The 72,089-nt window shown below is 35.7% G+C and overlaps 2 protein-coding genes and 1 long non-coding RNA gene across 4 annotated transcripts; 2 read left to right on the top strand and 1 right to left on the bottom strand.

The window, feature by feature from the left end:
- The first annotated feature begins 20,300 nt into the window (after window positions 1-20,300).
- On the top strand, window positions 20,301-32,828 carry LOC145126848 (protein FAR1-RELATED SEQUENCE 5-like). The gene is made up of 6 exons (XM_079062137.1): window positions 20,301-20,442; window positions 21,261-22,059; window positions 22,144-22,402; window positions 22,554-22,783; window positions 31,912-32,047; window positions 32,148-32,828. Exons 1-6 carry the CDS (start codon window positions 20,301-20,303, stop codon window positions 32,826-32,828), a joined length of 2,247 nt encoding a protein of 748 aa, XP_078918263.1.
- A 17,984-nt stretch (window positions 32,829-50,812) lies between these two features.
- On the top strand, window positions 50,813-51,349 carry LOC145126849 (uncharacterized). The gene has a single exon (XM_079062138.1). The coding sequence runs from the start codon at window positions 50,813-50,815 to the stop codon at window positions 51,347-51,349; it is 537 nt and encodes a 178-aa protein (XP_078918264.1).
- A 1,119-nt stretch (window positions 51,350-52,468) lies between these two features.
- LOC145125417 (uncharacterized) lies at window positions 52,469-55,503 on the bottom strand. Of its 2 annotated transcripts, none has more exons than XR_013715983.1 (8): window positions 55,115-55,503; window positions 54,801-54,992; window positions 54,652-54,705; window positions 53,925-54,498; window positions 53,802-53,839; window positions 53,677-53,717; window positions 52,975-53,067; window positions 52,469-52,711 (listed from the first exon to the last, which is right to left on the bottom strand). It is a non-coding gene; the product is annotated as an uncharacterized LOC145125417 (long non-coding RNA). The 2 variants fall into 2 exon arrangements; XR_013715982.1 differs by having other exon boundaries at window positions 54,801-55,012.
- Between the last annotated feature and the right edge of the window lie 16,586 nt (window positions 55,504-72,089).

The raw sequence follows: 72,089 nt of genomic DNA on the forward strand, positions 1-72,089 counted from the left end.
CTCCACCATGAAAAACGAAAAGTAAATTAGGTTTTAAATGTATTGAAAAACTCCTAGATACTTTGAGATACAATGAACTTTTCAATGGCATGTTTGAATCTCGATATGCCCCTCTAGTTTGTGACTAGGATGCCGAGGATCACAAAGTGGGTGTGAATAACCATGCAGATGTAGATGGTGCCCTCATTGTTACAGTCACCTATTCGATGTGCCGGTTAACCACACACGCTCCATCGAACTATGAAAAACAATGAGTCACCCTTTGCCACCTTTGCTTAGAAACCAATTAATGTGCTGGTTAACCACACGCGCTCCATTAACGTCTTAGCAAGGGTACAAAGTGTAATTTCATGGAATTGCATCAAATCACTTTTTCCTAAAGTAACTAAGATTGGGAATTTTGTAAAAACATTTAGTTACTTTATATAGATTCATTATACTTTTAATGAGGAAAGGTTTGCCCGATCCTACCCGTTCGGCTAACGACCCTCCACCAATCAAGGAAGCGGTGGGTGAGAATGGACACCCATTAAACGGCCATTTTATAGGCCATAACCTTATACCCCCCTTATATACCGGCTTCGTGAATGAGGCCTACTAACGGTAAGACTAGCATTTAAGTTCTACACATATATATTAATCTTATAATATTATAAGTATAAGGTTGAATTTTAAAACTTGTAAAATTCTAAGGTTTGAAATTTAAATAGTTCAAATTAAAACTTTTAATCATAAAACTTAAATTTCAAAACTTGAGGACAAGTTTTGAACTTTTCAAAACATAAAGGATTAAATAGCAAATAATATAAATTAACTAATTAATTTAATGATTATCTGAATTTGACCTAGTTAATATTACTTGCAAGACAATTTACCAATTAATTCAAATAATCAATTATTATCAAATAAGGAAACTATTATTTAAACAAATGGTAATTATCTTTTGTTTTGTCAAGGATATGGTCAAACATGTGATAAAATTCGGATTTTATTGACCCAAAACGATTTAGGTAAGAATCCTTAAGCAAAACAGCAAGAAATCCCGAAAATCTCTCTGTCTGACAACAAAACTCGTCGAGTTCACTCTGGAACTCATCGAGTTCATCCAACTCGTCGAGTTCCCAGAGGAACTCGTCGAGTTCATCAGTTAGAGAGCACAAAAATCGATTTTAAAGACTTGAACAAATAAACAAAGCATCAATTCAATAGAAATAAATCAAAGCTCTGATACCACTGATGGGTTTGAGCTATAAGAACTTTCCTATGTGCACATGCAAACCCTAATGCTTAGATCTAGGTTTCTCTAATTGAACATGCAATTTATCCAAGTCTTGCAAACTCTAGATCTAGTGTATACAATTCAGAATTGACATAATAAAATCAGATCTAGATGAATACCTTTTGTAGCTTGCTTGATTCTTCTTGTTCTTGGAGCTTAGAGTCACAATTGTCACTCCTCTAATGGCTTACAAACACAAAATAGCAAGAGGATGATTTGGAGAGAGGATGTAGACACAAAATGGGTTCTAGGAGCTCCTTAGGGTTTCTGGTAGCCGATTTCTGTAGCCCTTGGGGTCTATTTATACTGTGAGCTTCTAGGGTTTCAGCCAAAACCCTAATGGACACCTTAATCACCAAGCAGCCCATGGAACCTTCTGGATTAGGGCCCTTGGACGAAATCTTGATGGGATCCTCCCATAATTTCGTCCACCCCTTGCTCCATAGGGTTTGCTAGCCAAAAACACAACTATCACACATTTGACAGTTTAAGCCCCTTTATTCAATTAACCTCTTTTAGTCACCAAATTAATTCCTAATTAATCTATGACTAATATTAATTAAATAATATGATTATTCCTTTAATATATTATTCTCATAATATATTAATAAATCATAATATCTTCTCTCTCTTCATAAATCACCTTGTCAAGTTGCTATGGTGAAGGCAACCCAAAAGGACCATGCACAACTGGGTCAAGTACTTACCAAATATAGTTACGGGCTTAGACAATATATTAATAGTTTACTTTACTTTATTTAAAAATAATCGAAATAAAAATATCTAACAAAATAAAAAGGTATCATTAAGGGAAAATTAGTCATTTTAAGGGGCTGTTTGATAGTTGTTAACTTGGTTAGAGCTGACCGGGTTAAAACTGATTGGTTAGAAGTTCTGATTGAGTCCAAATCTGACTGAGTTTATGCTGTTTGATTATCTTTCTAACTGACTATAGTGAATGATGAACAATGATCATATTACCCTTGTACATTTTGGCCCTTACTTCCTCCGCCTTGCAAAATACAAAATCGAGGTTTAATCAAGAATTGAAGTGTTATAACTTGTCTTAGTATCTATGATCAGATCTAATTTGGCTGTAACTGTTTACCATATAATACCTTTAAAGTAAAATGGTGACAACACATCATGTTAGGATTCATTTGTTTTAAAGTAAAATGATGACAACTGTGACATCCCCATTTTCACGGCTAGAAAAGACCGATTTTGTTTATGCTTTGCTTAAAAATCAGAGTAACATTTTAAATAAAAGTGTTGCGGAATTTGTTCCCAAAATAAAATATGATAAAGATTTATCAAAGCATTTCCGTAGAAATGTATTTCATTAAAAACCTCGGGATGTCATTTTCGATACAGATCAAAAACATAAACAGTACAATATAAGCCTTACTACATTTATTCATATCTACAGGCCTATATCCGTAATCTCTCATCCCAAACATCATATCTATGCTCGTGCACCACTACCTATAATACAAGAAACTGAGTGGGTCAGGCTTGAGATCCTGGTAAGCAAATAGGGTTTTCAACCCACAATAAATAAGTTTATTTATTTCATCAACCAACAATAACCCGATTACCCGTTCCCGTTATCCTCACTTTACGTCCCTAAACACCTATCATAAGGGACCTAGCCTAAGGATCATCATCGGGATGGACACTACTACTAAGGGGGTTCCTCAACAATAAATGTCCTAAAGGCAACCATGAGGGGGATGGAGTACACCGGTGAACACATTGTTCACAAACACTTACAGGTTGCGAGACTGCTAGCATTCCACTGGACTGTCTAGAAGAGTCTGTGGTTGTCATCCATACTCCGCTAGATGACAGAATCAAGAAGACAAAATCGAGGCCTATCGTCATTTTATCACACATCGTCTATTACATCTACCCATGTTTACCCCAACACTTTGTAGATATAAAATACATATACAGTTTAAATCATTTAAAACATGTATAAAAATCTTTCATCAGCATAGACAGCAAGTATTCAGACAATATGTACACATAGCACGTAATTTATATTAAATACTTCATATCTATGTGTAAGATGAAAGTGACTATGCAGTCACCTGAAAAGGTGGTGACTCTGCACTCGGACAGCGCCTCGTTACTCTTAAAACAATTTTCCTCGACAAAACAACGGGTTTTTATTAAAAACCGGGTTTCGCTGGAGCAGCGTTTCCGAGCCGAAAGCTTTTCTTCTCGGAGCCATCGGGCGCTCCGGGGCTTCCTTCTCGTGCTAGGGAGGTTCCCTAGACTTGGAAGGGGTTTAGGGAGGCTAGAGAGAAGTTAGAGAGAGAAAGAAAGGCTTATGGTGTGAAGAAAATATGAAGAGTTCACCCTTTATTTATAGGGATTTTATAGAAAAGTAGCCCCTAAGTTTCGTCCGTATCTTCCGCGTACGAGCTCCATTTTCTATGTTCTTTATTTCCACGCGTTGGTATTTACGAGTACTACAACTTTCATTTAGACCCCGTCAGCTAATTCTCCTTCTATCTCAGATTTACAAAAACTGTATCGTATTTATCGCGCACAAAGAGTAGCGACTAAGCTTCATCCATATCTTTCGCATACGAGCTCCGTTTCCGACATTATTTATATCCACGCATTGGTATTTACGAGTACTACAACTTTCATTTAGACCCCGTTGGCTAATTCTCATTGTATCTCGGATTTAGAAAACTGTATCAAATTCGCCGCGCTCGAAAAGTAGAGAATAAGTTTCGTCTATAACTTTCGCATACGAGCTCCGTTTTTGAAGTTATTTATATCCACGCGTTGGTAAAAATAAAATCTACAACTTTCCTTTTTACTCTGTCGGCTAATTCTCGACCGATCTTAAATTTAACAGTAGGAGGTGATTACATTGTTAAATGTCCGCGTAAAATTCATAACTTTTACATACAGACTCCGTTTTCATCTGTCTTTTTGTCGTTGAGTTCCTATTAATGAGATCTTTAACTCTCATTTAGGTTGCGTAAGCCAAAAACCGCTCGAACTAAAATTTGAGTTTCGGGTCGTGCACTGCTATGCTAAATCTTAGAAAAATCACAACTTCCTCATACGAAGTCAGATTCGGGTGTTCTTTATATCCCCGGAATCCTTGTTTCGACCACCACCACTTTATGTAAAGATATCGGGTTTATATCACACTTTAATTTTGACGCTTATTTTTATTCTTTATTAATTATACCTTTATAATTAAGTATAAAGCACATAAATTCACATAATACTCAAATAATTCATTTTTATTACTTCAAAAAGAGTTACAACAGTTGACCTAGACTATTACATCATCTATTAATGCTTAGCCCCGAAACTCGGGCGTTACAACAACACATGTGCTATGCACAGCACGACTTTAGTTAAGCTAGTTTTCAGAAGTTTATTAGGAAATAGATGTTTAGGATTCATTTGTTTTAAAGGCTATAAATATTATAGTATTGTTCATTACTATGCATCAGTTAACCCCCACAAATGCATCAAGTCTTGTACAATACGAATATACCAGCAATTAGCACAATTTATACCAATTAATCACTCTTATTGGCAAATAATCAAACACTTGTTGTGTACTTTTTTTCTGCTCAAACGACTACTACGATGCATACGAAATCATTTCCTTTAAAATACAAAATCGAAAATTCACAGCAAAATCGAAAAGGAACAACAAAAATGGAGCAAACTGGGAAAGATATTCGCCTGGTCGGAAGAATGGTGGTCTTTGGTCGATTGGTCAGAGGAAGACGATGGGGCAGTCACCGGTTGCAGCAGGTCGGAAGGTTTATGCAACAGTAGGGAGATAACGTTCTTTCTCTGTGGAGGCGGAGGAAGGAGACAGCGAAGGAAGGAGGCTGCAAATTAGGAAGGGTCGATGGAAGAAGGGAGCGTCTGTCGTTCACAATGGGGAAAAATGGGGAAGTTTTCCAGTCAGTCATTTTTTTACTCAGGACCGAATCAGCCAATTTTCCATGACCGAATCAAAACATTGGACCGGGTCAGACATATTTAGCCCTTTATCAAACAGGCTGATTGGACCGAGTCAGCCAAAAGTGCTGACCGGACCAGTCAGCTACATATCAAACAGGCCCTAACTCTACCAAAGACGCAACGAAATCAAACTGTAGGGATGGTCCGAGTTAAAAAAAATAAGTTAAGGACTAAAGGTGCAAATTACCCCAAACTACATGGACCATCTGTGTTATTTACATTGATCTTTGCAAGAATTGATCTTTAAAACTTTAATTTAGAACGGTCATTATCACTGATTTGTAATTATTATACAACATTAAGTCTCCTCTACATCAGTCGTTTGGATAAAGAGTTTGCCATTAAAGATCTTGGCCGACTAAATTTTTTTTTAGGTCTCAAAGCATCGTACACATCGACCGCTATCTTTCTTAGTCAGTCTAAATATGCTCATGACATCCTTACATGGGCTGGTCTCCTTGATGCTAAACCAGTCCCCACTCCGCTTGCCTCCAACACGCCGTTTATTTCCAGTGGTGATCCTTACTGCAATCCTTCACATTATCGATCTATTGTTGGTGCCTTGCAATATCTTACAATCACTCAACCGGATGGTTGGTATGCTGTTAACCAACTCAGTCAGTTTCTTCAAGCTCCCACTACTTCTCATTATCCGGCAGTTAAACGGTTACTTCGTTACATCAAGGGAACTATCCCCTTTGGTCTTTCTTTTTCCAAACCAAAGTCTACAATAATTGTGGGTTATTCGGATGTTGACTGGGCAAAATGTTTGGAGACCCATCACTCTACTTATGGCTACTCAATATTCCTGCGGGCAATCTTGTATCCTGGGGTGCCAAGAAACAACCAACTGTCTCTCGATCTGGTTGTAAATCTGAATATTGAGCTATGGCCAACACTGCTGCAGAAATTATTTGGATCACTCATCTACTACGAGAGCTTCATGCTCTTCCACCCTCTAGACCAACGTTGCTATGTGATAATCAAAGTGCTCTTTTTCTGGCTCAAAATCCGGTCTCTCACAAACGTGCCAAACATATTGATCTTGACTACCACTTCATCCGTGAACTCGTATCATCTGGGAAACTTCATACCGAGTTTGCTCCTACCAAGCTTCCAGTGGCTGACATTTTCACCAAGAGTTTGACGCGTCATCAATTTGAGTTCTTACGAGAAATGTTACGTATTGGTCCGTCACTGTTTCGCTTGAAGGGGGATATTAGGCAACATTAAGTCTCATGTACATCTTCTATTTTATATGTATGTAATTGTATGTTTTCTAATTCTTTGAGGATGTATCTTGTAAATATTTTTTGTATAAGTCTATTGTCTCTCCACCTTATTTGGTGTGACGAGTTATATTCTCAGTAATCAGCAACAACCTGCTAGTATTAAAATAACTAGTTAGAGCATATGCTCCATTTTACAAAAAAAAAAAATGGCATATATTTTTTTTAGGTTTTTAGCATGTGTTATGAAAATCTTTCCCGGTATTCTCACAAACAAGATGAAATTTTGGGTCATGAAAATTTTCTTTTTGTTTGAAAAAAGAATCAACGATTCTTTTCTAGGTGATAATTTACCCTAGGATTACAAGAAACGAAATTACCAATCGAAATAATATTGTTTTGCAAATTACATAAAAATCAAATGAATAATAAGAAAAAAATTACCTTCTTGGCTTATTGGATTCGTAGCAGCAGCAGCAAAGGTTAGGTTCTTAAATAAATAAATAAATAAAAAGTGGTCAATATCTAAAGGGCTTATGTTTGGGGGGTTGTAGGCTTTATTTGTACAAGTTTTTACTTTTTTAACTGTGGAAGTCTCAAAATTCTTTCCATTTAGCTACCAAAGTTCTTGATTGAAAAACTGTTCATGTTTTTGTGCATCTTATATGAGAGAAATTGAGCAAACAGTTTAACTAACAACCTACAACAAGCATGAAAGGGTACCTTGATTCCAGTGTCTTGAGGAATGAAAGAAGAATATGTTTGCGAGATAGCACAAATCAAAGGCTCGGCCACCAATATTCATTGGTGTTGTAACGAATTCTTGTTAATAGACCACCACCAGTTGATATCACGAGAGATGGAACAAACTAGAACCCGAGCATTAACGACATAGACATTGAGCAAATAATATCTTTACCCCAATGGTCTTGTCATGTGAAACGCTTTGTAGAGTGTCCCCAGACTATAGTCCTTAAATAAAGCAAATGCTCATTACGTATAAGATATATTGTAAGAACCAAACTGATTACATAATAAGTTGCAAATGCAAATACACCGCCGGTTATGACAATGTTCTACTTCTACATACAGGAATTCTAAAGGTCCATAATTAAAAGATAGATAACAACAATAACAAGTCATCACTCATCTAAGATATTAACATTCACACACTCATGGGGAAGTACCACATCCAGTTATAATAACAGAACATGTCGTGATGTTGTCAACTTTCATTGGTGTGAAGGAAGTTATCCACAATTTTTTGATAATAAACTTTTTTGAAATTTGAAAAACGCTATTAAAAAAAATATTTTAAGTCAATATTTTAAAAAAAATTGTTAATTAATATGTTTTTGCCAAGATTTCTTTTATTATTAGTTTTTTTCAATGTTCTAAATAACGTAAGACATGACTTGGCGGTAATGTCAAACATCAAGCTTTTTCGAGCCGTGGCGACCCACATCGTTTGTAAGGCGTAACTTAAGACGATAATCTTATATATAATTAATAATTTTATATGTATTTTCTATTATTATTCATTCATATATATATATATATATATATATATATATATATATATATATATATATATATGACTTAAGACGACATTTTGTCAAAACTCGGTGACAAATACAAGCCTCGGAGCGATGACGCGCCATGACGAAACCATTACGAATTTTTTAGAACCTTGATTTTTTCAACCGATTACATATATAATCTATTGTAGGTCCATAAATAAACAAATTAAAAAGTTCTTTTTTTTGCAAATATAAAAAAAATTACAAATTTAGCAATTTTTTAGATACTTTTCAAAAAATAGCAAAAAAATGTATATTTTTTCCTTAAAGCAGCCATTAAAATCGCATGTATAAGATACCTGCGATTTGGGTGTATGGACTGTCACTAAAAGGAAAACGATCATTAGCGGCGACAAAAGTCGCCGGTAATAAGCCAAACTGTCGCCGGTAATAGTAATAGCGGCGACTCGTCGCCGGTAATAAGTCGCCGCTACTACTTCGTCGCTATTGATGAACTTGTCGCCGCTAATGATAGATGTCGCCGCTAATGAACGTGTCGCCGCTAATGATATGTGTTGCCGGTAATGACCATGTCGCCGGTAATAACTCTGTCGCCGGTAATAGTGTCGCCGGTAATTACGATTTTCATTTTTTTAAATTTTTTTTTGTAATTAACGATTTTGGTTGCCGGTAATAATGTACTCGGTAATTACATAGCAACATTCGATTAAATATCAAAAATAATAGTGTCGATGCTAATTACAAAACAAACATCCGATTATAATTAATTAAATATCAAAAGTCATAATATCCGATTAAATATAAAAAGTAATAATGTCGCCCGATATTAGTGTCGCCGACAATTACAAAAAACAACCAAAGTTTTACAATCTACCAAGTAGCAAAGCGTGATAACATATGCAAATAAAACTCATCCTGGCCTATATACCATCATCTTCATTCCCATCGTTTCCTCGATTATTTTGGGATTGAAAAAACGAATACAGCTCATCCCTGCATGACGGGTCATTCAGCATCGCACGGAGATTTTCCAACTACATAATTAATAACAACATATATAAACTTATAAGTTAAATTATCAAAAATAAACAAAAACTATCAAAATACATAATTATTTTTAAACTAAGACAAAAAACCAAAGTACGTTATTATTTGTTGCACTTGGGACAAAAACCTAATTACCAAACTTTTTAGCAAATAATCACCACAAAACCAAAATTACCAAATCAACATGCATTTTACGATGATAAAGTAGATTGCTATTTTTAAACTAAGACAAAAAACCAAAGTACGTTGTTATTTTTTGCACTTGGAACAAAAACCTAATTACCAAACTTTTTAGCAAATAATCACCACAAAACCAAAATTACCAAATCAACATGCATTTTACGATGCTAAAGTAGATTGTTACTTTTAAACTAAGACAAAACACCAAAGTACGTTGTTATTTTTTGCACTTGGGACAAAAACCTAATTACCAAACTTTTTAGCAAATAATCACCACAAAACCAAAATTACCAAAGTATATTGTTTTACCTGTGATGGTTGTGATGGTTGTGGTGATGGTTACGAAGGCTGTGGAATCGGCGGGAGAGCAGAAGGTTAACGGCCAATGCCTCTAATATGGCCACGTCGCTCTCTTAATACTTTCTCAAACGCAGTTCTTTCTTGAGCGGGTGTTAACTGACTTTCACCTTGAGTTTGTTCTAACAGCTCTTCAACTAACCGATTCTGTAACTCCCAAAAGTGAGTAACAATTAAGTATAAATAAACATTTAATTGTATGATAAAATTATAATTAAATACTTACATATTGTTGTTCCGCCCCAGCAGTAACAAATACATCATTCTTATCGGTATGAGCTTTGCGAAACGTTTCCACTCTCTTCAGGTTCTGTTTAACTTTAAAAATTAGATTATATTTTAAATAAATAATTACATGTATCGTACGTTACCTTCTTATAGCAAGTACTTCTATACGAGCTCGACCCCCCACGATTCACATTTGTTTGCATTTCACGGATTTTTTTGTTCCTTTCTGAAGCAATTTTGTGTTCGTCTGTTTGGAAATACTCAACTGCTTTCTTCCAGTTATCAACTTCCATACCCTCTGGAGGGTTGGCTAATGCTCCCGGGATATCTTCATGCCCTCCGACTGACATAAAATATTCTTTTGCGTCAGCTTTACGTTCTCGATAACCTTTTAACAAAGCTGCTTGAAAACTCTCTGTCAACAAATTAGCTTGTACATCCCGGTACATCTGATCCAAATCAAACTTTGTCTACAAAAAAAAAGTTAACCAAGTAAAAAACAATTATAGTTAACCATATAAAATATATTTAAATAAATAATTACCGCTAAATGTTGTAATACGGTGTCCTGTATTGCAGGGGAAACGTTTTTCCAAGTCCATTTTTCAAATGGGACCATCTGCCACATTGTTTTTCCAACTTCTCGGGAAAACATGTCTTTCGGCTCTCCTACGGGATCAAATGTGATATCCCTATCATATTCCATGCTAATCAGTTTGCCCTTGTTCCGTAAGATCGCTTTTTCAAGCTTTATATTTTTCGCTTTGCCTCGAACTTTCCTTCGTGCAGTTTGCTCAACTACAAATGTAATTAAAAATTATTAGAAACGGTATTTAATTTATAATAACTGAACAAAATTAGTAAATAAAAATTCATAATAAGACTTACCATCCTGCTCGTGATGACCAGCACCTCTACCACCTGGGAGAGGTGGGTCCTCAGCTCCATCACCCCCGTGTCCACGACCCATAACAGCAGCCATGGTATACATAAACAAAAGCTATATTGTCATCGTTTCCTGAAAAATTATAAGATGTTGCTGAAACATAATTTTGGGTTTAGAGTTTAGTATATAGAATTAACATTGTTTTTTTCCAATCCACATTTTTTTACAATTAAAAGAATAAAAAAATTAAAAATTAAAAAATTAAAAAAATTAAATTAAAAAATTTAGCAATTAGTACATCCATAAAAAAAACATATTTTACTATTGTATCTTTTTATATTTTTTTTATTTATAACATTTTTTTCAATTATAGCATTGTACTTTAAACAATTATATTATGTTATTGTGTTGTTCATTTTTACCGTCAAGATTAATTTTTTTTTTATTTACAACATTGTATAAATATGTTGCAAGATTATAAGTTAAGTTGAAGATTATAAGTTAAGTATAGAACTTATTGGTTAACTTGGGGTTAGTTTGGGAACAAACTAAAAACTTTCTAGTATTCATATATAAGGATTTAAACAATTTTTTAATATTTTTTGTGTTTTTTTCAAACTATAACAATGATTTATTTTTATATGTTTAGCAATTAGTTTTTAATGAATAAAATATTAAATAAAGAAAAATTAATAATTTGGTATATCCATAAAAAAACATTTCTTTCTATTGTATCTTTTAATATTTTTTTTATTTATAACATTTTTTTTCAATTATAGCATTGTACTTAAAACAATTATATTATGTTGTTGTGTTGTTCATTTTTACCGTCGATATTAATTTTTTTTTTATTTATAACATTGTATAAATATGTTGCAAGATTATAAGTTAACTTGAAGATTATTAGTTAACTATAGAGCTTATTGGTTAACTTGGGGTTAGTTTGGGAACAAACTAAAAACTTTCTAGTATTCGTATATAAGTTTTTAAACAATTTTATAACATTTTTTTTTGTGTTTTTTTTCCAATTATAACAATAATTTATTTTTATTTTTTTTTTCAATTATAGCATCCTACTTATACCAAAACCACATACTTTTTCACACAATACACAAGATCATGAAAATTCACATACTTTCACATACATATACCACATATACACCAAATACAAATACATTCACATACACACAAAATAACATCCTACTTAAACCAAATACACATACTTTCACATATATAGATAATAACATCTTATTTATACCAAATACAAAAATTTCACAATTATATACCACATTTACAACAAACATACATACATTCACATACACACAATAACATCCTACTTATAACAAATACATATAATTTCACATATATATAGATAATAACATCATATATATACTTCTACCAAATACTCATATACCACATATACATCAAACACACATACATTGACATATATACACCAAATTCACATATATTCATACAAATACCAAATATACAATCTAATTTTCACATATGGCAATTTTCACATAATTTTCACATACAAATACCAAATTCACAAAAAAATGAAATAATAGAACCTGTAGTGGCGGAAATCAACGGATATGTAGCCCGAAAAATTGGTCTTCACCCGAAAATACCCTCACCGGTAAACCCAAAGACAACACCACCAAAAACACTGAAATTGAACAATTTATTGCAATTTAATCATCAAATTCAGCTCTTAATAATCACCAAATGTCCCTAAAGGCTAAACTACAAGTAGTGGAAGCAATACAACAATCAAATTCATTTTTTTTTCTAATCCAAAGACAACATCACCAAAAACAAGAAATTGAACAATTTATTGCCATTTAATCATCAAATGCAACTACAAATCGAAATTAACACACAAATTAAAAAGGAAACAACAAAATCAACTAACCTTTCTTCAAGAAATGAAGCTAGAAATCGGTCCCAAAAGCCCTAACCACCCCTTGATCCTTAATCTCACACAATGTGGGGAGATATGTAGTTGGAACAACCTAATTGAAGACAAACTCGGGATGTAGCTGAAAGAGCGACTGGGAAGAAATGAAGGCAAACAGAAAGCAGAATGGAGAAATGAAGAAACTGCGTGCGTTTTTTTTTTTTAATCTGCGAGAGCCTTTAGCGGCGACAATAAGAGCTTTACCGGCGACAATGGTCAATAGCGGCGACAATCTGCAGGGAAGGGTACCGCGTCATTTTTCAGCTAACTATTAGCGGCGACATTTTTACCTTTTAGCGGCGACACATATGTCGCCGGTATTAGGTTAGTGCGGATAAGGGTACCCCAACCGTTGGATTGGATATTTGATCGAACGGCTTAGATGTAACGGAGGGGGAAAACGCGGATTCGGGCGATAAGCCTTTAGCGGCGACACTATTACCGGCGACGTGTACTTTTAGCAGCAACAGTCGCCGCTAAAAGTACACGTCGCCGGTAATAGTGTCGCCGCTAAAGGGTGATATTCTTGTAGTGTGTGATTCTGGCCAATTTTTGGCCCATGGTCCCAAAATAATGTGTAGGTGTATATGTATATATATATATATATATATATATATATATATATATATATATATATATATATATATTAAAGTTATGAAAGATTTTAACAGTAAAGTGGCACCTTTTTTGTAAATTTTGGTCCTCCAACTTACAACATTGACCCTTCATCTTTATGTTTTTGTTCACAAACAACCCTTTCACTTTGGTTTGAATTTTTCATAACCCTCGCCTTTTATTACATATTATTAGTATTTAGTCTTTTGGCAGAAATGGTCCCTCATCATTATTATTATTGTTCGACAAAATTAGACGATTGGTCCATGTGGTTTACCAGATTTAACATTCTCTTTTTGGTTTTAAATTAATGTTTTATTTATTAGAAAATACCCACCCAATAACATAAACCCACCCACCATCTGCCATCACCACCACCACCATCACCGCCAAAATTACATAAATGGTCCATATGGTTTACCCATGGTGACAAATTCAGTCCCTACTACCTGAAAAGACCAAATTACCCTCACATTAACGGACAAAAAGCAACCAACATTCTACTTTACTTTATAAAGCAATACCTTCCGACCCCGGCAACGCCGGGGAATCTTTTCTAGTATATATATATATATATATATATATATATATATATATATATATATATATATATATATATATATATATATATATATATATATATATAGGGTTGAGATCGGTTGAGAACTCAAAGTTTCCCGAGAACCCGAGAATTAAAAGTTGAGCGTTGGATCAAAAGTAATTCGTTAAGGACATGATCGTCATCTTATCAATCTTATTTAATGTTTTATTTTTTGTGTTATTTAATATATTAATATAAATATCTAAAAATTAAGAAAATAACTCAAAATTTCGGATTTATTTAAAAAAAAAAATTCGTTTTTTTTTTAAAATGGAGATTTTTTATTTTTTTTCAAAAAACATGAATTTTTCAAAAAAAAATGAAAAAAAGTATTTTTTAAAAAACTGCATCTTTTTAAAAAAAACTGCATTTAAAAAAAAAAAAAAAAAAGAACTGCATTTTTTTAGAAAAAAACTTCATTTTTTCTAGAAAAAAAAACTGTATTTTTTTTTCAGAAAAACTGCATTTTTTTTCAAAAAAAAAAAAAAAAAAAAAAAAAAAAAAACTACGATTTTTATAAAAGATTGCACTTTTTTTCAAAACTGCATTTTTTTAACAAAAAAATCAACGTTTTAGGTGCATATATGCATATTTTTTCAAATGCATATATGCATATTTTTTCAAATGCATATATGCATATTTCTTATACTATAATATTCGTAAATAAATTATAAAAAATCTCATTTTTATTAATCAATCTATAAACATAATATAAGTATTTTATTCGATACAAAATAAAATATAAAAAAACTACAAAGATTCGCAGTGTTATCATTTCTTCATGTCAAGATTTGCATATTTTCTTCAATTTATCACTTTTCACCTCTTCAATATTTTCAACAAATTCTTCAAAACCTACAAGAAAATTTTTAAAAAAAATTGATTAATGCAAGAATACTCAGAAAAATGCACAATTATATATCATGTAAGATTTACATGTGATTATATCATGTAAGATTCAAATGTGATTATATAATGTGATATTCACATGTGATTGTATCTTTTAAGATTCAAATGTGAAATTCCCAAGAAAATTAAAAAAAAAATAATTAACAAAGACCACTCACACAAAATGCATGTGTGCGACGTAATTCATATGTGATTCACTAGTGATTTACATGTGAATCACATGAAATTCATATGTTATTCACTTGTGATTTACATGTGAATCCCATGTAATTGATATGTGATTCACTTGTGATTTACATGTGAATTACATTTGATTAATATGTGAATTACATGTAATTTATATGTGAATCATATATGAATTACGTGTGATTTACATGTGAATCACATGTAATTCATATGTGAATTAGATATTATATACTTGTAAATCACATGTAATTCATATGTGATTTACTAGTGATTTACATGTGAATCACATATAATTCATATGTGATTCACTTGTGATTTACATGTGAATCACAAGTGAATCATATGTGAATTACATGTAATTCATATGTGAATTACATGTAATTCATATGTGAATCACTTGTGATTTACATGTGAATCACACGTAATTCAGATGTGAATTACATGTGATTTACATATGAATCATGTGTGAATTACATGTGATTTACATGTGAATCACATGTAATTCATAATTACATGTGAATCACATGTAATTCACATATGAATTACACGTGATTTACTTATAACCGTCACACCATGATTCAGACAAATATAAAAATTCAAGAAAAGTCGAACATGAACCATTATCAATTATGATTGACCTGATAGAAGAGTTGTTGGATGACACTTTGAATCATATCCACATGGAGATCCTTGTTCTTCTTCCAAGTCCTGTTCTTCCATTTTTACAGTTGAGTTCTCATGCACATATCATTATATATTGCATTGCTTCCCGTGAATGCAATCTGTAAAACATGCTTCCTTCCATGCATCTCCAAAGGCCTGTTATGTAACATACATGAAAATAAAAAGAATCCCCTTAATGACTCCATCAATACACTCAAGAAAGACTATATATGTATATTCACCTTTGTGTCATCAGAAACTCCATCTCCAACAGCACCAAAGCTATCAACATTCATAAGCACCCTGACACCACGTTCATCACCTGACCATGATGGCAAGTCAGAATCATCTTCTATTTTTAAACTTTTATCGTCAAGCATGTCCAAGGAGTCAGAAAAATTGCTCTCTGCATACTCACAAACCAACAATAGAGACAGAGAAAGAAAAGAAATAAATACAAGAGTGCTCATGATTTTGTTGTTTGTTTGTTTAGATTAAATCATGTTTTGAGTCACCCAATAAGCCTCAAAACAATCTTTCAAAGTCCTTCTATGAGAATTGATGGTGAAAGAAATCCAAGTTCCTATTTGTGCAACCTACTTTGTTTTCCACCAAATATTTTGTACCTTGATGAGTGGGTTGTGAGTGGGATGACATTTTTATTGTTTGACATGCCACGTCTGTTAAGAGGCTAATTTTTACCCTTATGGGTGTTCTTAGTGATGGCTTAATGTGTTAAGTGGTCAAAAAGCCTTTGAAATCCAAAGCTGGAAAATTTAGCAAAAATTACAAATTTGTCCCTGTATTGGAAAAATTATAGAAAAATCAATAGGAATCGAATTAATGATTCGTAAACTTTCAAAGTTTTCATTTTGAATCTAGTTTATCCATTAATTTTTCCATAACCTGTTGTTGCTTCTAACTTAGGTGAAAATCACATTTTTCACCAGCTGGTCAGAATTTAGCTGCATTGATAGGCAGTTTTGTAAAAATCATATAAAATTGTAGAAAAATCGTTTGGACCTTCAAAAGTACATTCTGAAAAGATAAAATTCTGAACTTCTAGAATATGAAATAAAAACGGAAGTTATACAGGCTTCAAGTGTGATAAAACAGCTTTAAATCAGATGAGAATCTGAGATCATACTTGGTTTATGTTTTCGTGGTATGGAGAAAAGCCAGTTTCACAATTGACATCACCATCAGGATGACCTGTTGCTCTAAGGAGAGGATCAAGTTGATTGTATTCCACATTAATCACCATTTCCCTACCTAATATCATATTATTTAGACACAAGAATAATCATGTATAGCAATGAATAATAAATATTAAAAACATAATAAAAATTGCAGTCACTAGTCAACACAATTTACCATCTGTATGAGTAAGCTTTGTAATGCCTCCAATGGCTTCTTTGGCCTTTCAAGGAACAGCAAGGGAATTAACATGGTATTCTTTAGTGGCACTAACTCCTAATGCTGCAGGAATCGCCTAAAAAATGGGAACAAATTAAATTTTATTTAAACTTTTTCCCACATGAAGTAATTATGCTACGATTTAGATGAACCTTAAAAAGAAGTCCATTTGTATCTTGAAAAATAAGACCCATCTCAAACCATAATGCATTAACAAAAGCAAACCAAACCAAACCAAACCTTTGTTTATGAGGGAGGAGCGGCCATTTGTTGCTTCTTTATCATGTTTTACCATGTTGTTGTGATTTACATGTGAATCACATGTAATTCATATGTGATTCACTTATGATTTACATGTGAATCATAGTAGACTTGTTAAGTTTTTCATTACAGGAAAGAAATACTCCTTAAAAAATAAGTATGTGAAGTTTAGTATATTTTTTCTTTCTAAAATATGTTATTTAACATAAAAGAAACCAGTAAAATATGGATATTTTGTAGATAAAGGGAATATGATATAGTTGAGAGTGAAACCTGATGTTTCTAAGTTGTTTATGTATCTGTTGCTTTAATTCTGGACCACTTTACCCTTGCCATAATTTAACCTGTGAAAGATGTGAACACATTAGGATTTTCAATTCATCACTAGTCTTACAAAGCAGCCAAATATTAATTGAAACAATACTTTAAAATATCGGAAGAATGGAGTTGTAACAAGCTCTTGCAACAAGGGATATAAAACATCTTCATTAACAATATCAACAGTCTCATAATCACAACAACAGTCCTCAACAATGTCTATATATTTATGAGAATACTGCTCAATGAACAAAGGGGAAATATCAAATTAGTAATGATAATCTAACTTCACATCCAAACAATTCCAATTATCTCTAAATTACGTAAACATGATTTGATGAAGTATTTACAGAATCTGCATCTCAAAAGCGTGTCTATGAAGCAGTAACAAAACCTGTAGTTGAGGTATGTGAACATTGCTTGATTTTTGAAAACTGAATCATGCTTGTATGACAGATGCCAATATTCTGAACACTGTATTCTCATATTTATATGTAATCATCAAAGCTCTTGGATTTACCTGTGCAGGGTGTGTTGAATGGGTATAATGGAACAATTATGGCTTATGGTCAAACAGGAACCGGCAAAACTTATACACTTATGAGCAACACGTGACCAACATGGTTCCCTTAAAATTTCCATTATTCTTTACAATTTACAAAATGCTAAATATGTTTTATTTAAAAAAAGAATATTTATTATTTACCAACAGTTGTATGAACATTAAGACCACCATCACGAACCAAAATCTCCAAACTACCCTTGATTGGCTTTACAACTTTTTTTAAAAGTTGATGGCGTTCTTTTAAACTTTGATGTATAACACTTGTGTCCCCATCATATAAAATATCAAATGCAACATCTACAAATTTCCAAAATCAAGATTTTAACATATTTTTTTAATAGAATAAATATATATTATATGTTGTTGCAGGTTATGAAAGGATACAACATAATTGTAGCTCACTAGTGAGTCCCTCTCTTGCTGCCTTAGCTACAAAACATAAAAAAGTCAAAATTAGTCAAACATGAAACATTAGGAAGATATATAGGGATGATGAATATTTTTAAAACCTATTTCTTGATCTGAACCAAAATCAGCAAAACGATCAGTTGATGTGTCCCAAACTAACATTTCTCCATCAAGTATACCTAAATATTCACCAGTAACTATTTCAAAAGTTAGATCACTTAGGATTGCATCTAAATGAACTTGAATACAGGTTCCAACCTAGCTTTACAACATACTATAAGAACAAAATTATCTTCACAGTCATCAACATACGAATCGATACCAGATGAATTGATATAGCTTTACATCATGACTAGAATCAATCTACGAGTGTTACCTGCATTCAATTTCTCAACAAGTTGATTTGATTAAAACATCGATCTGGAATGGTGAAAGAAGAGGAGATGTGAATCAATCATCGGGATAAGGAAGAAATGTGAATCAGTCGTCGAAGATTAGGAGGAGATCGATCGCCGGTAACGATGAGAGAATGTGAGGCGGAGATGAGGAGGAGATCGATCCACCATCGACCGATTTAGGTCTTCGACGATCACTGCTGCAATCGAAGATGAACATGACTGGCATCGATTTCTTGGATCGTTGGGTATTCGTCGATGATTTAGACATTAATGGCGGTAGATTGGTTGTAGCCTGCAGTCAAGATCAAATTTCCAACTGGACATTCGATAGGACTATCTTCTCCAAATCGACAAGTCAAGATCAGATTCAGAAGAAAACGACCGACCTAATGCTTCATTGTAGATTTTCCGATGAACTATACTCACATCCTGTCACACTTCGACGATGATTTCAGGATTTGAGATCCGACGATTTAAGATCGGAGGTGTGATGAAGGGTAGAGAGAGGATCGAGAGAGAGATAGCATAAAGAGTTGACGTGATTAAATGTCCCTAAAATGTCCCTGATTTATTTTAATAAGATGCCCCCGCCCCATTTTATTTTCAGATATTTACGAAAGTGCCACGAAGCATCCTAACCCTCTATTATTTTAATCTAACGGTTATTATTTAGTTCTCGGGTTCTCAGGAAACTTTGAGTTCTCAAATGATCCTTCCTCTCTCTCTCTCTCTCTCTATATATATATATATATATATATATATATATATATATATATATATATATATACATATATATATATATATACATATATATATATATATATATATATATATATATATATATATATATATATATATATATATATATATATATATATATATATATATATATATAGGGAATGGTTCAAATGAGAACCAAAAAAGATTAAGAACCTAAGAACCAATTAATTTTAGCTTATAATTAACAACCATAAGAACCTTTTATCTATAAGGCAATATTAGGTTTTTTATTATATTAACTAAATATGTTATTTTTGTCAATTTTAAATTTTCATTATCTTGTCTGTAAGGGTATTTCCGTAATTAACAAAATCAAGCAAAAAGCAAATCTTTTCCACAGTACGTCAAGATTCTTTCGTTCAGATTCCTCAAACATTATTGGTTATTCATATTTCGTGACCTTCGATTTATATAGAATCGATTGATTCTGTTCGATTTTCATATATATAACGAGTTTGTATGGAATCGTTACCTGAAGAATCATCGTCTTCTAAGTTGGATCCGATGTCTGTTCAAAGCATATCAGGAACAGATGAATTGAATGTTCAATCTTTAGCTCAATCTGATGACGATATTGCAACGGAAGGTGAATCAGAAGCAGGTATCTCGTTTCCTTCTGTCTGTTACTAATTTAATCCGTTTTTAATTCTTATACATTAAAAAATTACTTACGTAGTTGAATATGATGTTCTATCCGTTATTAAGATGTGAATTGGTTTCCTTCTGTGAATTTTCAGTTGTTTTTTATTTATAATATTTGTATTTTTACATATACTGTGAAATAGAGTTTAGTTATGTACTTGTTTTCACATGTAAATGTCTGAAATAGAGTTTTTATTTATTATTTCCAATTAAACTGTGAATTCTCCTTTTTTTTGTTTTTTATTTATAATATTTGTATTTTTTGTTGATAAATGTTTTTTTTAAGTATAATTACAATCTTCTAACTGTTATTAACCTGTGAATGTATTTGGTTATGTATAATATAAATGTAATTATACTGTGAATCTTCAATTGTTTTTGTTCATATATTACAATATGTGTCTTCTAATATAATAAATAGTTTTTTAACTGTAAATACGGTGTTGTAACTGTTATTATAATCTGATTTTGTTTATTTATGTACTTGTTTTCACATGTAAATGTTTGAAATAGAGTTTTTATTTGTTAATTTTATTTATTATTTCCAATTAAACTGTGAATTCTCCTTTTTTTTGTTTTTTGTTTATAATATTTGTATTTTTTGTTGATAAATGTTTTTTTAAGTATAATTACAATCTTCTAACTGTTATTAACCTGTGAATGTATTTGGTTATGTATAATATAAATGTAATTATACTGTGAATTTTCAATTGTTTTTGTTCATATATTACAATATGTGTCTTTTAAGCTGATATATGTTTTTATTTTTCTTATTAGGTCAAGATAGATTTTCTGAATTTTTCTCTCCTGGTGGAACTCGTAAAATATGGATTCCTGAGGATGTTGATGATGTTAAACCAAAGTTGTTTAGCAAATATCTGAGTATTGAAGATGCAATGGATATGTATAGGGCTTACGCTGCTAAAGCTGGTTTTGATGTAAGAAAAGGTTCTACAAAGATAAACACTAAGTCATGTGTTCTTACTCATCGATCTATGCTGTGCAATAGAGAGGGATTTCCTCAGAGTGTGTATGTGGACACAACTGATTCTAAAAATAATAAACCTCACAGAAATTCGAATATTAAAAGGAAAGGATGTCCAGCTTTTGCAAAATTTAGAAGAGTAGGAAATTCGGATGTTTTTGAGCTATACAAATTTGAAGAAAGACATAATCATGATTTGGATGCAAAAGATTATAGGCATTTCTTGAGGTCTAATAGGCAATTGGACAACGCTGCTCAAGAATTCATTGAAAAGATGGGAAGGGTAAAAATTGGTCCAATGAAAGCATACAAAATAATGCAAGAGCTAAAAGGGGCAAACAATGTTGGAGGGACTGTTGTTGACTACAAGAATCAGTCTAGAAAAGTGAATTGTTTTATTGAAAAGGACGATGCACAAATGGTAGTTGATAAGTATTTGGATAGAATGAAAGACGATCCTACTCTTACATTTGAGTTTATATGTAAGAAAGGAAAGTTAGTTTCACTTTTTTGGGCTGATGAAGTTGCAAAGGCGAATTATAGAGAATTTGGTGATGTTGTTTCTTTTGATGCTACTTTTCGGACGAACAAGTAAGTTTTTTTATATTTTGTTTTATTATATTATTTTCTTTTGTTGTTTTTATACTAACTTTTTTTTATATATTTATTTTTTAGATATCGTATGGTATTTGTTCCTTTCACAGGAATCGATAACCATAGAAAGAGTGTTACTTTTGCAATTGGTCTTTTGAGTAGTGAAACTACAGAATCTTATGTTTGGCTGCTTAAAACTTTTTTAAAGACTTTTGGTAAACAGCCGACTGTAGTTCTCACTGATGAAGATGCTGCAATGAAAATTGCAATTGAGAGAATATTGTCTGATTCACGTCACAGGTTATGTATGTGGCACATAACCCAAAAGTTGCCTTCTAAGGTATATAATTTTAATTTTTAGAACATTTATTTCTTGTGAATTTTTATGTTTTTTTGTTTATGATTTGAATTTTGTTAGATTATATTATTTTTACCTAACTTTTGATTATGTTATTTATTATGTGTTATTAAGTTCTGAATTTTTTCTTTAGGTATGTGCTGAACTTGCTGATGATATGAAATTCAAGAAACGTTTCAATAAGCTGATTTGGAATTCTAGGATAGATGCTTCTGAGTTTGATATTAGATGGAGAAGTTTTATTGAAGATTATAAGCTCCAAGATATTTCATGGTTTTCAAAAATGTTTCATATGAGAGAAAGTTGGATTCCAGCATATTTTAGAGACATCCCATTGTCTGGTTTAATGAGGACCACTTCTAGGTCAGAAAGCATGAATTTTGCATTCAACAAAATTTCTCACTGGGGTAATTCATTAGTTAAGTGTAACGCCCCGTTCCTGGTACGTATTTAATTTGATTAAATGTTTCTTTTTGTAAGAGCTACTCGGCGAGTTGTAGCCCTAACTCGCCGAGTAGATGTCGAATTGGACGCGGGCTTTAAGTGATCTACTCGGCGAGTCCACGCCTGGACTCGGCAAGTAGGCCAGTCAGGAGGAAACCCTAATTCTTAGGGTTTGCACCCTATTTAAACGTCCTTATAGCCCCATCTCAGCCTCCATCACCCTTAGAGCATTCCTTATCGAAACCCTAGTCTCCATTGGTGAGTTTGAGTGATTGTTGCCTTGTGAAGGGACTTTTGGTGCACATTGGAGCAAGTGGAAGAAGGAAGGGGTTGAAGAGCTCAAGGAAGGGGACTTAGATCCAGAACACATTCATTTGTGGTCACCCATTCTGGTAATAAAGTTTCCATCTTGATTATTGATCTATTAGATCTTGTTTGTCCCTAAATTGTTGCTTTTAAGCCCTAAAACCCCAAATCCTTGGTAGAGAAACCTTATGGTTGGGCTATACTTCAGATCTGGACCCTCATTACCTTCTAGAGTTGTAAAGTCTCAGTTATGTTCGTGATTGAGGTCCCTCTTGAGCTTAAAACCCCATTAAGAGCTTAGTTTTGACATTTGGAGCCCTTAAAGCTATGCATGCATGTAAAGTTTGCAACTTTACGTGATAAGCATGCCCTAGAAGCCTAGATCTGTGGTTTGGAGCCGCTGCATGGCTCAAACCAGGTCTGTATGGAAAAAGGACTGAATGAACTCGGCGAGTAGAACGCTGGACTCGGCGAGTCCTATGAACATAGCCGTGAACTCGGCGAGTTGGTTGAGCAACTCGGCGAGTTCGTTGAAGATTGCCTTGAACTCGGCGAGTTGTTAGAAGACTCAGCGAGTTGGCTAGGGTTTCTTCCAAATCTTGGCCACGTATGAACTCGACGAGCCAATCAAGGATTTCACGACTTCTCGAGTTCAGGAAGGACTCGACGAGTCGGTGATCTGCACTCGACGAGTCGAGTCAACATAGACTGTTGACTTTGACTGTGGACTTTGACTTGGACCAAGGGTTGACCAGTTGACTTCTGATGGTTTCTGGTAATTGGGAGATTTATGAAAAAGGTTTGTATGGTACCTATAGGTGGTGGAGTTCGTGTTGGACCCAGGAGTTGAGCCTTCTTATTTCCGACGACAGTTGCGAGGTGAGTTGAGCCTTCTTGTTTCAGGAGTTGAGCCTATTATGTTATGTTTCTGGGAAAACTCTGATATAAATGTATTTTGAAAACAAAGTTGTAATGTTTTGATAAATTCGACATGTTTTGAAAGTTTAAATTTGGCTTGAATTTTTGGGTGTTACAAGTTGGTATCAGAGCCTTGGTTTGAGTGAATTGGAGGAACACTCGTGTGACTCCAGTCTCAAATCAAGGAAAGGATTTTCAAAATGATTTTTCAAAAAGGTTTTCAAAATAAATAAAGGAGGATGCAGGGCGTACGATCAGCCGGAGCCAGTAAGTAGACCCCAAAATACCATACAAGTTATTTGATTATACGATATGATAGAACAGCATGTTAGTGCTAGGCTAGGGATCTTCAGGAATTGCATGATAGAATTGCCTGAATACATGATGCCTGCTAGCCTAGGGTTTCCTTTATGTGAGATTGACATCATTACTGTAGTTGTCTAATGTATGCATCCCAGTTGTACATAATTAAGATCTTATAGCCTGAGAATGTTTGATTTGGCCTTATGTTCTGTTCTTGTTTGATTGGGGGCTTGGGGTAGGATTGGATATTCTAAAGTCTATAGGGTCCAGCGTTATGCATGGCTAGCATACATTAGTGCTGCAGGGTTGGTGGAAGTTTCATGGATAGGAGGGATTGAGTGAGACCGGGAGGTCAGTTATAAGATATTTAGCATTCCTCTAGGAGTGAGGATTGAGCGCTCGCCATGTTGTGCATATTGTTAGGGTGTTGTGGTGATACTTGGGGCAAATATGGGTAGGTGTGGAAGGTAGTAGGGGCCCATGCTACTGAAAGCACAGGACCTATACGCGTGTCAAGTAAGTCGCAATCCCTAGGGTTAGTAGGGAGTTGGCTCCCAGTGATTTATATGAATTATCTGGTGATGACGAGGCGCTTCGTGGCTGGATCCGGTTCGGGATCAGGATCAGGGGACAGAGGCCAGGAGGGGCCGACAGCACCTGAGCCAGTGGTGCAGATGGGTACAGAGGAGTTGGATGCCAGGATTCGAGAGATCCTGCATGATGAGGTTGCTGCTGCATTTCGGGCTCAGTTACCGGAGATGTTCGGGTCGATCAAGACCGCCATGGTGGAGTATTTTGATGAGCGTTATGCAGCCCTTGCAGAAACAGCCGCCGCAGCAGCTGCATCAGCTGTATCAGCGACGGGAGGAGGAGTTGGTAGAGGTTTTCAGTACAGGGACTTCGATAACACGAAGCCCCCTACTTTTGATGGGACGCAGGATCCCATCAAGGCTATGAGGTGGATTTCAGATGTGGAGGGGTGTTTCTTCACCTGCTCGTGTCCTGCTGACCAGAAGGTCAGGTGTGCTCTGAACCTGCTTAGGTCTGGGTCCAAGGACTGGTGGAGACTTGCGACTGGTTCGTACTCTGATGATCAGAGAGCTGCTGTTACTTGGGAGCAGTTCAGGGATATGTTCCGCGCCCGTTACATTCCACGGGTTGAGCGGGAGCGATTGGCACGGGAGTTTTTGAGTTTGAGACAGGATGGGGAGTCGGTGACGGAGATCACCCGGATGTTCACTGAGAGGGCGATGTTTTGCCCGGAGTTTGCTTCAGAGCAGGCCCAGATGACCCGTTATCTGAGCATGCTCAAGACGGATATCCGTCAGTTTGTGTCTACCCAGCGATGTGATACTCTTCTAGAGTTGCAGGAGGCCGCCAGACGGCGTGAGTTGGAGATTGAGCAGCAGTTGAGAGAACAGCGGCAGGCCCCGACACATTCTCAGCCGGCGCCGAAGCGGTCTAAGACCGCTGATACTAGGACCGGGGGTCAGCAGAGCCGCACATGTGGGAAGTGTGGCAAGGGTCATTCTGGTGTGTGTCGAGCTGGTAGTGGATGCCACAAGTGTGGCAAGGAGGGGCATTACGTGAAAGACTGTCGCCAGGCCGCTCCAGTTCAGAGTATGAGGTTATGTTACCATTGTGATCAGGTTGGCCATTTGAAGGCCAACTGCCCGTTACTCGCCGCCAAACCGGCGCAGGCTCCAGCGCCGGCTACTTTGAGGATCACGGATGGGAGACCAGTCAGGGTAGAGCCTCCAAAGGCTCAGGGTCGTGCCTTCCAGCTTACAGCGGAGGAGGCCAGAGCAGCACCAGATGTGGTTGCTGGTATGTTTCTATCCTTATCTCGTTTTCCTATATCTGTTGTATGCTTATCTGTTGCACCTGTAGTTAGGTACGTTTTTAGTGAACTCCTTGCATGCTTTGGTCTTATTTGACTCGGGGGCGAGTCGGTCCTTCGTATCTCAGACATTTAGTAGGGAGTTCAGTGCGCCAGTGGGCGAGTTAGAGTGTCCGTTGCGAGTGTCTATCGCCAACGAACACGGGGTTTCTGCTTCTTCAGTTTATCGAGGGTGTGACTTGGAGATTTTCGGGGTGTCATTTCCGATATATTTGATTCCGATTCCCATGGGGGAGGTATGTGTGATTGTAGGCATGGATTGGCTCAGTCGATTCGGTGCCATGATCGACTATGAGGGGCAGCGAGTAATAGTTCGAACCCCAAGTAGGGGAGAACTGATTGTATATGGCGAGGGCACAAGAGTGGGATCAGGGTTTTGTTCAGCTGCCAGGGCACGACAGTACATTCAGCACGGGTGTGCAGGTTATCTAGCGTATGTGGTAGATACGCGAGCCAGGGATCAGATTTCGGTTTCCGACGTACCGGTGGTCAGGGAGTTCGCAGACGTATTCCCGGAGGAGTTACCAGGGATACCTCCAGAGAGGCAGGTCGACCTGGTGCCAGGTGCGACCCTTATTGCTAGGGTGTCGTACCGATTGGCACCGCCAGAGATGCAGGAGCTGTCATCGCAGCTGCAGGAACTGCTGGGCAAGCAGTTCTCCATGGGGAGCACCGATACTTTTCGTCCGGAAGAAGGACGGTTCGCACCGGATGTGTATCGATTACCGGGAGTTGAATAAGTTGACGGTGAAGAACCGTTATCCACTCCCGAGGATAGACGATCTCTTCGACCAGTTACAGGGTGCATCTTGGTTTTCCAAGATAGACTTGAGGTCTGGGTATCATCAGGTCAGGGTCAGAGAGGAGGACGTGGAGAAGACCGCGTTCCGAACTCGTTATGGACATTACGAGTTCGTGGTGATTCCGTTTGGGCTCACCAACGTGCCAACGGTGTTCATGGACCTGATGAATCGGGTCTGTAGACCGATGCTTGATCGCTCGGTCATAGTGTTTATAGATGATATCTTGGTGTATTCCAAGACCTGAGAGCAGCATGAGGAACATCTGCGAGAGCTGTTGGGAGTTCTAAGACGGGAACGGCTGTACGCCAAGTTCTCGAAGTGTGAGTTTTGGTTACGGGAGGTCCAGTTCCTCGGACATCTCGTTAACCAGGAGGAGATTTTGGTCGATCCGGCCAAAATCGAGGCGGTTATGCAGTGGGAGGTTCCGAAATCTCCCTCAGATATTAGGAGCTTTCTGGGGTTGGCAGGGTACTATCGGAGGTTCATACGGGACTTCTCCAAGATTGCAGTGCCCCTCACTCGTCTAACAAGGAAGGGAGTGGATTTCCGATGGGGTCCCGAGCAGCAGAGGGCGTTTGAGACCCTCCGTCAGCATTTGTGCGAGGCTCCAGTATTGACACTCCCGGAGGAGTCGAGGATTTTGTGGTGTTATGTGATGCATCCATCACAGGTTTAGGGGCGGTCCTCATGCAGAGAGGACGAGTGATAGCCTACGCATCGCGGCAGCTGAAGCCGCATGAGACGAGATACCCTACGCATGACTTGGAACTGGGGGCGGTGGTGTTCGCCCTCAAGATATGGAGACACTACCTCTATGGGGTCCGTTGTACCATTTACACGGATCACAAGAGCTTGAGACATATCATGGATCAGCCGAACCTGAACATGAGGCAACGCAGGTAGCTGGACGTAGTCAAGGACTACGATTGCGAGATCCTTTACCATCCTGGTAAAGCGAATGTAGTGGCGGACGCTTTGAGCCGCAAGTCAGCGGGGTCTTCCACCCCAGCGGTATGTATGAGGATAGCGGTGGATTCTCCGCTGGTGAGTTTGATCAGAGATGCCCAGGTTGATGGCATCCGCCCGGAAAATTGGAAGCTGGAGAGGATCAAGGGCGATAACACCCGGTTTGTGCAGGATAGTCAGGGACTATTAACCCGATGCGGTCGGGTTTGGGTTCCAATGACGGGTGGGGTTAGGCAGACGGTTATGGAGGAGGCTCATAAGTCTCATTTCTCTATTCACCCGGGGGCTACCAAGATGTATCGGGATTTGAGTTTGAGCTATTGGTGGCCGTGCATGAAGCGGGAAATCGCTTGGTACGTTGAGAGGTGCTTGACCTGTAGGATGGTCAAGGCCGAGCATCAGTGGCCGCATGGAAAGCTGCAGCCCCTAGAGATTCCCATGTGGAAATAGGAACAGATCACGATGGATTTTATTACCAAATTGCCAAAGACGGCAAAGGGGTTTGATGCTATATGGGTCATCGTGGATCGATTGACCAAGAGCGCCCATTTCTTGGCTATACGAGAGGGCTCATCGGCCGCGAAATTGGCCAAATTGTACGTTCGGGAGATCGTGTCTCGCCATGGGGTTCCTGTCTCCATTGTCTCTGATCGGGATGTCAGGTTTACCTCACGCTTCTGGCAAAAGTTTCACGAGGAGCTGGGCACGCGATTGCACTTCAGCACAGCATTCCACCCGCAGACAGACGGCCAGAGCGAGCGGACTATTCAGACCCTCGAGGACATGTTACGGGCATGTGTCATTGATTTCGGTGGGAGCTGGGATGCTCACCTACCGCTTGCGGAGTTCGCCTACAACAACAGCTATCATTCTAGCCTTGGCGCCCCGCCATTCGAGATGTTGTACGGGCGGAGATGTCGCACCCCGGTTTGTTGGGGCGAAGTTGGGCACATGGTGATGGGTAGTACGGAGGTAGTCTTGCAGACTACCGAAAAGATCCAGCAGGTTAGACAGCGTTTGCAGACCGCTCAGAGTCGGCAGAAGAGTTATGCCGACAAACGCCGATCCGAGTTGGAGTTTCAGGTTGGTGACATGGTCCTCCTGAAGGTATCACCCTGGAAGGGTGTCATCAGATTCCGAAAGAGGGGCAAGCTGGGCCCCAGGTTTATTGGTCCTTTTAGGGTTTTCGCCCGGGTGGGTCGGGTCGCCTATCGATTGGATCTCCCGGCAGAGCTTAGCCAGATCCACAACACTTTCCATGTTTCTAAGTTGAGGAAGTGTTTGGTGGACGAGTCAGCAGTAGTACCCATGGAGAATATTCAGGTTGATAGCAGCCTGAATTATATCGAGAGACCAGTTGCGATCTTAGATCGAAAGGCGAAGACCTTGAGGAACAAGGTGGTTCAGTTAGTGAAGGTGCAGTGGCAGCACCGGAAGGGTTCAGAGTGGACGTGGGAGTCCGAAGAGGAGATGCGGGGGCATTACCCGGAGTTGTTTTCAGATGCAGCAGCAGCAGAATTCGAGGACGAAGTCTGAGACAAGTGGGGGAGAATTGTAACGCCCCATTCCTGGTACGTATTTAATTTGATTAAATGTTTCTTTTTGTAAGAGCTACTCGGCGAGTTGTAGCCCTAACTCGCCGAGTAGATGTCGAATTGGACGCGGGCTTTAAGTGATCTACTCGGCGAGTAGGCCAGTCAGGAGGAAACCCTAATCCTTAGGGTTTGCACCCTATTTAAACGTCCTTATAGCCCCATCTCAGCCTCCATCACCCTCAGAGCATTCCTTATCGAAACCCTAGTCTCCATTGTTGAGTTTGAGTGATTGTTGCCTTGTGAAGGGACTTTTGGTGCACATTGGAGCAAGTGGAAGAAGGAAGGGGTTGAAGAGCTCAAGGAAGGGGACTTAGATCCAGAACACATTCATTTGTGGTCACCCATTCTGGTAATAAAGTTTCCATCTTGATTATTGATCTATTAGATCTTGTTTGTCCCTAAATTGTTGCTTTTAAGCCCTAAAACCCCAAATCCTTGGTAGAGAAACCTTATGGTTGGGCTATACTTCAGATCTGGACCCTCATTACCTTCTAGAGTTGTAAAGTCTCAGTTATGTTCGTGATTGAGGTCCCTTTTGAGCTTATAACCCCATTAAGAGCTTAGTTTTGACATTTGGAGCCCTTAAAGCTATACATGCATGTAAAGTTTGCAACTTTACGTGATAAGCATGCCCTAGAAGCCTAGATCTGTGGTTTGGAGCCGCTGCATGGCTCAAACCAGGTCTGTATGGAAAAAGGACTGAATGAACTCGGCGAGTAGAACGCTGGACTCGGCGAGTCCTACGAACATAGCCGTGAACTCGGCGAGTTGGTTGAGCAACTCGGCGAGTTCGTTGAAGATTGCCTTGAACTCGACGAGTTGTTAGAAGACTCAGCGAGTTGGCTAGGGTTTCTTCCAAATCTTGGCCACGTATGAACTCGACGAGTTAAAAAGGGAACTCGATGAGCCAATCAAGGATTTCATGACTTCTCGAGTTCAGGAAGGACTCGACGAGTCGGTGATCTGCACTCGACGAGTCGAGTCAACATAGACTGTTGACTTTGACTGTGGACTTTGACTTGGACCAAGGGTTGACCAGTTGACTTCTGATGGTTTCTGGTAATTGGGAGATTTATGAAAAAGGTTTGTATGGTACCTATAGGTGGTGGAGTTCGTGTTGGACCCAGGAGTTGAGCCTTCTTATTTCCGATGACAGTTGCGAGGTGAGTTATCCTCACTATACTAAGGGGTCTAAGGCACCAAGGCCGGCCCATTGGATATGATATCCTAGTAGTTGTATTATGTTGAGTATGAGTTAGTTATGCATGCTAGTTTGATACGCTAGAGGGTAGGTCTGTAGGACTACCTGTGATACTGATTGATTGTCTGTATGTGCATTATCTGTTACATGTTGATATGTTATGTGGGATGGGTTGAGGTTGTACTGCTCCGTGCGGTAGCCAACAAACCCTAGAGTATTCCAGATATGAGCTGAGGGCCCGATAGGCATTCCAGACTCATACTGAGGACTTGGGAGCATTCCAGATACGAGCTGAGGGCCCGGTAGGCATTCCAGACTCGTACTGAGGGATCGGTGGCATTCCAGATACGAGCTGAGGGCCCGGTAGGCATTCCAGACTCGTACTGAGGGCTCGGTGGCATTCCAGATACGAGCTGAGGGCCCGGTAGGCATTCCAGACTCGTACTGAGGGCTCGGTGGCAATCCAGATGTGAGCTGAGGGCCCGGTAGGCATTCCAGACTCACACTGTGGGCCCAGGGGTATTCCAGTCTGTAAAGCTGTGGACCCGTTATGTGCTGTTCTGCTCAGTTTGTTATGATATGTCATGGTGTGACATGGTTATGTGGACTGTATGTGTATCGGTATTTTGGGGGTAACTCACTAAGCTTTCGGGCTTACAGTTTCAGTTTATTGTTTCAGGTACATCAAGGGATCGCGGCAAGGCGAAGGCATGATCGTACAGCTCCTCCTATTATGTTATGTTTCTGGGAAAACTCTGATATAAATGTATTTTGAAAACAAAGTTGTAATGTTTTGATAAATTCGACATGTTTTGAAAGTTTAAATTTGGCTTCAATTTTGGGTGTTACATTAAGTTCTTCAGTTCTTTTGATTCAGCTATGGACAGGCAAAGACATAATCAATGTTACTTAGACCATCTTAGCAATATTTCTAAGATTAAAAGTAAAATTTCACTAAAAATCATGGAACATGCTGCTGATATCTATACTAATGAAGTCTTCATAAAAGTGAAGAAAGAAATTGAACAATCTCTATTTTCATGTTCACAATATAGTGTTACGAATGAAGAATTTTATGATAGATTTGTTGTTATGCAATATAAAGATATTATGGGGTCTACTCCAACAGTTGTTAATGAAGAAGATTCAGAAAGTGAATGTGATGTTCCAGAAAAGACTTATTTTTTCAAGGTAAATTATATATATATATATATATATATATATATATATATATAATTTACATCTTAAGTTGTTAATTATTAATATTTTTGTTTCTTTTTATTTTGTACAGGTTGTTTATGACAAGAAGGAATCAAGTTTTGAATGCTCTTGTCCATTGTTCTTTCAGAATGGTATATTATGCAGGCATATATTTTTCATTTTTAGGACTTACCAAATAAACAAGATTCCTTCAAAGTACATTCTTAGGCGTTGGTGCAAAGGTGTTATTCCATCTGAGGTTCTAATGAAGCAATGTTCAAATGATGAGACCTCATCATCATCATCATTGTTATATGATCCTCTTTCTCGTCAGGTTTTGAGTTTTGTGGAAGAAAGTGTGTCTAGTTTGAGTAAAGATGCGGATAAGCTTAAGGAGTTTTTTGAGCTTATTAAAGAAGCAAAGTTGAAAGTTGATGGTGTTTGTTCTACGTCAATCTCTTCAGATTCATTGTTGAAAAGAAAAGATATTTCTGAGTTTGTTGAGTCATCCTATGGAGTGAAGAAGCCATCTATTTCTGATGTTGGGAATCCTTCAGATGACATAAGTAATAAAGGATGTGGTACAGGTAAGAGGTTGAAAGGAGCTAGAGAAAAAGCCATTACTCAATCAGTTAAACAAAAAAGGTTTTGTTCTAGGTGCAAACAATATGTTATTGGTCACAATAGTAGGTCATGTGAACGTTTGGAAAGAGAATCAAAAGAAAAAGAAATGTGTAAAGATGGCAAAAATATGGATGCAGGATCTATTTGAGAGATTTTGAAGATTTTTATCTTTTAGTTTTTAGTTTTTACTTGATAATGGTTTCTTTATATATATTATATAACATTTTTATCTTTTTGAATTGAATAGTATTTGTTTTGTACTCATAGTTTTATTTGTTTATATATAATGATTTTTAGTTAATAATCATTGTTAAGTTTGATATTACTAATATCTATAATTATTAATATTATATAAATATATTATATAAAAAAAAGGAGAATTCACAGTTTAATTGGAAATAAAAAATAAAATTAACAAATAAAAACTCTATTTCAGACATTTACATGTGAAAACAAGTACATAAATAAACAAAATCAGATTATAATAACAGTTACAACATCATATTTACAAATATTATAAATAAAAAACAGAAAAAAAAGGATAATTCACAGTTTAATTGGAAATAAAAAATAAAATTAACAAATAAAAACTCTATTTCAGACATTTACATGTGAAAACAAGTACACAAATAAACAAAATCAGATTATAATAACAGTTACAACATCATATTTACAGTTAAAAAACTATTTATCATATTAGAAGACACATATTGTAATATATGAACAAAAACAATTGAAAATTCACAGTATAATTACATTTATATTATACATAACCAAATACATTCACAGGTCAATAACAGTTAGAAGATTGTAATTATACTTAAAAAAACATTTATCAACAAAAAATACAAATATTATAAATAAAAAACAAAAAAAATGAGAATTCACAGTTTAATTGGAAATAATAAATAAAATTAACAAATAAAAACTCTATTTCAGACATTTACATGTGAAAACAAGTACATAAGTAAACAAAATCAGATTATAATAACAGTTACAACACCATATTTACAGTTAAAAAACTATTTATCATATTAGAAGACACATATTGTAATATATGAACAAAAACAATTGAAAATTCACAGTATAATTACATTTATATTATACATAACCAAATACATTCACATGTTAATAACAGTTAGAAGATTGTAATTATACTTAAAAAAACATTTATCAACAAAAAATACAAATATTATAAATAAAAAACAGAAAAAAAAGGAGAATTCACAGTTTAATTGGAAATAAAAAATAAAATTAACAAATAAAAACTCTATTTCAGAAATTTACATGTAAAAACAACTACATAACTAAACAAAATCAGATTATAATAACAGTTACAACATCATATTTACAGTTAAAAAACTATTTATCATATTAAAATTTCAAAAATTCAATTCACAACTTAATACTTTAGTCCTTTTGTTTGAATTTAAATATTCACAATTGTAAACATCAACAATTAACTAGAAATTCATATTTTTAGATAATAAAATGTAACTCCAACATGTTAACCAAGTATGAAACATTATCCAAAATAAAAACATCATTAACACGATATTTGTTCAACTAGATAGAAGTCTTCAATAGCAGATAAACATTTATAAACATAAAAAGAGTAGATATATATTATTTAGTCTTGACCAATCAACTGAAACCTTTCCTCATAGTTCTCCATTGCATGATTCACAACTTGTTTTTGTTCTTCTTTTGTCAGCTTTTCAAACTCAAGACCTTCTTCTATTATCTTGTTGTTGTGGATGTTGATATCATTCACCAAGATCTTTGTAACATATTTTGATCGAAGCTTTGTCAATTGTGTTTCCTGCTGCTTTTGATCTTTTTCAATCTCAGAATCCCAGTTATTTGGCCCTTGTCCTTTGAAAGTTTCCATATGTCTCATCAACATAACTCCACTGTCATTCATGTTGTTCTCTGTCCACCACTTCCGTTTAAAAATTGCAACTTTCTTCTTCAGTAAATTGTCTGCTACTGGATGTTTTTTTTCAATCAAGTATGACACCACCATATTGAACTGTATTCAAAAAATTTATCAGCAACACTAATAAGATATAAAATTCACAGTTAAAAGTTAATAAAAAACATTTTATTTTTATTTGCTAAGTTATTAATTATACTCACCAAATTATATGGCAACATTCCATAAGTATCCACAATATCTTCTGTGGTTTTTTCATTGTCAATCAGATGTACACTACATTTTTGCAAATTGAAACAAATCATGTAGTAGTGCTTTCTGTGTAGTATTGGGAAGAATACCTGTATTAATAGTATAGTTGAAATTGTTAATACTTTAATATAAATATTTGTATATATATTATATAATTATAATAAAAAGTAATAATTAGATTTTTTTCTTACAATTCCAACTTTTTTTAAATCCTTCAGATGTGGGTAGTTCTTCATGGCTTCATTCATACTTTCTTCAAACTTTTCCAATCTCTTATCATATGGTGTATCCATGTCCAACATTTCATTGGTCTAGGAAAAAATGAAATGTTATTTTATGGAATTATCATTAGTTATTTCAAATCAATATTAAAATTGTATGCTTATATAATAAAATAATTCTTGCCAACATTCTTGTTGGGAAGTAGAAGCATAATGGTGTGGTATTTGCTTTACGCTTCTCTTCATCATTCAACAACATCGACCAACAGTCGATTACTTTTGGGTGGATCCATGCACTTGGTATTAATGTTTCAAAAAATATCCTTTCCACTTTATGCCCATCCTTTGTTTCAAATATTATTTCCCTGTTTGATTAATATAAAATTATTAAGTTGTCAATATTAAGTTGTGAATTAGTGATATTGGTGTTTGTTTTTATCAAAAACAAAATAAAAATAGTTAAACAAAAAATTTTAGTGTTTTTAATATTTACATACTGTTCACAACTTAATAATCAAATTTAATTAACTTCTTTAAATACTAGTTATATTAAAACCATTCACTTACTTGCCATCCTTTTGCAGTGAGAATATGGATTTTGAAATCCTTGTCTCAACAGCTTCTAACTTTTTTCTCACTTCAACTGTTCGCCTCATGTAAGGTGATTGGTAAGGTTCTGTTTTAGTTGTTGTCCTCTTTGATCTTGTATAAACTTCTATTTTTTTTTCTTTTTCCTTGATCATTCTTTTCTTCAAGTATGTTTTTTTCATTTCCCTTTTCTTCTTTGTTGTTTGTTGTTCCTGTAACATGTATTGCATAGTAGTCATTTTAATTAAAAACATAATTTTTTTTTAATTTATATTTTTGTTTTTCATATTACCTTCTCCTTGAGATTCATTGGTAAGAAAATCATTTTGTTCATCCTCCATATTTGGTGTGTTTGGCATATTATCTTCAAAGATTGGATTATTGTATTCTCTTTCTCTTGTACCTTCTCCTTCATCTGTCTCATTTTCATTTTCTTTTTTTCTTGATGATTCAACAATGTTTTCGTTCAACACTTTTTCAAGTTCTCTTTCTCTTGTAGCTTCTTCTTCACCTGTCTCATTTTCATTTTCTTTTTCTTTGGTTCTTGATGATTCGACAACGTTTTTGATCAACACTTTTTCAATGTTCACAAACCTTTCAAACCATCCACATAGTTCTCTATCATCTGGATATTTTTGAAGTGCATGTTCCAATGTTTTTTCAATTCTGTTTCTACACTCCAAAATGGTTTTAAACTCACTTTCTACCAAAAGACAATAGTTCTGCAATAAGTGTTAAATTATTGTTAGTTTATAGGTACATTTTAAAAAAAAAATTCACAACTTAATATTCAGTTCACAGCTTAATTTAGTAATATCCATTATTACCTCTGCACCAATGTCATCATTTTCTTCTGTATCTATATCTTTTTCAACTTGTTTTCCTTTTCTTTTTTCATTAACAAACTCAACATCTTCTTCATCTTTGAATTGTATCGAATCAATATCCTCAACCAATGTGACCAATCCTAACTGACCTTGACCCTTTTCAATGTTTTGTCTTGATTTAATTTTTCCATAATTCCAGTAGCATATTGGTCTTATTTTTCGGTTGACATATTGGTTTTGGCAATCAGTTGAATGTAGATAGAGAAGCTGTAAATTATTTTGTAACAAATTAAAATGTTATTTAATTTAATCAATTTGATGATATGCAATGCAATTTTATTTAAATTTTACTTACTAGCAAGAATGGAAGTGGCCCAGCATAGTAAACGCCTTTGTTTCTTGGTTTCCATGAAGTCCTACTATGTGGCAATGCATCACTAAGATATTTGCACCAGTTTATATTTTTCCAGTCTTCAATTGCTGCAATCTTCATTGTAGTGTTTGTTTGTAAACCTCCACAAGCTTTTTTCTCTATCATTGTATTGATAAACAATGTGATGAAATTTAACACAAACATTTCATCTGCAATTTCTGACACTTCTATAAGTTCACAAAGAGTTTGTTGTGATTTTGTTACATCAGGATGTTGTTGTTTCCATTGGACAATAATCTCATTGTCTTCCTCACACTCATTCACAGTAGACAAATCTATTCCTGTTTTTGGTAAACCAAGGATCTGATGAATTTTTTCTTCATTTATCATCAGTTGTATGTCCCCTAAATCAATGCAATTTGAAGTAGGGCTATATCTTTCAACAACAAAATGTGCTAGAACTGATGGAATTGTATCAAGTGATGTTTCAGAGATTGCCTTGAAACCCAATCCTTCTAAACATTCTTTCTGTTCCCTGCTTAGAGTTTTAACAGTAGTGTACAATGCTTTTGTTGTCACTCTTGTTCTTAATGGAGGGAAGTTTTCATCATCATTATCATCATCTTGTTTATCTTTCTTCTTTCTACCTCTTTTCTTTGTTGGTTTTGCTAATAAGATTAAAAAAAAGTATTATCAAAAACATTTTATATAATATTTTATTTAATATTATATATATATATATATATATATATATATATATATATATGTTAATACCTTCAGTTTCATCTTCTGTACTATCAACATCTTCTTTAATTTTCTTCTTTCTCCCTCTTTTCTTTGTTGGTTTTGCTAATAAGATTCAAAAAAAAAATTATTAAAAATCTTATATATATATATATATATATATATATATATATATATATATATGTTAATACCTTCAATTTCATCTTCTGTGCTATCACCATCTTCTTTAATTTTCTTCCTTCTATCTCTTTTCTCTGTTGGTTTTCCTAATAAGATAAAAAAAAGTGTTATTAAACTGTGAATGTATACATAGATATGTATATAGACTTAAACTGTGAATGTATTTATCTATGTATGTATGTATGTAGATACATACATTTAAAGTGTGAACATATATATGTATATATGTATGTATATATGTAAATACATAAATATGTACATATATACATATATACGTATGTGTATGCATATACATAAGTATATTCACACTTTAACTGTAACTGCATAATGTGTTCTCACAGTTTAATATATATATATATATATATATATATATATATATATATATATATATATATATATATATATATATATATATATATATATATATATATATGTTAATACCTTCAATTTCATCTTCTGTGGTATCACCATCTTCTTTCATTTTCTTCTTTCTACCTCTTTTCTTTGTTGCTTTTGCTAATAAGATTAAAAAGAAATTGTTATTAAAAATCTTTTATACATACATGTGTTTCTTTTCCTTGTATATTTTTGAACTATAAAACACATTAAAATTTTAATAACATTTAATAAGATATTTTATCAACAAATATTTTTTTTATGAATTTTGTTATACCTTGTATTTCTTCATCTTTCTTCGCAGATGTTTGAGACCTTGTTCTTCTTCCTGTTAGTTGCATCTCCTTTCCACTTCTCTTTCTTGCTATCTGTTTTCTTTTCCTTGCTTCTTTTGGATGAATGTTTTCATTATTTGCATCTCCTTCTTTTTTGTTTACCACAACCAATTGCAATTTCATGTCCTTATGACTGTCTGATGATCCATTTTCCGATTCTGCAATTTATATATATATATATATATATATATATATATATATATATATATATATATATATATATATATATATATATATATATATATATATGAATACATACATATGTATATATGCATATGTATATATGTATATTTACATATATACATACATACATATGTAAACATACACATGTGTGTTCATATTCATACATATGTACATAGACTTTAAACTGTGAATTTACTTATGGATGTATTTAAGTATGTATGTAGATACATACATTTAAAGTGTGACTATACATATGTATGCATGTATGTACATACATAAATATGTATATAAATACATATGTACAAATTTGTGTAAATACATAAATATGTACATATATACATATATACGTATGTGTATGCATATACATAAGTATATTCACACTTTAAATGTAAATGCATAATGTGTATTCACAGTTTAATATATTATGTATAGTTTCATAGTTTAATTTTTATTTTACCTTTTTTTTCCATTTCTTCAGTTCTTTGAAGATCAAATAATATGTTTTGAATTTGTTTATTCACATCTGTTTCTGTTATTAAATTAAAAATCAAAACGAAAAAGTTTATATAGTAGAATATTATTATAATTCAAATATTTTTTTATCAACAAATATTTTTTTATGAATTTTGTTATACCTTGTATTTCTTCATCTTTCTTGGCAGATGTTTGAGACCTTGTTCTTCTTCCTGTTAGTTGCATCTCCTTTCCACTTCTCTTTCTTGCTATCTGTTTTCTTTTCCTTTCTTCTTTTGCATGAATGTTTTCATTATTTGCATCTCCTTCTTTTTTGTTTACCATAACCAATTGTAATTTCATGTCCTTATGACTGTCTAATGATCCATTTTCTGATTCTGCAATTTAAATATATATATATATATATATATATATATATATATATATATATATATATATACATATATACATACATACATATGTAAACATACACATGTGTGCTCATATTCATATATATGTACATAGACTTTAAACTGTGAATTTACTTATGGATGTATTTAAGTATGTATGTAGATACATACATTTAAAGTGTGACTATACATATGTATGCATGTATGTACATACATAAATATGCATATAAATACATATGTACAAATTTGTGTAAATACATAAATATGTACATATATACATATATATATGTATGTGTATGCATATACATAAGTATATTCACACTTTAAATGTAAATGCATAATGTGTATTCACAGTTTAATATAATATGTATAGTTTCATAGTTTAATTTTTATTTTACCTTTTTTTTCCATTTCTTCAGTTCTTTGAAGATCAAATAATATGTTTTGAATTTGTTTATTCACATCTGTTTCTGTTATTAAATTAAAAATCAAAACCTAAAAGTTGATATAGTAGAATATTATTATAATTCAAATATTTTTTTATAATCATGTGTTACCTTCCACTGTAGAATGTTTCTTTGTTTCTGTCTAATCAATAGATATTCCTTTAAGGTTTCTGATAGTATTCTTTGTCATTACAGGTCTTGTATTCTCTCCTGCAAATGGCATATTTCCATTAAAATTCACAGTTTAATGTTTGATGTATACAGTCAAATACTAATAGGAGTCATCATTCATATTTATCTTCCTGTAATATATTTAAGTAACATATAATTTTTACATTCACATTCTAAAAAAACATATATATGCATTTTCATTTTCTAAAATATCAAAATAACATTTATGTTTATATTCACAGTTTAATAAATTATTTATAGTAAATCTAACAGTATCACCTTAAAATATATTAGAATCATATATAACATTTACCATCAAACCTGTAGTAAAATCATTTATATACATATTTTTTTAATAATTTAACATTTTCATTTGTAATAAATCATATCTAAGTTTGTGATGATATGTTAACTGTTAAACTTATCATATATATAAAAAATAACATAGATTAAGATGACCTTTGATTTAAAAGTTTTTGTAACAGTGTCTTATATATATATATATATATATATATATATATATATATATATATATATATATATATATATATATATATATATATATTAAACATCATAAGACACTATGCATTTTTCGTTAAACATTGTAATAAATTTCGAAATAAAATACCTTGTGTTACTTCGTTCATTTTGACTCTGATCGTCCATGTAGGTTTTCCTTTTGAAGAAATGCTTTCCGAAACACTTTGTTTTTCCATTTCGACATTGTTGATTGTCAGATGTTATGAGTTTGTTGTCGAAATCTTCGATTTGGGACTTGAAACTTTTTTTGCTTCTACTTGTTTCTCCAGGGTTTTCTTTTTTATTTCTTCTTCGGATGTTGTTTTTTCAGAAGAACCTGTAGTTGATGTAGTTCCTTTAGATTTTGAAGACATTTTCTGCTTGATTTTTGAAGAATCGGTGGATTTTTTAGATTTAGTGTTTGAAATGGAGATTTGTGTATGTCGGTTTTTTTTTTTTTTGAAAAAGGGAAAATCAGGAGTATGATATGAAATGAATGAGGCGAGTCATTTTTTGACGAATTTATATGACGAGAAGTTCTTAATAATTACAAAACTGCCACCGCCTTTCGTTTGTTTTTCTATTATTACATATATAGCCCCTGTCTTATTTAAAGTGTGAATATACCTATGAGAGTTTTAATGAGAGTTTTTTGTTACTTTCTTAATTACCTAAATTGTTAAAACAATAAAAAATTTGTTTTATTTACAAAAGTGTCATAGGTCATTTATTAATATAATAATTTGGATTATTTTTGTTTTAACATAACTAGAATATTGACATTCTATTTTTTAACAATTATTTAGCATAACTTTTATTATTCCTTCATTTTTGTACTTTTAATTTTTTTTTTTTGCATTTTTTAATTTTTCCTAATTATATCTTTTGAATTAATTTTTTTAAGTACTTGTTTCAAATATTTTAAGTATTACAGTAAAAATAATAATATATACATATGTTTTTATATACATATTTATGTATGTACATACATGCATACATATATACAAATGTATAGTAACACTTTAAATATATGTATCTACATACATACATAAATACATACATAAGTAAATTCACAGTTTAAAATTAATTTATACATTGTTCATAAATACATAAATGTATGTATCTACATACATACATATTTAAATTCACAATTTAATATTAATATATACATTGTTCATAAGTAAATTCACAGTTTAAAATTAAATGTATGTATCTACTTACATATGTAAATACATACATAAAAATAATAATATATACATTTTCATTAAATTCTTTAACTTATATCTAAAAAAACGCATTTGTTTATACACGATTTAATTTTTTATATTAAACATTGATATTTCATTATAAATTTTAATATTCATAGTTATATAATGTTGAAATTATCATATATCTAAACAGTAGATTCATCAATACTCATAACTAAAAAAAGTAGTCTTTTTGTACAACAAAAAAAAAAGACAGAAAATAAAAATCAAATTCTTCTGAAAATAAAAGCTACATAAATCATTGTAGTCTTCTTTGTGCCTTTTTTTATTTTAAATTTCTAAATATGTTCCATGAGCTTAAATCTTTCTTTATACTTCTGCATTGCATTCTTCAACAATGTGTTTTTCTCTTCCTCTGTTTTTTTATCAAATTGTATTCCTTGATCAACTATTTCTTTTCTATTTAAGTTGATGTCATTCAGTAGCAGTTTTGTGAGATACTTTAGTCTTAGCTTAGTGAATTTTTCTTTCTGTTGCTTTTGATCCTTCTCAATGTCACAATCCCAACTGCTCTGAGCCTGTCCTTGAAAACATTCCATATGTCTCATTAATGCCACTACATTTTCCTCAAAATTGTTTTTTAACCACCATTTGATTTTAAATACTGAAATTTCTTTAGTAAGCAAATCAAATGCTTTCTTGAATCCTCTTTCCATCATAAAATTTGCCATCAATGCTACCTGTATTTCAAAGAAAATAAATTCAGTCATTTTTATAATTCACAGTTTAATTTCAAATAAATCTAAAATAGTAATTCTTACCAAAGATTGTGGTAATAGCTCATATTCAACATTAACATTTGGCATTCCTTTATGACTATCAATCAAAACTACTGATAGCTTTTTGATATTTATACATAACAAATAGTAATGCATTTTCTTCTTCATTGGAAAGAATAGCTACATTGTAAAAAGTAAGAATAAAAAACTGTTAGTATATATATATATATATATATATATATATATATATATATATATATATAAATATAAAAGATTGTTGTAACTTACAAATTCTAGTTTATCAAAAACTTGTGCATATGGATGGAATTTCATTGCTTCTGTTGCTTTTTGATCAAACATTTTACATCTGTCATCCATTGGTATCTCCTCATTTGTCATCTCTTCAGTCTAATTACATATATTACATACTTTTATTATGTTAGAATTTTCTTAATCTATTAACATATATAAATACATAATATAAATGTTACTTACTATGATTCCTGTTGGAAAATAGAATCTTAATGGAGATCGCTTTTGTTTTCTGCTCTCCTCGTCATTTAACAGAATAGACCAGCAATCAATGACTTTGTGGTGTATGTACACATCTGGGATTAACGTTTCAAAAAAAATTCTTTCTACTGCATCCCCATTTCTTGTTCTGAATATGATTTCCCTGTTAATATATATTAAGTTGTGAATATTTCTAATAAATTAATTTTTGTTTCATAAATTAATTTTAATTAACTTTTTATTAAAAATATTTACTTACTTGTGGTTCCTTTGCATTGAAAATATTGAGTTTGCAATTAGTTTCTCTTCATTAAATAACACGTCTTTTGATTCCACTGTTTGACCACTATAATGAGTGAAGTAACTTTCTCATTTTTCTTTTCTGATGCTTTTTTCTCCATGTTTCTCTTCAATAAAAATTTCTTTTCCTTTCCCTTTATTTCCACATTCTTTTTTTGTTTGAATTTGTTCTTCATCTTTTTTTTCTTCTCTGTTTATCTGTTCTTCATCTTTGCTTGATCTTGTAGAAGGTTTTGGAGAGTTTACATCATCTTTGATATCTAGGGTTAGTCCAAGTGAAAAAGATGGTTGAGAAGACAGTTTTTGAATAAGTGGTGTGCAAGTTGAAGCATTTTTCTTTAAGCTTTCTTCAACAACTTTGTCAACCATAGCATAAATTGTTGGTGACTCTAATGTTGGTGTGAAAGCTGATGATTTTGGAGTAGATTGAGAATCAGTAAGTGATGTTGTTTTTTGAGTTGTATCGACTTTATCTCCTTCTTCAGTTTCTTCATGTGTTGCTGTTGTTTGATACAAAACCATTTCTTGATGTTGTTCTGCATCCACTGTGTTTTCAACTTCAGTGTGTTGTACTTGATTATCTTTCGGTATATATAAAACTATTGCTTTTTGAAATGCAATATCGTTTGTCGAATTTTGATCTTCTGATTCTTCTATTTCCTTTTCAACTTGAACTTCATTTTCATTCACTTTTGATGTTTCACCAATATGCTTCTTGAATAAATTCTCATATTTCACAATCCATCTTTTGATTTTTATGTTATCCGGATGATTTTTTTTTGCCTTCACTAATGTCTTTTCCATTCTCTTTTTGAAAGCTAATGCCATTTTGTAATCTTTTTCTATCATGAAGCAAAATCCATGTAGTATATGTTTTTTGTTAGTTTATTATAAAGATTTCAATTAAACTGTGAAATTCATATGTAATTCACACTTTATATAAACATGTGTTAAGTTTTAAACTTTTTTTATCATCAAGCAAAATCCATGTGGTGTATGTATTTTGTTATTTCATTATCAAAATAAAGATAGTAATATTTTATTTTATTATATTCACAACTTAACATCAAATTCACAGTTTAATTAATAATGTCTTTTCATGTGTTATGTTTTATATCTAAATGTTAAAATTATATTCGTAGTTTATTAATATTTTATAAGTTGTATTACCTCCAAACCAATATCCTCATTGTCATCTGAATCTGAAAATTCATCTACATTCTTTTCATTATCTTCCTCATCCAAATCAACATCTTCTTCTTCATCCTCTTGAAGCATCTCCATATTGTCCAAAATTTGTACCATTCCAAAATTTCCATTTGCAATTTCATTTGTTTGTCTTGTTTTCAGTCTCCCATAGTTCCAGAAGTGAAGTGGTACTATTCTTCTGTTAATGAACTGTTGTTGAACACATTGAGTTCTATGCACATACAGAAGCTGTAAGATACATGAAAACAACATAAGTTTGATTAACATTAGTATTAAATATTTTATTTTATGAGAAATTAATTTAGTTTAAATTATTCTTACAATTAGAAATGGTAATGGTCCAGTATAGTAGCTGTTTTTACAATTTGGCTTCCAAATTTTTTTACTTTTAACTAATGTGTGATTGATGTACTTGCACCAGTTGATATTTTCTTTGTTCTCAACTTCAGCAAAGATCTTGTTTCTATGGCTCCAGATGTTGTTTTCTCTATGATTGAGTTGACAAAAATTACAATGAAGTTCAGCACAAACATCTCATCTGCAGTTTGCGATTGTTCTATAAGATCTACTAGTGCTTGAGTAGACTTTGTAATTTTTGGATGTTGTTCTTTCCATTTAATCAATGTACTGTTATCTTGTTCACAGTCATCAACTGTTTCAAGATCAATGCCTTCATTTTTTAAGCCAAGAATTTCTCCTATTGTTTTTTCTGTTATTGCTATTCTTCCATGTCCTAAGTCAATGGAGTTTGTTCTATGGTTGTAGCTAAACACAGAAAAGAAGCCTATTTTTGAAGGAATCACATCCAATGTCATCTTTAAAACTGATCTTAAGCCTAAGTTTTCTACACACGCTCTCTGTTCACTGCTCAATATCTTTACAGCTTTCCATAAGCTTTGTGTTGCAACCCTTGTTCTTAATGGTTGAAACTTCTCATCATCTTCTCCATGATCTGTTTTAGCTTTTTTGTTTTTCTTTTTTATTGTTTGCTTTTCTTTCCGTTTCTTTCCTTTTTTCTCTGTAAAAAATTTCATTACGTAATGATAAGGAACTATTATATGAGAAATTAAATAATTAATCAATTATTTGTATATAGTTTTAAAATGTACCTTGAACTTCTTGTTCCTTTTCCTTTTTCTTCATTTTCTGCTTTTTCTTCTTGTCAACAACTTTATCTTCTTCAAAATTCACAAGTTAACAGAAAATTCACAGTTTAATCATGAAAATATAATTAAGAAACTTTTTATATTGTACCTTGATTTTTCTGATGTATGTTGTTAGGTGTTTGCAACCTTGTTTGTCTTGTTGTCCCTTGAAGATATTTATCTTTCTGTTTTGATTTTTTTGTCAAAATGCTTTTACCCTTATCTGAAAATGTAATTAATAGGAAAATGAAATTTTATGATTTTTAAAAATAATCACAGTTTTAAACCATTATCATTATTCACAATTGAATATCATTATCTTAAATTTATAAATCTATAAAATCATTAATATATATTCACATTATAAACTTCAACATTCATAATTCAAAATTATTATTACAATGTCAGTTTAAAACTATTTTTATATTCAAATCTATAAAATCTCAAATTCACAGTTTAACACAGTGATACTTTTTAAAAAAATTTACGTTATAACATAATAATCATCTAATATTTTTTCATTTTTGCAAGTTTTTTGAATTTATTTAGTTTTTATACTGTATTTAGGGTTTTACCTTTTTTGATGACGGTTGCTTTGTTTGTAGGTTGAGATTCGTCTGTTGAAATCATCCTCTTCAATGTTTGTTCTTTTTCAGACGTAGTTTTGATCGTTGTAAATTGAGCTTCTTCAGCTGAAATATTCGTCGTCATTCCTTCATCAGTTGAATTATCTGTCGATTTTTTTCCAAATTCTATTGTTTTACGCCTTTTTGTCATCGTATTGAATAGATTTATGTAGAATTCTCGTTCGATTATTTCCAAATCAGTAGAATAGAACGAAGATCGTGTTGCAGTGAATTGAATGAGGGAGTTTTGTTGTTTCGAAAAAGTCGTGAATTTAATTAGGGTTTTGATTTGTTCCGGCATATTAAAGAATCGGGTAATATGTTTTGAATATTCACGAAATTGCCACCGTGTTTTTTTGCTTAAATGATACATAGTAAACCTTCTATTTCGTGAGAATTACAGCTTATGCCATTCCGTGTTTTGACAAGAATTTCCCTTAATTAGTTGGTTCTTAGGTTCTTAATCTTTTTTGGTTCTCATTTGAACCTTTACCTATATATATATATATATATATATATATATATATATATATATATATATATATATATATATATATATATATATATATATATATATATATATAAGAGCCATATTATATGGAAAATTATCGGCATTTAATGGATGTGATTTCTTAGGCCATTGTCGTGCCATGTTTGGTTTTGGAAAAGATTTGGAAAATTAGAAATTTAATTTCATTAAAAATTACATTTTATTGATAAAATCAAAACAATTGAAATTTTAGATTCTTATTAAATTCCGTTTTTGAATAAACTGATCTTATTTGGCTAACAACAAAGATTTTGATTCGAATTTCCATCTGTCCATCTACCAACCCCACCCACAAAATCAAAATAAAATGTGATATCTTTTGTGAACCAAAAATAAAATAAGTTCGGATCTATCATGCCCGTTATATAAGCGCTTTACTAATAATAGTTCCTACAGGGTTACACTCATGAAACTCTTTATAAACCCTGAACAGAGTAATGTTAAAATCGTGAAACTCTTTGCAAACCATGAGCAGGCTCATTGTTGAAGGATCGCTGTTGATAATCGACTAAAACTCCATCGGTAATTTTAATTAACAGGTATTTTGGGCTCCCTTCTCTTCAATTATTAGTCTTTGTCGAATCCCAACTCCAACTCCATTATAGTTTACCAGCATAAGACTTGTTTCATTATGTTTGTATTTTACATGCATATCAAGTGATCGACGAGACGCCTAAATAAAATTCCCTTTTCAAAAGCACAAATACACCATGTTAATAAAACTGAAAAAACAATTATAACCATGATGTTGGGTTTTAACTATTAAAAACAATTAAAAGCACGAATAGCTATGAAACCATAGCCGAGAATGATGCTATAATGAGTACACTGTATATTTGTATATTTGAACTTGTTCTTGAACCAACTGTAAATTTATAGCATATTCCTTAAATCAGTTTCATTAACTGAGTTAGTGTTTATAAACGTTAATTAAACTTGGATAGTATTCATCTTGTTTACAGCTATTGTATCTTATGCAGTATTTTATTTATTTTTTTCCTTTTGCTAGTGTGAGAATAACCAAGACAAGGAGTATGACTAAAAACCAGAATCATCATCATGATGATGCATCATCATTGTCATTATCGAGTGGGAAAAGGTTCAAAACTTTTGACAATGGTGGTCTGGCACCATGGTCAGATCTTGACCATAATGTGCTTTTATTAGTAATGATGCGACTGGGATTTGTTGATTTTTTTGCATTCAGTAGAGTTTGCAAGTCATGGAGATCATTTGCAATCTCTAACAGGAAAACATTTATGGCATCCATACCACCCATGTCCGTATGCATCTTTATGAAGGATAATGAGGATGACTGTTACTACTATCTAAAGGACTTTGAAGGAAGAAAGTTCAAACCCATCCTTTCTCATTTAGCTGAGAGGATCTGTGTTGGATCAACTTGTGGTTACTTGGTCTTGTTCAGTAGGAAAACCCGCAACTTCTGGCTTGTGAATCCTATCACAAGACATGAACTTCATTTCCCTAATTTCCCTGGTGATATAAGTGTTGGTCTAGATAGAATCAGGACCATTCTTGTCTTTTCACCTTCAATACCTGGGTGGGTGTTTGTTATGCTATATGAAAATATAGTATTTTATACCGTGGGTAAAGAAAAATGGAATCATGTCTCCTCCACTATCCCCATCCTTGATTTACATTTTTTTGAAGGGAAGATATATACTCTACACACAGATCGTTCTTTAGGTGAACTTAGTCTCAATTGGAAGCAGAAACACGAAACTATGTCACCCCAAATCAAGAATTTTCTGAAGCCAGACTTGTTGAGACCGGAGCTTGTAAGTTCGAATGAAAAACTTTATTTGATAGATTGGATTTCAAAACCAGAAAAGGTTCTGGAACTTGATTTTTGGTGAAAAGAAATGGGTGTTGCCAGAAAAGACAATTAGAGAATATATATTCTTTATTAGCATTTTGAATCCTTCTGCTGCTATTAAACCAGAGTCATGGGCTGGACTTTGAAACACAATACAAGAGCTATGATAAATTACTTGATAATGATAAAAGTGGACACCGCATGTTCGTTTATAGACGGGTATGGTACTTCCCCCATGATTGTTCGAATGTTCATCTCTTAGATGAACGATGACTTCTTAATTAGTACTCTTATCTTTGCTTTTATTATGGACTACCAATTACCTATATGTAGAACATTTTCTAGTGTTAAGAACTTTGCATCTTGCAATCTATTTTACTAATAGTTTGGTTGTTTGTTTGTCACTCGCCCTTTTCCTTAAGGAGGGCACTCTTTATCTTTTTTTTTTTTTATTAATCAATTCAGTCTCTTTGAATATTTTCTGTGGTGATTAAACCATTATAGTATTTTTTTTTTAACAGCAAAGGACTTTTATAAATGGAAACAGTCATCTAGCAAGGAGCTAGCAGAGAAAAAAAGAAATAATCCAGAAGCACAGGGCAATAAAGTAACTAAAACGCTAAGTAATAACAAGGTCAACCAAAAAGTTACTGTACCTAAAACTAACAGAGTAAATCAAAATTAAAGCAAGCCTCTCCCTTCCTAATGAACATAACACATAAAATAGAGCCTACCTACACAGAAGATTGGAAAGCAGTGCAGGGATAATTAAACAGCCAATAGACACCACTGCACCTGTTATTGATCGATTGAAAATAATTTTGAACAGTAAATATAAATAACTATTTTGATCGATCCTCAAAGGCTAATCCAATTCTGTGCAGCCATATATAGCCCAAACAGAACACAACTGAACCACTTCTGAACATCCTCAGCATTGTTTGCTTTGTCAAATAGCACTGCAATCACATGCCTACAAGGAATTCCTATTAATTCCCATTTCCTACAGCTGCATACCCTTTGGCCCATGTCAACAACATGTTAAAAGGAAGGCTCAATGAGATCAGCGAGATTGGTGACCAATCACATCATCTCCCTTGCAATTAGGAGAACGTATATCTGCTTTCCATTCACCAAGAATTGACAGCCAACAATAGTATTTCTTCCATATTTAGATCATTGTAATCCTACCTAATAAATGAAGGTTTCTGCCACGTGTCACATTCTCATTCAATACGACACATGACATTTTTATAATTTTTTCAATTAAATTTAATTCCACTAGGCAAATTGTGGATTTTTTAGTTTTTTATCAAATTAAAATCTATCAAATACTTTACTGAATCTTATACAAAAATAAAGGAAATGTGAATATCTCCTCTGGTATTTTGTCAATGAATACATTAAATCCAAATATATCTTCCTAAATTACATACACAATTTTCGGAAATCACCACTCAAATTGATGCTTATTTGCAGTTATCAAATTTCAATTCATTCATAGCTATTCTTCATATCCTTTCCAAATTCAATTTATTTTATAAAAAAAAACATGTGTATTACACGGGTCTCACACCTAGTTTAGTATAGGGTCTCACACCTAGTTTAGTATAAATTATGGTTTCTCTTCCTCATTGTAACATACCTTTAAAAATGAATAATAAAAAACAATCGGTTCCTATCAATTCTTCTCTGTTATTTATCATGGTATCAGAGCAGGTTTGCTCATCATCTACCCCATAGCCTGCTTAAATCTCGATCCCAACTAAGTCGCCATGTCCGGAGACGGCAACTTAGAACCCAGTTTATCATTACAGCTTGCCAATCTGTTAAAGAATGGCATCAATCGCTAATCTCAGAACCCAAAGCTATCCGATAATCTCCAAATAAACCTCAAACTCAATAGCCAAAACTATGCTTTATAGACTCGGATGATTCGAGTTGCCATAGGCGGAAAATCTAAGGCCCTGTTATCTCACTTGACCTCTGATCCTCCAAGCCAAGACAAAGAATCTTACGAGCAATGGGAACAAGAAGATCTAATTGTGTTCTCATGGCTCATCCAAAATATCGAACCTACTATTGCAGGTAACCTAACAGAGTACCCCACTGCAAAAATGTTATGGGATGCTTTAGTGGTCACATACAGTAGTGGCAGAGACAAACTTCAAACTTTCAACCTTCATGTCAAGGCTAATGACATCAAGCAAAATGACAGCACCCTTGAAGAATTTTGGATTACACTCCAAGGTGTCTGGGGAGAAATCGACAGGATCGATCCTAACCCCATGAAATGTCCAGATGATATCAAGACTTACGCAAGAATCAGGTCAGAGCAAAAACTTTTTCAATTCTTAAATGCCCTCGATCAAAAATACGAATCAATCAAAAGGGAGATCCTTCTATTGGAACCATTGCCTTCGGCGGAGGCGGCTTATGCTACCGTCCGTAAGGAATCCGCTCACTAGAATATTCTTGGAACAACTAACCACACACAGGGCATAGCAGCGGGTCTGGTCGCTACTGAAACCGAGGGAATGGGGCTTGCCACGAAGGGGTATCGCCGATCAGAAGGAAAGAAGAATGGATCGATGATCAAAGAAGATAAAACAAACTTGAAGTGTGATCACTGTGGCATGACACACCAAAGAGCAGTGCTTTCGGCTCGTTGGTTATCCCGAGTGGTGGGCCGATGGCCACAAGAAGAGTACCAAGGGTCTCGGACCAAAAAAAGGAAGAGCTCCGACCACCGATAAGAATATTGATCGGAAAACCGCCACCGGATTTGGGGGGGTTGCAGCGACGAGAATCGATGAAGAAGTTGAAGGTTTCTCGATGGAAACAGGTACAGGAGGTAAGAAAGAGGATATCTTGAAAACCCCGATAAATCAATTATACTCTAACTAGAAAAGTGCCCCCGTCATTGCGGGGGTCGGATTTAGATTTAGCGACATAGTTTATTCATTTATTTATTGGAAAGGAAACTTCATCTAATTAGCGGATTTGTTTTTCATAAGATGTTTGTAGATTGAGATCCTCTTATGGATTGATCCGATCATGAATGCGATATTGTCTTCCATGGACAAGTCATCCCATTTTGCCTCTTCAAGGATGTTCTTCAGGGTTTTGTACTCTTCTTGTGTTGGTGTTGTGGAGATGATGTTGCAAGATTGGTCATTCATGATGTATCCTTCGTGTAGCTTCGTCTGAGCTACTTGTATGAGATCTTGGGCCTCTCGGACATTAAAGTAATTTAAAAAGAAGAAAAATTAAGAAATATAAATGAAAGTAAGAAATGACTTTTTAAAAAATAATTTTCTTGAAAATCCAATGTTACATCAATATTCCAGCAAGTAGAGTACAGAGGTTGAATATTTCTTTGTATAAACTTTTTGGCAACAAAACTAAATGTAAGATGTAAATCCAAGAAATGCAAAAACATAGATATGTAAATAAAAAAGTAAGAGTAATTCATATTAGGGGCAATTCTGTCATTTCATTATTTTTTAAAATTACCCTATTAATTAAAATATTTCAAAGTGTTTGATCATAACTATAATCATGTTGCATTGGCCCGGACTCACGGGTTCATCAGACACCAAAAAGCCATTATATTATTTCTTCCAAGTTTCCTTAAAATAAATAATAAACGTATGAATTAACCTGAGTCACTTTTCAAAGTTTATAGGATCTATCTCCTAACTATGTTACAAAATCGGAAAGGAATCGAAGATTCCAGTGTTTGCTTGATCTAATTCTAACCTTAATAGTTGTATCTTAACTTCCTGTGCATAAGGCATTGCCATTATGTGTAAGATTATGTGGCAGTCCTGTCAATAGAAGAAATGCAACGTCAACATTCTCGGTAAGGAATAAAAAAGCATGTATTGATTAAATTGATTGGAAAATTAAAGGTACGTTGGTATTATAGGATAAAACTTAAAACTAAAGTATGTTGCTCATATTTGTAAAACAGAGAAAAGTACATTGCTATTTTAGCAATTTAATTTTTTTTTTTAACTTAAAGCGATTAAGGTGGACAAAGACTTAATCTAGTAAGCTATATATGGGATTATGGGTGTTTATCTCTTACTCAATACATAAAGAACCAAGCAGTGAAAATCATGGAAATGAGGTGTTTAATAGATCCCACATATGCTATCTGACATCATGCACTTCAAATTTCCTGTCAAATGGAAGAATTCATAAATCACAACTATGAACTTGAGTTAAGAAATGTCAAAAGGAATCCAGAATCAACGCCTGGAAATAATTTGACTCGTCAAAAAATGAAATTTCAAGTAATACACTAAAACAAATTTAAAAAAAAAAATCACAAATTACATCTTCTTTTCTTCACAAACTAAAAAAAGTCTTAATTTTTACAGACAGGGATCACGTTGCTATTGATCAACTTAGATGGTTTTAACACAACAAATGTCGGGATTTCTTTTTTAAACATCACTAAAATACTCACACAAAAAAGGAACCAAAGCGAACAAAAAGAAAAATTTTTCCTAAAATAAGACGAAATCCTTAACCTGATGAGGTTATAAGAGAAGAGTATCATCTAACAGAAAAAAAAAATTGAGATTTGAACAACCAAATAGTATTGCTAAATGGAAAGGAATTGGTTACAGATGATTGTTTCCATGATTTAACCCTCTAATCAACCCAACAAACACATCTTATATAAGAACAAAATTTGATTCACACATTTAATCAATAAATATGTTTGAATATTAATCAAATAATTAAATTAGGTATGAAAGAGATAACATGGAAGCAGGTTTACCTTGTGTAGAGCTATTTCAACAAACATGTCGGCTATATACGCTGTCGAAAATAGATTTAAACAATCATCCCATAAGCAAAAAATATTACTTTAACAAATAACAGGCAGTATAAATGTGCAATTACCATTTGATCTTCGAGTTGTACTTCAGGTGTAAGGTTTTCTATAACTTAAAAAAATCCCATTAGACAACACATCTGTCATGCATTTAATCAAACAGTTACCGTGCATAACAACAAAACTGATACCTGTAAATTATTGTGGGTAGCAGGGAAGCTGTGTCATTGATGTGTTTGAACTGAACCAGAAGCATCGGGACGAAACTGATCCCCTTGTAATTGTTGTGTATGAGCTGAACCAATTTAAATGTTCTATTGCAAAATTGTATGGTAACATTCTTTATTTCTTTACCGATAAAAGAACCCACAAACCTGCGTTGTCTTTGTCATCGGTTGATGATGATTTTACAAAGGCAAATGAAAAAAAATAAATGAAGCAATAGGCACCAAAGTCGATGGGGGTATGCACCAGAAATCGCTAAGAGGTATCAAGGATTGAGGAGCAAACAATTATTGCAGTTCTATGGCAACATGATGAAAATTAGGTCAAATCCGGTCATAAATTCAAAATTAGAAATTGAAATCGAAAGGAAATACGGATGAATACATACCTTTCCAAGGAAACACATCAAAGCTCAACAACCTTTCATATAAAAATCGTGATGTGCAGGAGTTTGTGATCAGAAAATGGTAACAAAGAGACATACCTTCGTGCTTGGGACTTTCATATCAAAATCAGTATCTACAACACCATAGCTGCAACCTGAAAGTCAAAGACAACATAAAACTTTCACCAAGAAATAGCACAAAAATAAAATGGTTTGGTACAATTGTGAAGATTTACTTCAACAAAAATGAGCAAAACAATTTTTTTTCACATAAAAGTCTATTATCTGTTTAGAAGATTTATGGCTACCTTCCAACAGTCGTCTCTTTATTCTCTTGAAATAATCTCGTTCCTCTGTCATCCCTTACATCAAAAAAAAATTTAAAAATTAGAAAAGTAGTCGTCTTAGAAGAGGGTTTCGCTTCAGTCAAGAAACTCAGTTCAAGCCCATTGTAAACCTTGTTAATGACTCCCTCAACATGAGCAAAAGGAACCTGTCTCAATCGCCTCACAACGTTCTTCTTCTTAGCAGACCTTCAATCAGTGGCGTGTGATGCTCTGAATCGACTTACAATAGCCTTCGTCTTCAGATACACAGTCGATTTCGTTTAGGGTTTTGTCGTAAAGACCGACACCGACTTCCACCATTACTGTCAATGACGATAGCACACTAAAATCAGAAGTTAAAGGAAGAGATTCAGTCTAAAAAGAAGAAGCAGGTGAAATACAGTCCAAATAAGGTCGATTGTGGAAGGAAGACGACGTATTTTACCAGACGCTTTGGCTTCAACGAACAACCTACTTGCAAAAGAGCGAAATTTAGGGCTAGAAATCGAACATCTCATGAAATCGTTCAACACAAACAAATGGTAGAGAAGCAGTGAAAGTAAGATTGAAAGGGTTTGGGACAATATTGGATTTGAAGCATAGAGAGCAGCGGGTAGCGGTGTCTCTATCGGTAGGTGAAGTGAAGTGGGTGTGGGTGTGGGTGTGGGTGTGGGTTTGGGAAAGATAATTGAGATAGTGGCGGTGGAGAAGAAACTGGAAGAATCAAGGAAAGCTTAAGACGGATATGAGTCGGTGACAGCTTCTCAAAGCGGTGGTCAGAAAATCAAAAGAAAATTAATCAGAAAAGAAAAATAAGTAAAAACGTTTGGTCCAATCAACAGGAATTGGATTGGGAACCTACTTTAATATAATTATATAATGGTTCTTTTTCTTATCTTATTCAAAAGAGTTTTGAAAATTACAAAAAAAACCTTGATGTTAATGGTTGTGCAATTGTGGCTCAAAATTATAAAATAAAAAATGAACCGTCATGGATATTTGATTGTGGAGCCACTGACACCATGACTTACGACTTATCTGGTTTTGCTGTGTCAACTAAACCAACAAAATCATACATTCAAACCGCAAATGGAGAAAAAATGAATATAAAAATGGGGGAACGATCGAAATCTCACCAACACTTAAGCTTTCTAATTGTCTCTATGTTCCTGCTCTATCTCATAAACTCCTATCAATCAGTCATGTAACAAAAGAGTTGAATTGTTTGGTCCTTATGCAACCTACTTTTTGCATTTTACAGGATATCAGGATGGGAGCGATAATTGGGCGTGACACTGAAAGGAAAAGGTTGTATTATGTGGATGAGGTATCTCAAAATGGGCAAGGGTTGTATTATGTGGATGAGGTATCTCAAAATGGTGTGGCAATGTTATCTCATGGAACAAAGAAATGGGAAGCTTGGCTATGGCATAGAAGATTGGGACATCCATCCACCAGTTACTTACATATTTTATTTCCGAAATTGTTTTCTTCTACTTGCAAGTCACATTGTGAAACTTGTGTATTAGTTAAAAGTCATCGAAAATCTTTTAAACCGAATAACACGAGAGTTGACCTACCATTCTCATTGATTCACTCGGATGTGTGGGGCCCCGCTCCAATCATTGGGGGACAAAACTTTCGTTTTTTTGTTATATTTTGTTGATGACTGCACCCACATGACTTGGGTTTATTTATTAAAAAATAAATCTGAAGTTCTTGACAAATTTAGCATGTTTTACAACATGATTCAAACTCAATTTCATAAAAACATTTAGATTTTTAGATCTGACAACAGAGGAGAATTTGTCAACTCCGAAATGAAATCGTTTTTCCAAACCAAGGGTATAATTCATCAAACCACATGCCCTCATACTCCAGAACAAAATGGTGTCGGGGAACGAAAGAATCGTATCCTGTTAGAAATAACTCGAGCCCTTCTCATAGAATCACAAGCTCCAAAGTTTTTATGGCTAGAAGCCCTTGTTACTGCCGCATACCTTGTCAACCGGCTTCCCACCCAAATCCTAAAATCTAACACCCCTCTTCAAACCCTCACCGAATACACTAAACTCCCGTCTGTTCTTACCCTTGAACCACGAATATTTGGGTGCACTGTATTCGTCCATATACCTAAAGCCAACAGATCTAAATTTGACCCCTGTGCTGAGAGATGTGTCTTTGTTGGGTACGGAATAACTCAAAAGGGGTACTGGTGTTATAATCCAAAAACCCGACACATGTTCACTACAATGAACTGTGATTTTCTTGAAACTAAGTATTATTATGCCTCCCAACACAGTGGTCAGGGGGAGACAGGATGTATTGACACGCTGAATTGGTTGAGATATGCTACATCTGAAGAAGGAAGAAGCCACAGTTTACAAAATAAGACTCCTCTTCCCACACAACCAACTAACATCAGTGCCACCCAAGCAATTGCTCCTGACCTGATACCCGAGGTAAGTAACACTCACCCTAGTCACCCTGATCTTTCTGAGACTCTTAACACATCTGGAGAAAGTGAGAATGGACAGGAACAAGAAAATACATCAGTTAAACATGCAGAGGAACAAGAACATGTGGAGGAACAAGAGACCGTTGAGACACCAGCACAAGGGTATGTGCTGCCACCAAGATCAAATCGGGGAGTTCCACCAAAAAGATATTCAGCAGAAAAAGAGTCTAGAGGGCGCAGATACCCAGTGGCTAACATAGCCAAAGGAAATCTATCCAAAGGAGCCAAGGCCTTTGTTTCGTCTCTGTATTCCAATGAAATACCAGCTACCATAGAACAAGCCTTAAAATCAAAACAATGGAGAGATGCAATGGAAGAAGAAATGAAAGCTCTTACAAAAAATAACACCTGGGAAATCGTGTCTTACCACCAGGAAAGAAACTTGGCGGGTGTCGGTGGGTGTTTACAATTAAATACAAGCCCGATGGTACAGTTGAAAGATACAAGGCGAGGTTGGTAGCTAAAGGCTATACACAAACTTACGGTATTGACTACTCTGAAACCTTCTCTCCGGTTGCAAAGATCAATACAATTAGGGTTCTTTTTTCTGTAGCAGCAAATAAAGGATGGCCCCTACACCAGTTTGATATGAAGAATGCTTTCCTACACGGAGAGCTAAAAGAGAAAGTTTATATGGAAGCGCCACATGGATTTACAGACAGGTTTAGAGAGAAAGAGGTGTGCCTTCTAAAGAAATACATTTATGGATTAAAACAGTCCCCGAGATCATGGTTCAGGAATTTCACCTTAGCCATGAAAAATTATGGATTTAAGCAAAGTAACTCAGACCATACGTTGTTTCTTAAACGGAGAAGCAATCTCATAACATGTTTAATAATCTATGTGGATGATATGATTATCACAGGAGATGACAAAGAAGAAATAACCAAACTCAGGAGGAGATTTGTGACAACCATCAAATTCGAGTCAAAGTCAAAGTCAAAGTCAACAAGTCAAACCGGTCGAACTTAACTAGTAATTCTATGTTAAAAGTTATTCCATGTATAAAAATGTGTATTTTGTTGGATTAGTGTTTAAGCCTGTAACTATATTTGGTAAGTACTTGACCCGATTGTGCATGGTCCTTTTGGGTTGCCTTCACCATAGCAACTTGACAGGGTGATTTATGAAGAGAGAGAAGACATTATGATTTATTAATATATTATGAGAATAATATATTAAAGGAATAATCATATTATTTAATTAATATTAGTCATAGATTAATTAAGAATTAATTTGGTGACTAAAAGAGATTAATTGAATAAAATGGCTTAAACTCTCAAATGTGTGATATTTGTATTTTGGGCTAGGAAACCCTCATGGATAAGGGGTGGACGAAATTGTGGGAAGGATCCCATCAAGATTTCGTCAAAGGCCTTACTCCAGAAGGTTCCATGGGCTGCTTGGTGATTAAGTTGTCCATTAGGGTTTTGGCTGAAACACTAGAAGCTCACAGTATAAATAGACCCCTTGGGTTGTAGAAATCGGCTACACTTGGTTCCTTGGAACCCTAGGGCCGATTTCTACCTCTCTCTCCTCTCTCCAAATCATTCTCTTGCTAGTTGGTGTTTGTAAGCCATTAGAAGAGTGACAATTGTGACTCTAAGCTCCAAGACAAGAACAATCAAGCAAGCTACAAAAGGTAATCATCTAGATTTGAGTTTCTTATGTCAAATTTGAATTGTATACACTAGATCTAGGGTTTGCAAGACTTGGATAAATTGCATGTTCAATTAGAAAAACCTAGATCCAATCATTAGGGTTTGCATGTGCACATAGGAAAGTTCTTATGGCTCAAACCCATCAGTGGTATCAGAGCTTTGATTGATTTCTATTGAATTGATGCCTTGTTTATCTGTTCATGCCTTGAAAAATCATTTTTTTCTGCCCCCTGACTGACAGACTCGGCGAGTCCCATTGTGGACTCGACGAGTAGGATGAACTCGACGAGTCCATAAAGGGACTCGGCGAGTCGGAGCGTCTGTCAGAGTGATTTTCGGGATTTCTTGCTGTTTTGCTTAAGGATTCTTACCTAAATCGTTTTGGTTTAATAAAATCCGAATTTTATCACCTGTTTGACACTATCCTTGACAAAACAAAAGATAATTACCATTTGTTTAAATAATAATTTCCTTATTTGATAATAATTGATTATTTGAAATAATTGTTGAATTATCTTGCAAGAAATATTGACTAGGTCAAATTTAGATAATCATTAAATTAATTGGTTAATTTATATTATTTGCTATTTGATCCTTTGTGTTTTGAAAAGTTCAAAACTTGTCCTCAAGTTTTGAAATTTAAGTTTTGTGATTAAAAGTTTTAATTTGAACTATTTAAATTTTAAACCTTAGAATTTTACAAGTTTTAAAATTCAACCTTATACTTATAAAATTATAAGATTAATATATATATATATATATGTATAACTTAAATGCTAGTCTTACCGTTAGTAGGCCTCATTCACGAAGCCGATCTATAAGGCGGGTATAAGGTTATGGCCTATAAAATGGCCGTTTAATGGGTGTCCATTCTCACCCACCACTTCCTTGATTGGTGGAGGGCCGTTAGACGAACGGGTAGGATAGGGCAAACCTTTCCTCATTAAAAGTATAATGAATCTAAATAAAGTAACTAAATGTTTTTACAAAATTCCCAATCTTAGTTACTTTAGGAAAAAGTGAATTTGATGCAATTCCATGAAATTACACTTTGTACCCTAGCTAAGATGTTAATGGAGCGCGTGTGGTTAACCGGCACATTAATTGGTTTCTAAGCAAAGGTGGCAAAGGGTGACTCATTGATTGTCATAGTTCGATGGAGCGTGTGTGGTTAACCTGCACATCGAATAGGTGACTGTAACAATGAGGGCACCATGTACATTTTCATGGTTATTCACACCCGGTTTGTGATCCTCGGCATCCTAGTCACAAACTAGAAGGCCATATCGAGATTTAAACATGCCATTGAAAAGTTCAATGAATCTCAAAGTATCTAGGAGTTTTTCAATACATTTAAAACTTAATCTCTTTTTCGTTTTTCATGGTGGAGAATTAGTGAATCGACATTCACTTGCCTTCAAATTATTTACTTGTTAGATTACGGCATCCCTTTTCTAATTTGTGAATAATGTTGTTGGTTCCTAGCCCTAATTTCTCATTTGGGTGATTAATTGGGGAAATTCGTTTTCTAATCAACTTTGTTCTTTTTCCTTTTCAAATGTCGAACGCAAACAACAATGCTTCTGGTTCAAACTCCTATGGTTCATTCTCACTCATGAACTTGTGTGGGAAAGTGATCTTTGATGGGACCAATTTCAGTAATCGGATCCGCAACATTCGCATGGTCACTCGCTACGAGGACAAAGAATATGTCCTCGGTGAGAAGCTAAAAGAGATTGACATCGACACTGCTACCGCTGAAGAGATCGCGGCCTATGAGGCCCACGAGCGTGATGCCACGAAAGTCCATTGCATCATGCTAGCGACTATGACTGCAGAACTCCAGAAGTCCTATGAGGACAAGTACCCCTATGAGATGCATCAGCATCTGCTGGAACGCTACCACCAGTGCGCCAGGCAAGAAAGGTACGAGATCATCACTTCGATGATCACTACCAAAATGGGTAATGGAGAGTCCCTTACCGCTCATCTGCAAAAGATGCAGAGATATGTCGATCGCCTACTGAAGTTAAATGTGAACTTCGATGAAGAGATGGCAATTGATATCATCCTTCATTCCTTGCCTTCCTGCTATAGGCAGTTCCGCATGACCTACCACATGAATAAGGAAGAGGTCTCTTTGAGCAAGCTTCAGGGCTAGTTGAGGACTGCTGAGAGCAACCTCAAAGACAAATCTGTTGCATCAAATCCAACTCCCACTGTTGCCCCTGTCTTGGCAATAGGGCAAGGGAAGGGTAAGAAGAGGAAGGCTCCCTCAAGGGGCCACCACAAGGGAAAGTCCCATGATGATACCTTCTCTAGTGGAACCAAAGTGGGTTCTGATAAACCCAACTCTAACCCTAAGGAGGCAGAGTGCCACTACTGCCACAATATAGGGCATTGGAAGAGAAGCTGCCCAGAATATCTGCAGGCCATCAAGGATGGGAAGATCAAGCCATCTTCTGCAGGTATTTACACAATCAAATCTAATGATTTATCCCATGCTACTTCTTGGGTTCTTGATACAGGATGTGGCTTTCACATATGTTCTGATTTGCAGGGACTAAGAAGAAATAGGGATGTGGAGCATGGAAGGATGAATCTGATTATGGGGAACAGAAGAACGTCGCCTGTCACCAAGATTGGAGTATACTCCTTAGTGCTTAGTAATGGATTAGATTTAAATTTAAACAATTGTTGCTATTCGTCAGATATGGCTAGAAAAATCATTTCATTTCATGGTTTATATAGACAAGGTTTTAGATATTCATTTGATAATGAAAAGGGTTTTATTTATGCTTATTTTAATAATGTTTTATATTTTGAAGCATTGCCTTGTAATGGAATATATAAAACTGTGATGGTTGTAGATAACTTAGGAAATGATGTATTGTGTGTGGATTCTTCCAATGGTATGGATAAAGCATGTTTGTGGCATTGTCGTCTTGTACATGTCAACAAGAAACGCATAGCCCAACTCCAAAAGGATGGAGTGTTGGAGTCATTCGACCTTAGGGACGATGACGTGTGCGAGTCTTGTTTACTTGGAAAGATGACCAAGTCACCCTTCACTGGCACCTATGCGAGGGGTGAGGGTTTATTGGATCTCATACATACAGATGTATGTGGACCCTTTAGATCCACCACAAGGGATGCAAATCGCTTCTATGTGACTTTCAAAGATGATTATAGCAGATATGGGTATATCTATTTAATCAGGCACAAGTCAGAAACCTTTGAAAAGTTCAAAGAGTTCAAGCAAGAAATGGAGAATCAGTTGGGGAGGAAGATCAAGATGCTTCGATCTGATCGAGGTGGAGAGTACCTAAGTCTTGAATTCCACGACTACCTCAAGGAATGCAGAATAGTTTCGCAATTGACGCCACCTAGGACACCATAATTGAATGGTGTAGCTGAGAGGCGTAATCGAACCTTGCTATACATGGTTCGTTCCATGATGAGTCATGCTTCACTACCTATCTCATTCTGGGGTATGCCTTAGAGACCGCCGCCCATATCCTTAACTTAGTCCCCACGAAGAAGGTTGCCAAAACACCTCACGAGATGTGGACATGGAAAGCTCCCTCGTTGGCACATATCAAGGTTTGGGGTTGCGAGGTTTTCGTAAGACGAGAGACTCACGACAAGCTCGAACCTCGTAGTGAGCGATGTATTTTCATCGGCTACCCACAGAAATCCTTTGGATATCTCTTCTACAGACCGAGTGACAATGGTGTCTTCGTTGCGAGGAGAGGGGTTTTCCGAGAGCGAGAACTCATAAGCCAATGAGACAGTGGGAGGCAAATCGATCTTGAAGAGCTTCAAGAGTCGAGCGATGAAGGAACCGCTAACACTGGCGCTCAACCCGAGGAGGAAACTCCGGTTGACCCGATTGACGAGTCCTTACCTCTTAGACGTTCTGAAAGAGTTAGTGTTCCACACCAGTTTTATGGTTTTCATATTACTACAGAAGGGGATACGTTCATTAGTGATAGCACACTAGTAAATATGGACGAACCTAACAGCTATAAGGAAGCCATGGCAGGCTCGGAGTCTGCGACATGGAAAGAGGCTATGGACAGCGAGATTCAGTCCATGTATGACAACCAAGTTTGGAATTTGGTTGACAATGTACCAGGTCGTAAGACGGTCGGGTGCAAGTGGATCCTCAAGAAGAAGACTGACGTGGAGGGAAACGTGCACACTTACAAGGCGCGATTGGTTGCGAAGGGTTTCACTCAAACTCCTGGAGTTGACTACGATGAAACCTTCTCACCAGTTGCGAAGATAAAGTCTATCAGGGTGATGCTGGCCATTGCTGCATTTCATGACTATGAAATATGGCAGATGGATGTCAAAACCACTTTCCTTAATGGGAAGTTGGCTGAGGATGTTTACATGGCTTAGCCAGAGGGTTTTGTCAATGCGAAGCATCCCAATAGAGTGTGTAAGCTTGAGAAGTCCATTTATGGACTTAAGCAAGCGTCTCGCAGATGGATTCTTTGTTTTGACAAGAAGGTCAAAGAGTTTGATTTTTTGCGAAGCGAAGATAAATCATGTGTATATGTCAAAGCCAGTGGGAGTGTAGTAAGCTTTCTCGTATTGTATGTCGACGACATACTACTCATAGGAAACGACATCCCGACACTGCAGGAAGGTAAGTCCTGGCTCGGGAAGTGCTTCGCTATGAAGGACCTCGGAGAGGCTTCCTATATTCTGGGAATAAGGATAGTGAGAGACAGAAGTAAGAGACTAATAGGACTTAGTCAGAATACTTACTTGGACAAGGTACTAAAACGTTTTAGTATGGAAAATTCAAAGAAAGGGGAATTACCAATCCAAAGTAATGCCAAGTTGAGTAAGACTCAGAGTCCGAGTACTGAAGTCGAGATAGCAGAGATGAGCCGAGTACCCTACGCTTCCGCAGTTGGCTCAATCATGTATGATATGACTTGTACTCGTCCTGATGTGGCCTTCGCTTTGAGCATGGTCAGCAGATATCAAGGGAACCCTGGCAGAGATCATTGGATCGCAGTCAAGAATATTCTTAAGTGCCTTCGGAGGACCAAGGAATGGTTTCTAGTCCTCGGAGGGAGTGATGACTTAAAGGTGCAAGGGTACAGTGACGCCAGTTTTCAGACCGATAGGGACAACTATTGTTCGTAGTCGAGCTGGGTCTTTACCCTTAATGGAGGTGCAGTGACTTGGAAAAGTTCCAAACAGGAGACCGTAGCTGATTCAACATGCGAATCAGAGTACATCGCAGCAAGCGGAGCGTCAAAGGAGGCAATATGGTTGAAGAACTTCATTGGAGACCTTGGAGTTGTGCCAGCCATAAAGGAGCCCATGGAAATTTTCTATGATAATGAAGGAGCGGTTGCCTTGACCAAGGAACCACGAGATCACGGTAGATCTCGACATATCAACATAAAATATCACTTTATTCGACATCGTGTGGAAGAAAGACTCCTCGTAGTGAAGAGGGTATCGTCATAGGATGAAAGACCCACACTTTCATATTTGACAATTGTTACTCCGAAACATGCTACATGCATATTCATAAAAACAATATTTTATATTGATAAAGTGATTACAAACTACTGGATACAAACCCACCCACTATTTCATAGTGTTATATATTACATAACTTCCCAGGATTCTATAGTTTTATACATATAGGAGTGCAAAATACAATAGTTTCAAACTATTCGAAAATCTTCTACCAGTATATAACTATACTGGATGCTTATCTCCTGCAAATTAGTTAAACATTGAGAGGGGTAAGCGGTGACGCTTAGTGAGTTCAATAATAGATACAATATAATGTTATGTCATATATATACTTCACTATGGCAGAGGCAAGGAGGATCAAGGAACAACAAAGGCATATGTGAATCATGTGACAAACTTTCCATATCAATCATTGATTTGATTTAAAGATATACAATCAATGAGGCATAACAATTTCCATACTTGATATACATCAATAAAGCTTTGGCCCAAATGGCACAGAAGACATACAACTTCGGATTAACCTTTTGGTAGATTTCAGGCTTATAGCCCTGTCTAACCTTCTGCCAATACCATAGAATAGAAATCATTCTCTTACGGAGATATGTTCTACATGGCCAGAGGCTACATACCAGTACCAATATGAATCTAAGTCCTTTCACTGATCACATGGTCAAAGGTATTACTTTGCTATTAAACATAGCGAATAAATTTTTCGGACTTTCTTCGTTGAAAACCGGGAGTTTTCTTGAAAACCGGGCCCTGCGAGGGTTGGGCTTCGAAACCGAAAAGATAAATTTTTCGGGCTTCTCGGGAATTCCAGGGCGTGTTTCGGGCTTTGGAATTAGTACCGGGGCTTCGGGGGAAGTGGAAGTAGAAGAAATATAAGTTTAGGGGTGAAAAAGGGTAAATTTCTAACATTTACCCGGGAGGTCTCGCACCCCTTATATAGGTGCGAGCCTCGGATCCGAAGCGAGGGGAAGGGCCAGGTGGCTGCGAGGCTCGGAACAGGTGGCAGCAGGGCGAGGCTCGGATGGACAGCTGCGAGCTTCAGATTGGTCAGCAGCCTCGGTCGAATCAGGAGGCTACACGCGGGTCGGGCACGAGGAAAGCATGTGAGATCACGTGACGACTTCGGACACCTGTGCGACACGCGTCGCTTCTCGGACGCGCCACGCAGCTGCTTCAGACACGTGGCCAACTCAGAACGAGGGTGACGTGGCTGACACTATTCCTGTGAATTTTCTAGAAAATTGTGCCCAATCTTGTAAAATTCATAATTTTCTCATACCGGCTCCGTTTTTGACGTTCTTTATATGCACGCGTAGAGAAAATTATGCTCTACAACTTTCGTTTAGACTTCGTCGGAAAATTTTGACTTTATTTTTATATTATTATTTTTAACAGACCGGGACTGGTAAATCCGTTAAAAATTCATAACTTCTTCATCCGAAGTCCGTTTTCGTCAGACTTTTTACCGTTGTACCGCTAATGACGAGACCTTCGATTCTCGTTTAGGTTGTGTCGGCTAAAAATCACTCGATCTAAAATTCGAGTTTTTAGCTGTCTACTACTAAGCTGAAACTCAGAAAAATCATAACTTCCTCATACGAAGTCAGATTTTGGCGTTCTTTTTATCAAAATTCTCGGTTTAACGAATACTACGACTTTCATTTAGATCACTAAGGATAAAAAGTAGTTTATCAAAAACTCACTTTTTACGTCATTCGGCACCGTGCCGGTTTTGTCGCGGATCTTCGATTGGTCATAACTTCTTCGTTATAACTCGGATTTCGACGAGGTTTTCGCCTACATGTTTGTAACGAGATTATCTACAACTTTCAATAATAAAATTTTACTTATTTCAAATTTTATATTTTCGCTAAATTTCACTATTTGGCTAATAATTGGAATCTCATAAAACTTCCAATAATTTATGAGTGATTCTAAACATAGTTTTACTTCATTTCTAGTAAAAACTATCTGTTAGAACTCAATACTCAATATCACACAATATTTCATAATATTATTTACTTAAAACACGATTTCAAAACGTGTATGTTACATAGGATAACCCAACAGATCCGCTTACGAATGGACTGAGCAGGGTTAAGCACTTGCAGCACGCTAGGAGCATCGGGCTGAAGGACGATATTAGTTTAGATTAGATAGTTTAGAAACGTGTAATAGATAAATTGTAATTAAAATTTGATGATTAAATAAAAGAGTATTATTTATTAGTATTGTTACTGTCTTATGTTAATCATTTACCTATTGTTTCATTTTGCATGTTTTGACTTCTTGAATAATTGAATTATTTGATAATAATCGAATTATTCGAACGGTCCATAGTCGTTCATATGTTGGAAGTAGATATGAATCAAGACTGTCATGAATTGGTGTGTAGAATGTCTAAAATGTATTAGACATAGCAAAGGTTTGCTACAACGTTCATGAGTGCCTATGAACTTGATTTGAGCATTGGAATAAACCCACGCTTGCTGGAATCATTTCATGGAATTCATAACGAGTGATCATAAGACGGTAATATCAAAACCTAGATATATGGTTTATTGTTTGCTAGTTGGTTGTGCATTGATAATGCGTAAATGCATCAGTAACTTGATGTTATAAAACGCACTGTTGTGTATGGTTTGATTAGTGAATAGTAAATGCATATAAGTCAAAGTTTTCTATTCCTTTTATCCTAAGAGGGTAAAAGCGATATCAGGGCCCCTCGATGATTTAATTTGGCTTATGTGTCGGGCCCGGTCAGGACTGAATTGATGTGTTCAATTAAGTTCTATGTCAAATGAATATGAGATCGAGAAACAAACTGCTGGACAATAAGTATGACTATGTTCCATTTAATTGTCCACACGATATCTAGAACAGAGGACTATACAATCCCTTATCTAAAGGACAGGTTACTGATGAGATCAGAGATCGACAGCGTCTTTGAGAGCTACGATTGCTAATCGGAATATGCTTACATTATAGTTACTAGACTTATCTAAGTGGAAGACTGTTGGATTAGTGTCTAAGCCCATAACTATATTTGGTAAGTACTTGACCTGGTTGTGCATAGTCCTTTTGGGTTGCCTTCACCATAGCAACTTGAGAGGGTGATTTATGAAGATAGATAAGATATTATGATTTATTAATATATTATGAGAATAATATATTAAAGGAATAATCATATTATTTAATTAATATTAGTCATAGATTAATTAGGAATTAATTTGGTGACTAAAAGAGGTTAATTGAATAAAGGGGCTTAAACTGTCAAATGTGTGATAGTTGTGTTTTGGGCTAGGAAACCCTATGGAGCAAGGGGTGGACGAAATTATGGGATGATCCCATCAAGATTTCGTCCAAGGGCCCTAATCCAGAAGGTTCCATGGGCTGCTTGGTGATTAAGTTGTCCATTAGGGTTTTGGCTGAAACCCTAGAAGCTCACAGTATAAATAGACCCCAAGGGCTACAGAAATCGGCTACCAGAAACCCTAAGGAGTTCCTAGAGCCGATTTTGTGTCTACATCCTCTCTCCAAATCATCCTCTTGCTAGTTGGTGTTTGTAAGCCATTAGAGGAGTGACAATTGTGACTCTAAGCTCCAAGAACAAGAAGAATCAAGCAAGCTACAAAAGGTATTCATCTAGATCTGATTTTCTTATATCAATTATGAATTGTATACACTAGATCTAGAGTTTGCAAGACTTGGATAAATTGCATGTTCAATTAGAGAAACCTAGATCCAAGCATTAGGGTTTGCATGTGCACATAGGAAAGTTCTTATGGCTCAAACCCATCCGTTTGCACCTGTGATAGAGGTGCAATAGCTAGCTAGGGAGTTCCAGGATTTACGACAGACAACTGAGATAGTGGCGGAGATTACTGCCAAGTTCAGGGAGAGGGCCCTTCTTGTTCCGCAGTATGTGGCGGACGAGGAGATGAAAAAGGCCTGATACCATGAGATGCTGAGGAGTGATATCATACTGTTTATGAGCCGATCCAGCTGCAAGACGCTAGAGGATATGATAGCGAGGACTAGTGAGAGAGAGATTGATTTAGAGATGGAGAGGAAGAGGAAGCCAGAGGTGGCGTCTGGAATGGAGGGTTCAGGCAAGAAGCACAAGGTGTCTGACCACAGGTCTAGGAGCCAGCAGAGCCGCAACCATTGTGGCAAATGTGGCAAGTTGCACGATGGGGTGGGCAAGGCAGGGAGTTCCGACTGTTTCAAGTGCGGCCGAACTGGACATATGACCAGGGATTGTACAGCTACTACCACCACCACGACAGCATCTGATCTGATTTGCTTTCATTTCAATCAGAGGGGACACAAGAAGTCCCAGTGTCCAAGTCTAGCAGCAGCAGGGCAGGTGATGGCACCCGCGCCTACCACTTTGAGGATTACAGACGGCCGTCAGGGCTGGGCAGAGGCGCCAGCGGCGAAGAGCAGAGCCTTCCAGTTAACAGCAGAGGAGGCACGTGCAGCTGCTGATGTGGTTACGGGTATGTATCTTCTCCACTATCTCTTTATTATTTCTGATTATTACTCATGTTTGTGTGTTTGTGAATAGGATCGTTCTTAGTGAACGACATATCAGCTATGGTATTGTTTGACTCGGGGGCTACCCGATCTTTTGTGTCGCTCGCACTTAGCAAGCGATTTAGTAGAGCTCCGGGGGAGTTGGATTACCCACTTGATGTAGAGATAGCCGATGATAGGACCGTCAGGGTTGCGAGGGTTCAAAGAGGATGTACGCTACAGTTATTCGATCAACCGTTTTCAGTGGATCTGGTTCCTATTCCCCTGCGTGGGAATAAGGTCATAGTGGGTATGGATTGGTTGAGCTCCAATGGGGCAGTGATTGATTGTAAGCAGCAGATAGTGAGGGTTCATACTCCTAGTGGGGGAGAGCTAGTGATTCAGGGAGAGAGGCCACAACGCGGACCGATCTTATGTTCAGCAGCGAGGGCGAGGCGCCACCTCCAGCAAGGTTGCGCAGGATACGTCGCCTATGTCATGGATACCCGGGATATGGGTAAGGCGACCGTTGATGATGTACCGATAGTGCGAGAGTACCCGGACGTATTCCCGAAGGATTTACCTACGGTACCTCCGGAGAGACAGGTTGAGTTTAGGATTGACCTGGTCCATAGTGCGGCTCCGATAGCTAAGGCACCATTACGGTTGGCTCCTCCCGAGATGCAGGAGTTGTCTACGCAGCTGCAGGAGCTGCTAGACAAGGGTTTCATCTAGCCGAGCAGTTCACCATGGGGACCCCCGATCCTGTTTGTGAAGAATAAGGACGGGTCACATCGCATGTGTATCGATTACCGGGAGCTGAACAAGGTAACAATGAAGAACCGTTACCCACTTCCAAGGATAGATGATTTGTTTGATCAGCTTCAGGGAGCATCTTGGTTCTCCAAGATTGATCTACGGTCAGGATATCATCAGATGCGATTCAGGGATGATGATGTGCAGAAGACAACTTTTAGGACTCGCTATAGTCATTATGATTTCGTGTTGATGTCGTTTGGGCTCACCAATGCTCCAGCCGCGTTCATGGACCTCATGAACCGCGTATGCAAACCCATGCTGGATCGGTCTATAATAGTTTTCATTCATGACATCTTGGTTTACTCCAAGACTTAGGAGCATCATGAGGAGCACCTGAGAGAGGTGCTAGAGACACTGAGGAGGGAGAGACTGTATGCGAAGTTCTCCAAGTGTGAGTTCTGGTTGCGTGAGGTGCAGTTCCTTGGGCATCTTGTCAGCCATAAGGGTATTCTGGTCGATCCGGCCAAGATAGAGGCCGTGATGTAGTGGCTGATTCCGAGGTCTCCAACTGAGATTCAGAGTTTCTTGGGTCTGGCAGGGTACTACAGGAGATTTATTCAGGACTTCTCCAAGATTGTAGTTCCGTTGACCCGACTGACCAAGAAGTCGGTAGTTTTTCGCTGGGGACCTGAGCAGTAGGCAGCCTTTGAGATGCTCAGGCAGCGATTGTGTGAGGCACCGATTCTCACTCTTCCAGAGGGTGTAAATGACTTCGTAGTCTACTATGATGTTTCGATCACAAGCATGGGAGTAGTGTTGATGCAGCGGGGTCATGCAATAGCTTATGCCTCGAGACAGTTGAAGCCTCACGAGACTAACTATCCGACACATGATTTAGTGATGGGGGTAGTGGTATTCGCCCACAAGATTTGGCGGCATTACCTCTATGGGGTCCGGTGTACCATTTACACGGATCACAAGAGTTTGAGGTATCTCATGGATCAGCCGAATCTGAACATGAGGCAGCGTCAGTGGTTAGATGTGGTGAAGGACTATGATTGTGAGATCCTTTACCACCCGGGCAAGGCCAACGTAGTGGCCGATGCCCTGAGCCGCAAGGCGGTAGCGACCTAGATCCGAGACATCTGTCTTAGGATGATAGTGATTACTCCATTACTGGAGCAGATCCGAGAGGCGCAGGTCGAGGGCTTGAAGGAAGAGCGTCAGAAGTGTGAGCGGATTGTAGGCCGGGTGGCCTCGTTTGATTATGACAGCCGAGGGTTGTTGACCCTGCATGAGAGGGTCTGGGTTCCGTATTGGGGTAGAGTACGACAAGTTCTGATGGATGAGGCCCATAAGTCGAGGTTCTCCATCCATCCCGGGGCGACGAAGATGTACAAAGATCTTCGACCCGACTACTGGTGGCCCCGCATGAAGCGGGATGTAGCTTGGTACGTTGAGAGATGCCTAACCTGCAGGAAGGTCAAGGCAGAGCACCAGAGACCTCACGACAAGATGCAGCCGTTAGACATCCCTATGTGGAAGTGGGAGGACATTACTATGGATTTCATCATTAAGCTTCCTAGGACCGCACATGGGGTTGATGCGATCTGGGTCATCGTGTATCGGTTGACCAAGAGCGACCATTTCATACCGATCCAGGAGAGCATCTCGTCCGAGAAGTTAGCCGAGATTTATGTTCGAGAGGTAGTGGCACGTCATGGAGTGCCTGTCTCGGTGGTGTCAGACCGAGATGTCCGTTTTACTTCCAGATTTTGGAAGCGGTTTCACGAGGAGATGGGTACTCTTCTCCACTTCAGCACCACTTTCCACCCCCAGACGGACTGGCAGAGCGAAAGGATGATTCAGAATCTCGAGGACATGCTACGCTCATGCGTGTTAGATTTCGGTGGCAGTTGGGATACATATCTTCCATTAGCGGAATTTTCGTATAACAACAGTTACCATGCCAGTATAGACCGACCTCCCTTTGAGATACTCTATGAGAGGAAGTGTAGGACCCCAATATGTTGGGGTGAGGTCGGTCAGAGAGTTATGGAGAGTACGGAGGTGGTACTCAAGACCACAGAGCGGATCCAACAGGTCCGAAGTAGGCTCCAGACTGCTCAGAGTCGGAAAAAGAGCTACGCCGACAAGCGGCATTCAGACTTGGAGTTCCAGGTGGGCGATATGGTCCTCCTAAAGGCGTCACCCTGGAAGGGTGTTATCAGGTTCCGGAAGCGGGGAAAGCTGGCCCCAGCTTCATAGGTTCGTTTAGGGTGTTGGCCTGAGTGGGTCGGGTTGCTTACTGGTTAGATCTTCCAGCAAAGCTCAGCCAGATCCACAACACTTTCCATGTTTCTCAGTTGCGGAAGTACTTAGTGGATGACTCAGCAGTGGTACCCCTTGTGGATATTCAGGTTGATGACAGCCTAAACTAC

Source organism: Lactuca virosa, chromosome 7, assembly GCF_052849685.1.
Source record: "Lactuca virosa cultivar CGN04683 chromosome 7, Lactuca_virosa_CGN04683_v6, whole genome shotgun sequence".
In the NCBI taxonomy this organism is placed as follows: Eukaryota; Viridiplantae; Streptophyta; class Magnoliopsida; order Asterales; family Asteraceae; genus Lactuca; species Lactuca virosa.

Coding starts and splice junctions, on each gene's coding strand:
- LOC145126848 (XM_079062137.1), top strand. CDS start 20,301: ATGGAATCGTTACCTGAAGAATCATCGTCTTCTAAGTTGGATCCGATG. Junction 20,443..21,260: donor GGAAGGTGAATCAGAAGCAG/GTATCTCGTTTC, acceptor TTTTCTTATTAG/GTCAAGATAGATTTTCTGAA. Junction 22,403..22,553: donor CCCAAAAGTTGCCTTCTAAG/GTATATAATTTT, acceptor TTTTTTCTTTAG/GTATGTGCTGAACTTGCTGA.
- LOC145126849 (XM_079062138.1), top strand. CDS start 50,813: ATGATTCGAGTTGCCATAGGCGGAAAATCTAAGGCCCTGTTATCTCAC.